Source organism: Budorcas taxicolor, chromosome 20 (genome assembly GCF_023091745.1).
Source record: "Budorcas taxicolor isolate Tak-1 chromosome 20, Takin1.1, whole genome shotgun sequence".
Classification (NCBI taxonomy): Eukaryota; Metazoa; Chordata; class Mammalia; order Artiodactyla; family Bovidae; genus Budorcas; species Budorcas taxicolor.
In genome coordinates, this window is record NC_068929.1 from 41,444,672 (window position 1) to 41,499,056 (window position 54,385).

The 54,385-nt window shown below is 41.5% G+C and overlaps 1 protein-coding gene across 1 annotated transcript; it reads right to left on the bottom strand.

The window, feature by feature from the left end:
* Positions 1-6,823: 6,823 nt before the first annotated feature.
* Positions 6,824-41,481, bottom strand: SKP2 (S-phase kinase associated protein 2). The gene is made up of 11 exons (XM_052659132.1): positions 41,438-41,481; positions 40,669-40,940; positions 28,345-28,456; positions 25,758-25,901; positions 23,452-23,586; positions 21,808-21,906; positions 20,468-20,598; positions 14,000-14,051; positions 13,719-13,826; positions 8,355-8,399; positions 6,824-7,037 (listed from the first exon to the last, which is right to left on the bottom strand). The coding sequence occupies exons 1-11, from the start codon at positions 41,479-41,481 to the stop codon at positions 6,824-6,826; spliced, it is 1,356 nt and encodes a 451-aa protein (XP_052515092.1).
* Positions 41,482-54,385: the final 12,904 nt, after the last annotated feature.

Sequence of the window (54,385 nt, forward strand, 5' to 3'; positions counted from 1 at the left end):
GATGATGAGAGGCAAAGGTTGTTAGAATAGCAAAAATGTTTTTATGAATGAGTTCCTTTTAATGGCAACTACATGTGAATAAAAGTAAACCATTATCTTTTCTTTTTTAGTTCATTTATTTCTTCAGCTCTTATGGGTCATTGTTTGAAAACCTGATTGCCCCAGAATATTATATTTCATGTCTTTTTTCTACACTATCTATTACTCTTTTCCCTGCTGACTTCATTCACTGCTAACACGTGACACAGTGCTTCCTGGTAAATGTAGATTCTTCAGATATTTTTGAGTTAATGTTTTTGATGTTCCATGTGTATTTATATTCATGGACCCAGTAAATCAAAATCATATTAGATGAACTGCTGAACTAGAAAGAATTATTTTAAATGAAGCTTATTCCTTAACATTAAAGAAACCATGAGGGATTAGGGTGTAAATCAATAAGAAGGCTTATATATAATTTTCTACATGAAGAAATGTATAAAAAATATTTTTTAAGTGTCACAGGCTTTATTTTATGATAGGTTTTTTAGAAAGTTACTGGCTAAATGAGCTAAAAGGAAAAAATGGAAAAGGATGTTTTAAGTGTTAATTTGAATATTTTATAGGCTAGCAAAGGCATGGATTATAACTAATTTTGTTCTCCCATTTTTAATAATCATCAGTGGTTAAAACAAATTCAAAACTTGGGATCCTGAAAAGACTTTGAAGAGCTCTATCTGAACAATACACACCTTTTTATACCAGAAGATTGTGAGTTCACTGGGAATAGGGATTATGTGTTCTGATTTGTACAATGAATACTTGAAAACTTGCATAGCTAGAGAAGAAATCCATTATAATAAATGATGGTTTTACATGCTGAAACACTGTTAGGGAGTCTGTGTATGTCGGGGGGTGATGTATTGACAGTTGCAGTAAGTAGGACAGTATTTGAAGAAATTTTTCTTTTTTAACCATTCTTTTAAAATGTTTTCCCCAACTGCAACTTTTATTTTTCTCCCTACACCTATTCTCTTTAAATGATTGAAGAGAGCTTGAATGATTTGTTACGTTGTCATCATACTAGACTAGTTCTTTGCTTTCACAAGTGGCTCCCTGGTGGCTCAGATGGTAAAGAATCCACCTGCAATGTGGGAGACCTGGGTTCAATCCCTGGGTTGGGAAGATCCCCTGGAGAAGGGAATGGCTACCCACTCCAATATTCTGGCCTGGAGAGTTCCATGGACTGTATAGTCCACAGGATCACAAGCAGTCAGATACGACTGAGTGACTTTCACAAGAAAATCTATTTAAAATACCTTTGGTAACTAAGCTTTGTTACATAGTTGTTTCCTCTTGCTTCAGAGCTTTCCTTCAAAGGATCATTTCATGATAAATGATTTTTCACAAAATCATTCTATTCATCTTTGAAGTATTTCCATTAGTCTTTAAAATGGGTTGTTGTGGATTATCCACTTACCATGCAGTTTTGGATTAAAATATCACCAAAGTCTTTTGGAAGGAATGATGCTAAAGCTGAAACTCCAGTACTTTGGCCACCTCATGCGACGAGTTGACTCACTGAAAAAGACTCTGATGCTGGGAGGGATTGGGGGCAGGAGGAGAAGGGGATGACAGAGGATGAGATGGCTGGATGGCTTCATCGACTCAATGGATGTGAGTCTGAGTGAACTTTGGGAGATGTTGGAACTTCTTGGTGATGGACCCGGAGGCTTGGAGTGCTACAATTCATGGGGTTGCAGAGAGTCAGACATGACTGAGCGACTGAACTGAAAGTCTTAACCCCTCTATTTTCTGGTTCTTGCTGCAGTACCACTGCAAGTTAGCTTACAGTTACTATCCTGAGTAGTAAATTAATAGTTTTGAGTAAAAAGACATTTTAAAAGCCAATGTAAATGACCAGGTTTTGTTTAAAACACAACATGAAATCATGGTAATGGTTGGGATATGATCAATTCCAGTGTGCCTGTTAATTTTAAAATGTGTCTATGGAAAAAAGTCTGCCTTCTAGTCTCATCAGTCACAGCCCCTGCCATCTGAAGACCTTAAATATAGTGATTTTACTGCTCAAATGTACAAGGTAGATACTTTGATATTTGGTTTAAGGAATACCAAAATATCAGTATCTTGATATTTAGATTCACTAAAAAGTGACTCAAACACTAGAGTAAAACAAATCCATAAAATGAGTTTAGGTTTTAGGGTTTCAACCTGTGTAAGGAGTTAGCGTCTTGGTGGAGAGAGCTTTTTGACTTTCTGGGACCTTTGGCCAGGTGGGGATGGGGAGAGGAGAGGTAACGAGAGAGGTTGCCTTCTGTTTGTTCCGAGGTTAGGTTATCCAGTGGAAAGGTGTTTCCAGTTTTCCTAGATCATTTAGTGCCTTTCCTCATGTTCTAGACCTTGCCCTGTCCTCTACATTGTAGATCATTAGTCAATGTTGGATTGTAGTTAAGTTCACCATGATAGAAGGGACACAGTCACTTTATCCAGAAATAAATATTTTGCATTTGGCTAGAGTTTCCTAATAATCTTGGGAACTTGCAGCTAGGGTACAGAAGAGGAATCAAGAGCCACACGCAGACTGTTAACGTTGTTGTTCAGTCTCTTAGGTCGTGTCTGACTCCTTGCGACCCCATGGACTGCAACACACCAGACTTCCCTGTCCTTCACTGTCTCCCGGAGTCTGCTCAAACTCATGTCCATTGAGTCAGTGATGCTATCTAGCCATCTCATCCTCTGCTTCCCTCTTCTTTTGCCTTCAGTCTTTCCCAGCATCAGGGTCTTTTACAATGAGTCAGCTCTTTGCATTAGATGGCCAAAGTATTGGAGCTTCAGCATCAGTCCGTCCAGTGAATATTCAGGGCTTATTTCCTTTAGGATTGACTGGTTTGATCTCCTTGCTGTCCAAAGGGACTCTCAAGTCTTCTCCAACACCACAGTTTGAAAGCATCAGTTCTTCAATGCTCAGCCTTCTTTATAGTCCAACTCTCAAGTCCATAATGACTACTGGAAAATCCATAGCTTTGACTATATAGACCTTCGTTAGCAAAGTGATGTCTTCTTTTGAATATGCTGTCTAGGTTTGTCATAGTTTTCCTTCCAAAGACGAAGCATCTTTTAATTTCATGGCTGCAGTCACCATCTGCAGTCATTCTGAAGCCCAAGAAAATAAAATCTGTCACTGCTTCTTTTTCCCCTTCTATTTGCCATGAAGTGATGGGAACAGATGCCATGATCTTAAGTTTGCTGAATGTTGAGTTTTAAGTCAGCCTTTTCACTCTCTTCTTTCATACTCAAGATGTTCTTTAGTTCTTCATTTTCTGCCATTAGTGATATTATCTGCGTAACTGAGGTTACAGATATTTCTTCTGGCAATCTTGATTCGTAAAAAGAATGAAAGGCATATGGTGTGTGCCTCTTGAAGGGAGAGAGTAATATCGCCTATCCTATCTCCTGGCTATGATGTTCAAAAAAACCTTGACAAACTAAGCCTATAGATGAGGGTCTCTCAACACTGGCACTGAGGTTTTGGATCAGATGATTCTTTATTGTGGGGAGCTGTCCTAGCTACTGTGGGATGGTTAGCGGCATCCTTGGAATGTCCCTGCTGGAGGCCAGTAGCTCCTCTCCACTTGTGACAACCAAAGCAGTTTTCGGATGTTACCAGTGTCTCTTGGGTGGCAAACTCACTCTTGGTTAGGAGCTTTTCACTGCTAGATCTAACTACCAGTTTATGGAAACAGGGGACACATAAACCTGTTAAACATTATTCCAGGGATGGATCACATCAGTAAAATCCAGAATGGGGAACACTGGACAAGCAACCTAGTTTCTTCTATACGTAAATTGTAAGGATAATAAAGAAGAGGAACACTAAGATTAAGAGACTAAAGAAAATGTCAATGTCAACCAAATGCAAAGTATAATCCGTGTTTGGAGCCTGAGCAAAACAAATCTATGTAGGAAAACAGTTTTTAGATAGCTAGGGAACTTTCAACATCATCTTGATATTTAATGTTTTAGAATTAAATCAGAAGGAGATCTTCCAGAGGTAGAGACTGAACTATTCATAAAGTCATGGGTCTCGGTTTTGCCTCAAAAATGATCTTGTGAGCATGTGATGTCCATGGGATGGGAGATAGGTGAAATGAGATTGGTCATGAGTTAATGACCTTTGAAAGCAGAAAATGAAATTCATCATCTTTACCTTTTGCATTTGACATTTTTGATAACAAAAATGGAAGCATGGTATTGATAGTAAAAAGGAAGCAAAAAACTGGGTAATATTCAGGAAGAATCACCATTCTACTATTTGAATGTGTTCAAAAGGAGTTAATTCCTAGATCTCTGGATATAGGGTAAACTATTCAAATAATCTGCTAATGAGAATAAAATGCACAATATAAGCTGATCAAGTCTGTATTTAAAAAGTGCTACGAGCTGATTTTTATTGATAGTACTCGATACTTTATTGATGGTACTTATCACTTAATCTCAAATGTCTTATAAAGTATGTTAATACTTTAAGAAGCACTTTAACCATACAAAGAATTATAAACATTTTAATTTGACAACACATGAAGTAGATGGGGCAAAAGGGACCATGTTACGGCTTGTTTTAAAGTGCCTTGTTAGAGGGTTGGGGCTTCCCTGGTGGCTCTGTGATAAAGAATCTGCCTGCAATACAGGAGATACAGGTTTGATCCCTGGGTCAGGAAGATGATCTGCAGAAGGAAATGGCAGCCCTCTCCAATATTTTTACCTGGGAAATCCCAAGGACAGAGGAACCTGGTGGGCTACAGTCCATGGGGTTGCAAGAGTAGGACATGACTTAGCACACACACATTCAGGGGGCTGAGAAAAATCTCACACCATACCTGATGCTTGTTTTAACCAGAGCGCTTAAGAAAAAGAGAAAGAAAAAAGGAACACAACTTAGCTGAAGTATTCATTTTTATAAAAATGTGTTTTATTTTAAAACAAATCTATAAAAGTAGAAATCACATACAAAAATACAGATTACTCTGACGTGTTAGCAAAATAGCTTATGGCTGGACTTGAGTTTGGAAGTACTGTGTGTGTGAGGGCATCCGGAAATCAGAGGCCAACCGGATCCTCCCTCCAGCCTGTGTCACTAATCTGTAAACAATAATTTCAAGTAGTATGTAGCACTTTTAAACTACTACAAAATTGAAACCTAATCATTTCCCGTGTAACACTACTTAATAAAAATGTTCTTCCTTAGGTTTGAGCAGATAAGGGCACTTCATACATTGTTTCTAACATTTCAGAGATCTGATTTTTAAAAAAAGCAATGTTAATAGAAATGATGAGTTTGGGTTTTTTGCTCCATTTTGAATATACGGGAAGGTCATCGATTTAAACAAGAAGTTAATGTTTTGTGTTTTTTTTAAAGTAGAATTTAGTCCTTTTGCTTCTATGTATCATTAAAAAAAAAAAACCACTATGCTATCAAAAGGTTCAGCACCCAAGTCTTAACTTTTATGCATGTGCCAGCTGTGCTTATTGCTCTGAAACTGCACAGAACATACACCTTCTTCTAGGGTATATTCCTAATTGAAAGGAACATGCAGTTCTTAGGGAACTCCAGGTCCAGAACTTTATAAAACAAGTTGCTAGAAACAATCATTGTGGGAGGCCATTAAAATAATAAAATAAAAAAAGACAATTTAAAATACTTGATTCCAGAGTAAAAGTAACTTTGAGAACCTTAGCGAAAAGGAAAATGCAGGCATCCGCGGTTCAGGATTCCATCCAACATTTCAGGAATCAAAGAATGACTGGTTCCTACCTCTCTAAAACAAAGTGAGTCATTTTAAAAGCTAAAGAACCCACGTCAACATAATTTGATCATAAAGTCAGAAGTCCACAATTCAATTTCCTCAGCTAATTCAGAACGCTGCAAACACAGTACATAAAGGAAATAAAATATTAGTCGCTCAGTCATGTCTGACTTTTTGCGACCCCATGGACTGTAGCCCGCCAGGCTCCTCTGTCCATGGGATTCTCTAGGCAAAAATACTGGAGTGGGTTGCCATTTCCTCCTCCAGGGGACCTTCCCAACTGTACATAAAAGAGACTTCATTAATGTGCATTAGAGGATACCCCAGGTTAACTGTCATAGAAAACTGTCTCTTGAGCCTTTAAATTCTATACTAGTTCTACACCTCTGGTTGGCAGACTGTTTCTTTACTTAGGTTTCAAGGTGAATGACCTGGGGCTATTTGTTTCCATCAACCTGATTGTGAGTCTAAAGGTGCAGTTGAAATGTCTAATTTTTCTTGCCATCCTCAGAAGATTGCTGCAGATCTACTCTATGATTCTCATTCTTTTCAGCTTACAATACAAATAGCTTATTATTTTTTGCAACCTATGTCTTATAATAAAGCAGTGCTGAAAAATTAAATAGAAGAATGTTCAGTTGCCATATAGGCTACGAAAATGATTTGCTGGTGGTGATTTTTAAGCTTGATTCTAAATAGATTTATGAAGAATGGCACTTGGAAGACGTGGTTCAAATTTTGCTATTTAAGGTATCTTGAAATTATAGGCTCACTCTCCCTAAAATTTCAAAAAGCGTAGAGCTGAGGCTCTTAAAGGTATAGCAGTGATAAAAGCTTTCATAGTCATTTCTGAAAAGCAACACTTCGTAGTTTTCTGTCTTCAATGGTTCTCGAATATACTTGTAGAAGGAAGGCAACAGAAAACCAAGAATAAAAATAGCTGGGCTCTCCACAACTGGGCTTCCTGCTTACTTTCCCTGTTCAAAGAAAAGAGGAGACACCACCTTGCAATAGAGGCTTCATAGACAACTGGGCTTCTCCAGTGACAGCCGGCATTTGATGCCCCATATCTCTTGGTTCTTCTTGTTGCCAATGGTCGGCCTGGCGATGGTGGTGAAATGGGAGCAATTAATCTGCAGATGAGGGAGGGCTTCCTTTAACAGTTGGAGGGTACCGTCTGGTACGATTCCAAAGACCTGTAGTGTTTTCAATGTGGGAATTTCTCCAAGTTCACTGGAAAGGAAGAGAGAGACTTTCAGAGTAGCAGTATCTATGGTAACTGTGCCACTAGAGTTACATGATCCAATTTTTACACACTGTATTTTATACAATACAAACTGAAGATATAATTTGCAATCAATGATTTGAGGGAATAGCAAAGGTGAATCGAACCACAAAGCACAGGCCACAGCTTGGGCAATATGGCCTTAGGAAACACACAAGTGCATTTCATTGAATTTCTAATAACCAAAAAACTCCTAGGTTTATTTAAAATCCAAACATATCTTCTTTCTTTCTCTATTCCTGGTTTATATTCCACCCCCCTCCCCACCAACTCTTGGTTTATACTGAAAAAATGTCACTGTGTTGGGAGTGGAAGCCAGCAAGCTAGTGATGGGAAAAGTAAATGTTTTACTGTGGCATAAGCTGGAGTCACGAAAGGTTACCTGCAACTTAAGGATATGACTTGATCTTTATTTGAACGAGGCTTGCCCTCTTGAAAGGAGATGTGAGCAGAGCCAGTAACTTCCAAGTAATGGTTAATAGTCAACAAGTCCATTACATATGATGAAGCCTAATGGTGACTTCACGATACTATTTTAAGGTCGTGTGTCAGGTGCAGATAGACACAATAAACATTTTACTTCTCCACATATTACCTTTTTTTCTTTCTGTCACATGGAAGCCAGTCATTTTCCTAGGTATTTCACATTAAGTGAAACCTAACTATGTCAACAGTGAAATTCTGGTCCACAAAAAAGCCTGTTTTCCCAAAGCAAATATGCTTTGGTAATGATTCTTTTTTCTTAACCTAGGTCTACAGGGTTAGAAATTCATCTCTCTGATCTATATTTACTCCAGGTTGGGACATACAGTCCAAAGTCTCAGGAAAGGGAATGTTTATTTTGGAGTTTCAACAAAATCCCATGGCAGATCAATGAGAAAATCAATTCCCTAGAATAAGAAGCATCCTTTATATTTTCATACTGCCAATAATTACTTAAACCTTCCTTATAGTAATTGTCAGCTTGCCTCTAATCTTTCCTCCTTTCAGCTTAGTGTATATACCAATGACCAAGGACATCCTCATAAAGCCTAGCTCAGATTAAGTCCTTCCCCCGTTTGAAATCGTTGATGCCTCCCTCATGTTTACAGAACTCAAACCATCTTTTGGCCTTAAGACTTTCCATGCTAATCCTGCTCCCACTTTTCCCACTCACCATCAAAGTGTATTTATTTTACATTTAGGAGAGTTTTAAACACCACAGATATTAACATATACTGGTTGAATACAAGAGGAAGGGTAATTTAGATAATGAAAGTACTAACCAAATGAAATAAACATGCTTGGTGTTCCTAAGGGGGCAGTCAGATCTGGATGTAAAAGAAAATCAGCAAGAACAAATTGCTATTGTTCATAAAGTAAGCTAATCTCTGAAATGGAAACAAGAGTATAAGGAGAAGTCAGCATACACAGATGTTTATACTTACCATCACTGAAGATGATAGCAATCTGGCCCAATCTTAAATTTCTCTTATATAAAATCTGAGCAATGGCACCCCACTCCAGTACTCTTGCCTGGAAAATCCCATGGATGGAGGAGCCTGGTAGGCTGCAGTCCATGGGGTCGCTACTAGTTGGACACGACTGAGTGACTTCACTTTCACTTTTCACTTTCATGCATTGGAGAAGGCAATGGCAACCCATTCCAGTGTTCTTGCCTGGAGAATCCCAGGCACGGGGGGGAGCCTGGTGGGCTGCCGTCTATGGGGTCGCACAGAGTCGGACACGACTGAAGCGACTTAGCAGCAATTAGCAGCAGCAGCATATGAGAACTTGGTAATATCCATGAGAATCCAGATTCTGGGATCTCTAGAGTAGCCTAGTTGTAAGACATTCCGCAGTGGAGAGTATTTAAAAGAAACTAGAGGGGGGAGTGCGGAGAAGGCAATGGCACCCCACTCCAGTACTCTTGCCTGGAAAATCCCATGGATGGAGGAGCCTGGTAGGCTGCAGTCCATGGGGTCGCGAAGAGTCAGACACGACTGAGCGACCTCACTTTCGTTTCTCACTTTCATGCATTGGAGAAGGAAATGGCAACCCACTCCAGTGTTCTTGCCTGGAGAATCCCAGGGTTGGGGGAGCCTGGTGGGCTGCCGTCTATGGGGTCGCACAGTCGGACACGACTGAAGCGACTTAGCAGCAGCAGAGGTGGGAGTGGAGAGGGATGGCAGACAACAGAAGAGGAAATGTTCTTGCAACAGCACTTTGTAAGAGCCTTGGTGAGGAAGGAAATTATACTAGAGACGTGGAAGACACTCAGGGGTTACACGTGAGAAAGGAGTGAGTGGAGTAGGATGAGATGGTGGATGAATGATCATTCCCAAGCCAATAAAACCAGGAAGTCTTTAAGATTTTAAAGAGACCCCCCACACCCCCCAAAACAAGCCTCTTGTATGTGTATCACCTACAACACAGCAGAGATCGTCCCCAAGTATCTCTTTGAAAACTTCAATGGAGGAGACTGAAAAGCAAACGAAAGGAGAGTAAATAGAAATGAATAGTCTGAGAGCTATTACCTCTAACTTCAGTATAAAATGACTCTGATGTCTTGAGTGTCTCTATTTAGCTTTAGTAAACAAAAGGTATCTATAAATTGTGTCACCAGGTTCACTCCTTTGTTGTCCACTGTTCAGTCGCTAAGCCATGTTCCACTCTTTGAGACCCCATGAGCCTGGAAGCATGCCAGGCTTCCCTTCCTTCACCGTCTCCCAGAGTCTGCTCAAACTCATGTCCACTGAGTCAGGTGATACCATCCAACCATCTCGTTCTCTGTCACCCCTTTCTCCTCCTCCCCCAATCCTTCCCAGCATCAGAGTCTTTTCCAGTGAGTTGACCCTTCGCACCAGGTGACCAAAGTACTGGAGTTTCAGCTTCGGCATAAGTCCTTCCAATATTCAGGGTCGATTTCCTTTAGGATGGACTGGTTTGATCTCCTTGCTGTCCAAAGGACTCTTCAAGAGTCTTCTTCAGCACCACAGTTCAAAAGCATCAATACTTTAGCACTCAGCTTTCTTTATGGTCCAACTCTCATATTCATACATGACTACTGGAAAAACCATAGCTTTGACTAGACGGACCTTTGTTGGACAAGTGATGTCTCTGCTTTTTAATACTCTGTCTAGGTTTGTCATAGCTTTTCTTCTAAGGAGCAAGCGTCTTTTACTTTCACGGCTGCAGTCACCATCTGCAGTGATTTTGGGGCCCAAGAAAATAAAATCTGTCACTGTTTTCATCGTTTCCCCGTCTATTTGCCATGAAGTGATGGGACTGGATGCCGTGATCTTTTGAATGTTGTTGAGTTTTAAGCCACTCTCCTCTTTTACACTCTCCTCTTCCACCCTCATTGGAGTCTCTTCTGTTCTTCTTCACTTTCTGCCATTACGGAGGTATCATCTGCTTATCTATTGTTGATATTTCTCCCAGCAATCTTATTCTCCTTATAAAACCTTAAATTCCTCAACTTAAAATTCTCTTGCAAGTATTATTATTTCTTTAGTTTCTCTTAATCTCAGATTACTATCTCCAGCTTCAGTTTTTTCCATTAGTGAGAAATACAAGAGAAATGAGACCAATTAATAAGGAAGGGAATAAATACAAGGAGGGTGTGTCCTGAGGATAAAATATCTAGTTTCCCAAGTATTTCAAAGCATTATCAGTACAAAAGAAAGACACTCAAATTTTATGTTCCCACTTCTGAGATAAGAAATGAAAATTTTTTAGCATAAACAGCTTTCTGGAAACTATCGTTGAAGATCCCAGAATTCTTACTATGCATTTCATATACATTTTACCTGGAGAAATGTTTAAGGATAGGGTACCACCAACTCATCTTAATGAATTCACAAGGTAAACCAGTGTATCATTCACTTTATGTCTTAAGAAACATACGCTTTTACCTTAAGGTTCAAGGATAGCATCTTTCTTCTGTCTGTTCTCACTTATTCTGATGGTCTGACTTGTTATTAAACTGATACCTCTGCTTCCCTTATTTCAAGATAATATTTAGACAAATTGGTTACAGTGCAGTCAGAGTTCGCACCTAGGTCTGTGACTTTAGACCCATGCTCTGACCCATCAAGTCACACTGCCTGCAGATGACTGCAAGGATTATCATCCCACTGGATATAAATATAAAAATATGAAGGCTCACAGCCTCCCCTTAGCCTCTGCTCAAGTGAATAGGTATTTCCTGCTTAACTTCTTACTCTTTGGAGAGAAAGAAAAGTAAGACACATAAATAGATTCTCTTGAGAAAAACAAGCAGAGAAGAAAGATCAGTGTACTCCCAAGGGAGCTGCACAGACAGTGCAGCTAAAGCTCAAATGGCAAGGGTGGGGAACAACTGTTAACACAGAAACCTTTTTGGGTTAGACACTCTAGGCTCCTAGGAGTTCTGCATGCTAGAAAATTCAAGTGGCAGGAGATTTTAATAAGAGTTGCATGTATATGAATTTAGGCCCCAGCATCTGAGAGCCCTGCAACTAAATACTGGCATCCCTTCTAGGCAGTGCTTTTCCAAATGAGACACCAGCTGAGACCCTGAGCCCTAAGGATTAACTACAGTGCTTTATTAAAGATGTTCATTACTGGATTCCCTAATTCTACAAGTTAACTCTATATAGCTGAAGTGTCTGATCTATTCATTCTTTTTAATTCTTTTTCTTTAAATTGCAACATAGTTGATTTTTAATGTTGTGTTAGTTTTTGGTATACAGCAAACTAATTCAGCTATATATACATGTATATGTACATATATATATATATATACACACACACACACATACATATTTCATTCAGATTCTTTTCCATTACAGGTTATTATAAGAAACTGAATACAGTTCCCCATGCTATAGTTAAGTCCTTGTTGTTGATCTATTTTATATATGTAGTGTATATCTGTCAATCTCAAACTCCTGATTTATCCCTCTCCCTCCACCCTTTCCCCTTTGATGGCCATAAGCTTGTTTTCAATGTCGGTGAGTCTGTTCCTATTCTGTAGATAAGTTGAGTTGTATTACTTTTTTAGATTCTACATACATGTGATATGATATTTGTCTTTCTCTGTCTGATTTACTTAGTATGATAATCTCTATGTCCATCCATGTTGTTGCAAATGGCACTATTTCAAATTCTTTTTTATGGCTGGGTAATATCCCATTGTATATATGTATCACATCTTTATCCATTCATCTGCTGATGGACATTTAAGTCACTTCCATGTCCTGGCTGCTGCTATATTCATTAATTCTTTTTTGTTCCAAACTTTAAACTTTTTATTTTGTATTGAGGTATAGCTGATTAACAATATTGTGGTATAAGTTTCAGGTGAACAGCAAAGGGACTTAGCCACACATATACATGTAGCCATTCTCCCCCAAACACTCCTGCCATCCAGCCTGGCACATAACACTGAGCAGAGATCCCTGTGCTATACAAAAGGTCTTTGTTGGTTATCCATTTTAAATATAGTAGTGTGCACATGACCTTCCCAAAGTCCCTAACTATCCCTTACCCCTGGCACCCATAAGTTTGTTTTCTGTATTCATTAATACTTGAAACTAACTTATAAGACCCAAACTAATTTGAGGACTAATAATTTGAGGACTACATAAATTCTGTGCTCAAATTCACCACCTTTCTTTGGTAGGAATCAGCTTGATTACCTTCATGTGGATAGTGAGCTTTAACAAGGTCAGCAGCCTCATTTAGGGGATGAGGAAGGACACCAGGCCAAATCCAAGATACTAACTTCTTGTGGTTTTTAATAAAATTGCTATACACTTATATTTGACATGAGGAAGAACTCTGCAGCCCTTTGAAATATAGAAGAACTTCTTAAAGCTAAAGAGATGATATTCCCAGGATGACTTGGGTATGGTACTTCTTAAAAGCAAGATGGATCCAATTCCTCTTTTGTTAGCATTTGATTTTGTGGAAGCTGCTGAACAGTACAAAATCAATCCCTAAAAGAGCTACCAGATTAGATATAGACTATTCTGCCCGTGTCCAGGAGACCTGGGATGTACAGCCAGTTCAGTCAGTAACTCACTATTCAGCTTTGGGTAAGTTACTTCACTCTTCAGGATCTTAATCTCCTTCCTTCTCAAAGAGAACATCACTCTTACAATATTTACCACTTAAATATTTTTATTTTTCCCCATTCCTTGGCCATCTGGGACAGACACCACTAGGAGACTACAGAACTTTCCCTCTAAGCTCAGATGAAGGTTTTTGGACTTCACTAGTTGATCTGAAAAATTTCAGAAACACATATACACACGGTCTGCCTCCTCCCCTTATACTCTGAGCTTCCTGGAACTAAAGGCTGTCTTCTCCTGCTTTTGTAAGTTCTCTGCAAGTACTAGAACAGTATTCTAATATTTAGACCGGTTCACAGCCAAATTAATGTTTAGTAAACTACCTCAATCAACTCAACTTTATCAGACGTTTTAAGCAAAACACTTTGCCTTAGTCTTTCTATTTTGTTAGTCCTTCCTAACTAGTTTGTGATACATTAATTTGATGTTTAAGCTTTAAACATCTGCTGTTAATAATAACGGATTTTAACACCAAGTGACATCTCTTTTGGCCCCTGCTCTCTGCTCATTTTAAGAAACAAGAGTACTCACAGTAAAGTTTCAGGTATTATGTCATAGCACCGACTGAGTGATAGGTGTTGGAGGTAGTTGAGTTGGTAAAATTCTGGAAAGCAGTCATTTTTCAGCATGACACTATCGCTATAACAGAACAGAAGAAAAAATAAAAAATCTATCCATCAATCCCAGATGAAGATAGGAACAGCTTATCATTCAGTTCCTTCAATTCAACATATTAAGATTCTTTCCTCATTCAATAGAAGTCATGACTTTTCATTAAAATTTATTTTGTTTTAAAATAAATAAAAACATACCTTAAGTCTAGGTGGACAAGATTGGGACATCTTCCAACTAAGGTAGAGACATCTAGCGAAAAAAAAAAAAAGAAGATGGTCACTATCAAATGAGGAATCACACAAGGATACTTGCTGTCCATATATATCACAATGTGCTGGATATTCAGAGTAGTGCAATTAGAGTCATTCACTATTAGAAAAAAAAATTATCATCTTGCCATGTAAGACTTTCTACCCAGGAAACACAAGAAATCATCTGAAAAACTACTAGAAATAGTAAGAGAACTACTTGTGTAAAATGACTGGATAAGAAACTCCATAGCTTATCTATGTGCCAGCAATAGCTGGATGGAAATAGGGGGGGAAGTCCTGTTCACAATAGCAAAAAGCAAAATCAAATAGCACATTATATAAACAAATATCAAAAAGTAGCACTCCAAACCAGTGGAGGACCATCATAGATTATTAAATAATAATATGGCTACTACAACTAGAGAAAATTTACTTCAACTTAAATAAAATGTCCAAATTAATTCCACGTTATTAAAAACTTCCAAATGCAAAAATGAATAATTATTCATTGGATCTTGGGATCAGTAAGGAGTTTCTAAGGATTAAAAAAAAAACAATAAGGAGACAGTGATAATTTACTACATTATTAAATCTTTAAAAACTCTACCATGTTAAAACAAAACAATACAAGCAGAAATAAAGTGGTAGCAGAAAACTGGGAATAAATGTTTCCTATAGAGTTAATGCTCTTATTATATTAACAGTATAAAAAATAGTATACTAAGAGTATAAAAAAATAGAACATGGGTAAAAAAATATAAAGATACTGCATAAAATATAGACGTAATAAAAATGGAGCAACAAATGCAGAATAAAATATACGTTTAGTGCTTTCACATGAAAAAAAATCCTATTAGAATACCCAGAATTGATGAAATATCATAAAGCAGGTGCCCCTATGCTAAAAGTGCATATTTAATTTTATGCAGCCTTTCAGAAGACCTCACTTTTTGAGAGTGAACTGATCTTCCTTTTAAAAACAAGTTTTCAGGGCACAACACACTTTGCTCTTTGGCTTAGTAATTCCACTTTAGAAAAGTAATCAGAGATCCCAGGTGGTATAGTGGTAAAGAACCTGCCTACGAAGGCAGGAGGCAAGACACACAAGTACATCCCTGGGTTGGAAGATCCCCTGGAGGAGGGCAAAGCAACCCACCCCAGTATTCTTGCCTGGAGAATCCCAAGGACCCTACAGTCCATAGGGTGGCAAAGAGTCAGACATGAATGAAGCAACTCCGCATGCATGCATACATGCACTAAGATGAGCCCTCTTCCCTCATTAGTTTAATAGGTCAACCTTCATCCATTCTATGGAACACAATGCTAATAACAGCCATTAAAAACCTATTTAATAACATTTTACGAAATGAAACAATAACTCAGGATACACTATATACTGAAAACAAAATATATATAATGCATGATAATCTCAATTTAAACACACAAACATATATATTTACACACAGATTTACACATAGAAAGGAAGGGGGTTAGGGGTTGGAAGGCTGGAAGAAAATACATCCAAATGTTAAGTGCAGTTACCAAGGGTGGTGGGATCACAAATACCATTTCAGAATTTGGAAGAAAGTTCCATGTGATACTTTGCAATCAGAAAACGCATCAGTGAGTGTTATTTACTTTAAAAAAATAGGCAAATTTTATTTATGTTTGAGGGTTCTTCTTTTCCTTCTCACAGCTACATCTCCAGCTGCATTCCCTCGTTTGAATCCTAGACTTGCATTTTCAACTGCCTCCTCAACACACTCACTGGGCTATGTGATAAGCATCTCACATTTATGCCTAAAACCAAATGCTTGATTTCTCCCCTCAATCTGCGCCTTCCCCAAAGTCTTCCCCGTCTTAGTAAGTGCGAACTTCATCGACTGCTGGGGCCCAAACCCTGGGAGTCCTACTCAAACTGTTTCCTCACATCCCACACCCCATCTGTTACCCAGTCCTGTTGGGTTAGCTTTCAAAATGCGTCAGAAATCAATCACTTCTTACTTCCTCAAATGTGACCACCAAGTCTCCAGCGGCCTTTCCCCGGCACAGCTCCGCAAGGGGACTTTTCAAAGGTGAGTCAGATCATTTCATTCCTGTTCAAAATACTTCAGTGGCTTCCCGTCTTACCCAGGAAAACAAGGGAAACAGAGCTTCTGCCTTGGCCGAGAAAGCCCCCGGCTATCTCATCTCCTAACACTGGGCTCCTCGCTCCCTCTCCCACACTGGCCTCCATACTGAGAAGAAAAACAAAATCTCAAACATTAATAAAGTTTGTCTTTTTTAAAAAATAAATAACATTTATTGATTCATTTTCTGATTATAAAGTAGCATACGTGGCTTTCCTCCAAAGGCACTTGCTGGTCCTTGGTTCTAGAATGTTCTTTCCTTACATATCTACATATCACTCCTTCAGGTCTGTGCTTAAATCTCACTCCCTCAGGGAGCTCTTCTCTTTGGCCATTCCATCTGAAAACCGCCCCCTTCCTGCTACACTCTACCCAAGCACCCTGCTTTAAACTTTTCCTCCTTGTGTTCCCACCTCCTTTCATATTTAGTTCCTTGTTGATTGTCTGGATTCCCCACCAGAATGGAAGCTTCACAAGAATGACTTTCTCTGTTTTGTTCAAGGCTACACGTCCCAAGTTTAGAACTGGGTTTTGGGCATTATAGGGGCTCAACAGACATTTGTCTCCTAAGTCACTAAAAAAGGAAGAACTGCACAACGTAATTCTGAGTGACCCATCATCTCACTAGCCAATCACAAAATCCACAATCAGATACAGTCTGCCTTTGCCACCACCTGGGAAAGAATTAAACCTTGGGGGATGAAACTGGTTAGTCTGTCTCCAGCCCTTGTTTAAGTCCCGTCTTTCTTTGGTGGGTAAAGTTAGGAACCACTAGTGACTGCCAAGATTCCTCTTCACCGTCTCCTTCATTTCACTTGAGTTAGAAAGGATCTTAGAAACTATCTAACTTGTCATTTTAGAAGAGAGACCTTTTTTGCTAGAGAAGTCCAAGTAAATCTAAGACCCAAAGCTAGGTCCTCCAAACCTCATTCCATGCGCATCCACTGTTCTACAAAGAGGTACTGATGGGTGAGGAATACAAACACCAGGAGCCAACAATTACTGAGCTCTCACTATGTGCCGAGAATGATTAAATGCCTTGTACACGTATTACATCATTTATTGCTTACTCTAGTGCTAAGAGGTAAGGTACTACTATTATCTCCATTTTATTGAGAAATGGAGGAAGAGCACGGTTAAGCAAATTGCTCAAAGCTACCCAGTGAGTGACAAGAGTGGGTACTTGAATCCAGATGGTCTGCCACTGGTTTTGGAGGTAAAACACAAAATCTGTATTGTCTTCTACACAGCGAAATAGCGTGTACTGTTGTTAAAGATATCCATTTAAAAATTCTTGAATTCCCATTGTATACTTAAGGAAACTAACACTTCAACTCCTACTCTGCGTCCTATCCTCGCCCTGAATGTGTCCGGCAAGTGGGATTTTACCACCTATCATTCCTGCCAAAACTTAGTAGAAAGGTGATTTGTTCTTTTTCAGAGGAACACAGAAAAGAGTTTTAAGCCAAACGTGGAAACAATTTACAGTAGTTTGCCTACAGCTGAGTTTCTCGACCTTATACCCAGAACCTTGGTTCATTACAGAAAAACTCTGAATAAAGAAGTGGGAAGTTCAGGTATGGGCAGAAATGTACACAAGGCCCTGTCTTCCCTTGGGGATGAAGAGGGAAGAACCACGGGTGGGATTCAATGCAAAGAGGATGCTCCCTGGTGGGAATTTAAAGTCCTTAGAAGGCGGCTTGGCAAGAACTATCCAAAGCTTGATAATGAAGCCTAATCCTTGGCTTGGCAACTCCACGTAGAAATGCACTCAACAGTTTGCTTCTGTCCATAAGACAGTTGCTTATAAAGGGAGAAACTGTAAAGACTCTAAACATTTGTTAGAAGGAGATCAACTGAGTAAGTTATGAATGAATCAATAAATTATTCCAAATATATCTGATGGAGTATCACATAGCCACTGAAAATGCTGTGTGCTGTAGCTACTGAAATGGGGTTACTTGAAATAAAACCATAGTATAAAGTACTCCATACACTACGTCCCATTTTTTTTAAAAAAGCCACTTTTTAATAGGAAAAAAGACTAGCAAAATGTTAGTAGGATTATTGATTTTTGTGTTTTTACATGTTTTAGGCACATTTGAGAATGACTGTAATACTATAACTAGATGTTTTTGAATTTTTATTTTTAATTGGAGGATAACTAATTTACAGTATTGTATTGATTTCTGCCCTACATCAACATGAATCAGCCATAGGCATACACATGTCCCCTTCCTCTTGAACCTCCCTCCCAAACAGCTTTAAAATTGTGTTTAAAGGGGAAAAAATGCAGACTAGAAATACTGTGTGTGGAGGGGAGTGGTTAGGAAAAACACTATGATGCTTTCGCAGATCTCTAAAGAAAGCCTTCACTTTTGTTATCTGGGTTCAAGCAACTGCAGAGGATTCCAACCCCTGAGCACTTAGGAGAATCTGCTCCTATCTTCTACAGCCTCGGATATGTGACTCACAGAGGACAGGTCATGTCCTGAAGGAGTCATTTTCAAATACTGCTTAGATTTTAAGAAGATACATTCTGCAAATATTTGGCTCAAATCTTTTAGAGTATGTTAAAAATGGTAAGAAAAACACTTATACTCAGAGGGGCTCATACCACCATCTAGACATGAGGTTAGGGCTGAGGTGTGCACTGGCTTGAGGAGGCTTTGTGTAGGCCGCCTGAGATCATGAGGGCAAGCTGTTAAAATGCTAAGTGAAATAAGTCAGGGGACTTCCCTGGTGGTCCACTGTCTATGACTCCATGCTCCCAATGCAGGTGGCCTGGGTTTGATCCCTGGTTAGGGAACTAGACCCCACATGCCACAAGGTAAGAGTTGGCACACTGCAACTAAAGATCTTGCATGCTTGCCAACTAAGACCTGGCACAGCCAAATAAGTAAATAAAAATAAATATTTAAAAAAAAGACAAAAACAACGACTATATGATATCGCTTATACAGGGACTCTAAAAACTACAACACACTAATGCATGGTGTTGGTTTAGTTGCTAAGTCGTGTCCGACTCTTGCGACCCCATGGGCTGTAGCCTTCCAGGCTCCTCTGTTCATGGGATTCTCCAGGCAAGAATACTGGAGTGGGGCGCCATTCCCTTCTCTAGGGGATCTTCCCGACCCAGGAATCCTGCATTGCAGGCAAACTAATGGATATAACAATAAGGAAGCAGATTCACAGATACAGAGGACAAACAAGTGGGTACCAGTGGGGAGAAGGAACAGGAGAGGGATTAAGGCAATAAAGGGGAAGGTGATTAAGAGATACAAACTATTAAGCATAAAATAAGCTACAAGGATTGTACAACACGAGGAATACAGCCAATATTTTATAACAACTCTAAGTGGCATATAACCTTTAAAAATTGTAAATCACTCTTCTACACCTGTAACTTATATATTACTGTACAACAACTATACTTCAATAATAAAGAAAACCTTTGCCGTTGGTACTTACCTTTGCAAATCAAGATTCTGTCAATATTAGACAAATAAAACAAAGCACACATAACTGAAAGTTCAGGCTTTTAAAGACTTTAACTGTCACACATCACCCTTGATTTTAAATGCCTGTATTCATCTGAAAAACCCCACTGTCCTCTTAGACTGAACTGAAAAAAGTTATAAATATGAACTCAGAGAGTTTCTTACAGGGTTTTTCAACCTTGGCAGTATTGACATTTAGGACCAGATTCTTTTTTATGTGTTATTCTGCCGTCCTGTGAGTTGTTCACCAGCATTCCTGGCTTCTACCCACTAGAGGCCAGTGTGTAGATGGCATCTAGTGGGCAGATGCTTCTACCCACTAGATGCCAGTAACCCCACAGCTGTGACAATCAAAAATGTTTCCAGACCTTGCCAAATGTCCTCTTGCAGGCAAAACTGTCCCCAGTTGAGAACCACTGCTTAATACTAATCAAACACGGCATCCCTCAATTTTTATGTTTGGGTTTTAACCTAAATAATTTAGTTAAATAAAAGAAGCTCTTCTGCTTAAACATAAATTGTTTTAAAGTATAAAGGGTTTCACTCATGCATTCTGGATCCAAATCTTGCCACTAACCCACTAGCTGTCTGCATTTACCTCACTGACCCTTCTGATCAGCTAGCTGTTAGCTCATCTGAAAAACAGGAATAGGAACACACACACACACTGGATTAAATGAGACTGTTTATGGAGGATCACGCCTAGGAGATGCTCGAGAAATCAAACCTGCTGTTATTGTTGGGACTGCCTGTTGTTAAGGGCCCAACAGCCCAGAGGGTCTTACCTGATCTCTGCAGATTCTTTCGGTACCCACTGAGATTCAGCTGGGTGATAGTCTCTGACACATGTGCAACAGCCACCTGTACATGCTTTTCAGTGAAATCATAGCACCAAGAGAGGTTCAGTTCATCCAATCTGCACATAAGAGGGATGACAAGGAAAGCATGAAACCATTACCCACAATGAATTTTCTATGAAACCCTGCCTAAAGCTGCAAATCAAGAAAATACAGGGCCACTGATTCCTTACCATTTTCTGCATAGAACCTCAGCTTCTCTAAGCAGCTACATTTGCTCACCTGAAACTGCTTTCTCCATCTTGGTCCAGTTTGTTCCAGAAAGTTGCCAGGGGATATGAGCCAAGGGCTTAGTGAATGCTGCCCTCTTCTGGAAGACAAGGGAAGTGCTCTCCTCTCCTGCTCATACCTCATTCCAGGACTAGGAGAAATTCTAGCTTCTATGCTTTCTTTCTCAACCACTTGGGTTGTAGGAAAACAACTAACAGTATGAGCTTGAGATGTTTTAAAAAACTGATACGTTGTACCAGGAATTCCCAGTAAAGAGATGCCGACATCACAAAAATTCACTTTATCTTACTAGGCCTCTGCTAACTAAGTAAATGAGGGCTTCAAAGGAAAAGTCCAACCACTACATTATACATCCCATTCCTGGCATTGCTGAGAAAATGTAGGGCTACCATTTTATCTCATTGGTAACATTCTTACACAAAAACAATCTTTTCTATAAGATCATTAAGGAGAAATAAGTACAAAGCTATTAGCACAGAGACCAAGGGATATTAAAAAAGACACACACAATACTGGGTATTCTGTGAATCATGTCCCCACTCATTATTCATTTCTGTAACTCTGTGACCTTTATATTCTGACATTAGACATTAATTACTACCTAGTATAAAAGATGTTTTAAATGGAATCACCCAGATTCATGGTGTATTTTGCAATAACAAACTTTTGATAAATAAATAGTCAAAACTGTTAAGTTAGGTCTACAGACATTACAGGGAAAAAAGCCTGACAGTATAGTCAGGTATAAATAGATACTCTTTGTACATACTGTTGATAAACACATTACCACATTTTCCTTATTTTAATAAGCCAAAGGAAAAAAAAAAGGATCACAACACAAGCAATCTTTGCAAACTTCATTGATTTGGCTCCTGAGTTTGGACAGAAAGTTTGGATGATAAAGGGTACTGAGTTCTCCAAATCAAGAGCTCAAAGAGTTAGGAAAGCTTAAAAATGTTACCTGACTCTATCTTGATGTGAAAGATACTGTATATTTGAAATCACAGTTCTAAAATCAAATCTCTAATCTCTCCTACCTGGAACAGCTGCTCAGCAAAGTCTTCAGGGCAGATTCAGAGAATCCAGAACACCCAGAAAGGTTTAGTCGCAGTAAATTTGTGTTCTGAGCAAGATTACTGGAAAAAGAGAACAAAGTTGTAACAGTACTAACCAGATCCTCTTAGTTAATAAATAAGAATGAAGCTAAGGGAGGCAGTTACAAGCACACAGGCCTTTGAGTCAGAAGTGAGTTTAAATCCACATCTTACCATCTAGATGACACCAAGTAGGATGCTTTGCCTTAGTTTACTCATCTGTGAAATGGCAAGTATCAGTATCTTCTTGGTAGTGTTGTTAAAATTAAATGATATAATGTAATAAAGGCCTCAGCACAGTGTCCAGCACAGAGAGTAACTACACAAAACACTTACCAATGTACTTTTAAAAACTGAAAAACAAACCCACCAATGACCTAAACATATTTCTATTTCACCCACAATTGTAATTAGTTTGTAAGTAAATGTCTACTTATAAAGCCACCAGGTTCTTTCAATTAAATGTCTCTCAAATTGCCCTCTCCTCTCCATTCCCAAATGCCTCATGTTAGCCAAACAGTGATTTAAGAGTGAGAGTTCTGGAATCACACTTATATGGCCAGGTTCAAATCTTGGTTTTGCTATCTAGCTACTGTGTGACCTTGGACAAGTTATTCAGCCTCTCTGTTCCTTAGTTTTCACATCTGTTAAAAGGGGAATAATGAGAACGTATTTCACGGGGTTGCTATGAGGATTTACTCAGAATATCTTTAAAGAACCTAGTATCTGGCATATGGTATGTGCTCAACAAATATTAAGCAGATATTATCATTATTCTTTCCTCTTCCCCATCAAGTTTCATCACTTCTTACCTGAATGTATACAACAGTATCTTAACTACTCTACTGAATAGTTTCTTTAATGTGTAATTGATTTTCTGAGATGCCCAGCGGGTTAATTTTCTAAACATGTTTGTTCCATTCTCAGAACCATGCTCCTCTCTTTACCACGCTTCCCTCTTTACAGCCCACAACAAAGTCCAGAGTTCTTCCAGCACGGCAGGCACCCACGAGACGTGGTCCCTGCGGACCCTCACCTGTCATCTCCCTCACACACTCCATCACTTCCTGACCACTTCAGAATCCACAGTCACAAAGGCGGCTTCACCCGGACTGCTTCCTTCGCCATATCACCTGGAGAACTCCTACCCACATACTTTCAATACTCAGCTTCAGAGTCACTTCCTCTTGAGAAGAGATGGCTGCCTTCCGAAATGTAATTAGGTCTCTGTGTATTGCCACAGATTCACCAACGCATCTAGCAAACACACTGCACTGTAATTATCTGTCTCTCCCTTGAATGAGGCAGCAACCATGCCTCAATTCTTCCTTGCGTGTCTAGAACCTAGCATGAGACCCAGCAACATATCGAGAGTTAGTACACAAACTTTGGTTGTCTAGGTGAGCAACCAAACCTCCTGGAAGGAGGAACCAAACCTCCTGGAGGGTTCTGCAGAGGCTGGAACACCATATCGGGTATTTCCTGAGTCCACCTGCATGTGGACAGGACACCCCACATCTACTCGAGAAACAAAAGTAACAAACACAAAATGAGTGCCCTTGAAACACGCTCCTAGGTGTCACTCACTCAACAACGGGATCTGAAAGTCGGAGGCCTTCGAGGCTGAGATTCTGCAACTTGGAGCAGTGAGACAGAAGGCCTTGCAGGGTAGACACATCGATCACAGAGTTCGACAGGTCCAGGTGCTGTAGACGAAAAGGGCTGAACACAGAGGGAATAAAAACAGGCTCCACAAGATGGCTCACACCAGTATGTCCAGATTAGATCTGACCCCTTCTCCTCCCCCCGTGGGCAGTCCATCACAAACAAGACCCTAAACACACATTTCAAGTATTAGCTATAGCTGTAGTCATAAAATAAGCTGCTACTGGCCACCTTCGTTTGTTTTAAAATTCAAAAGCTTTTTTTTTTTTTGGCCAAGTCCAGACGGTGTGTCAGCACAGTCCAACTTAGAAAATGAATTAGTGAGCATCAGAGGAATGAGTTGGATGTGGGTGACAAGGAGGTCACACCTACAATGACTCCTGGCAAGGGTGAGTGGGTGGATGACCAAACCAGGGAAGACTGTGGAAAGGCAAGTTGTAAAGGGAGGTTAATACCAAGGTTCTTGGGCTGGACGTGCTAATACTAAAGTACTTGTACTGTGGTAGTTTTTAGGTAATCAGAAATAAGAGTTTGTTTGAAAGAGAGGGCTGGGCTAGAGATGAGGACGGGAAAGTCTTGGCATAGATGTGGGTGTACCAGACATAGCTTGTCTGAAGACAGAGTGTGGGTCGGGAGAGAAGGCAGCCAGGGACAGACCCTCGAGCAACTGAGCAAAGCGTGCACTCGAAGGAGACTGAGAAGGAAGAGCCGCCGGAGAAACACAAAACACCCAGGGGAGAGGAGTGTTGTCATATGACCACGGTGGGAAGGTGAAGAGGCCTCGAGTCGGGACGCGTGTTGTATCCCAGCTCTGCTGTCTTTAGCTTATTTTTCTGCTCAGCATCTATTCACTGCACTCTAGCATGAGAGGACACTAAACCACACTGCAAAACTCTCAGTAGGAAATACATTTTCAGCAAGCCTAAAAAACACCCAAACAGAACATCTTTTTCAGGATGTAAATGTCTGTGATAGATCAGAAACCCAGGGCGACAAAATCTGCAAAGACCCCTCACGTTTTTTTCCTTATCAGAAATAGGCAGTGGGGGTAGAGACATGTCAATCAAAACTACAATGAGGTATCATCTCACACCGTTCAGAATGGTCATCATCAAAAAAATCTACAAACAATAAATGCTGGAGAGGATGTGGAAAAAAGGGAATCCTCTCTTGCACTGTTGGTGGGAATGTTAAGTTGATAAAGCCACTGTGGAGAATGGTTAAGGAGATTCCTTAAGAACCAGGAATAAAACTACCATAAAGCCCAGCAATCCCATTGCTGAGAAAACCATAATTCAAAAAGAAACATGTATCCCCATGTTCACTGCAGCACTATTTACAATAGCCTGAACGTGGAAACAGTCTAGATGTCCATCAGCAGATGAATGGATAAAGAAGTTGTGGTGTGTAAATATACACACACAGTGGTCCTAAAAAGGAACAAATCAGTTCTAGTGAGGTGGATAAACCTACAGCCTGTCATACAGAGTGAAGTAAGTCAGAAAGAGCAAACAAACATCATATATTAACACATATGTGCGGAATCTAGAAAAATGGCACTGCTGAATCTATTTGCAGGGCAGGAACACCGATGCAGACACAGAGAACAGATTTGTGGATATGGTGGAGGACAGAGAGTGTGGGACGAGTTGAGACAGTAGTGTTGAAACATATATATATTACCATATGTAAAACAGATAGCCAGTGAGAAGTTGCTGTATAATACAGGGAGCTCAACCCAGTGCCCTGTGACAACCTAGAGGGGTGGGATGGAAGGGAGAGTATGGGAGGCTCAAGAGGGAGGGGACATATGTATACTTATTACTGATTCATGTTCTTATTTGGCAAAAACCATCAAAATATTGTAAAGCAATTATCCTCCAAATAAAAATACATAAAAAATAAATAAATAAAAAGAAACGGGCATTGGGGGAATAGCTTGGCTGCATGGCATCTGCGAGCGAGGGCTCTGCTTGGCTCCTGCCTCACAGGATACTCAGGACACCCTTAGACTCTGGGAAGAGCCCAAGTGCAGGCCTAGGCTAAAACGGGAATGATGTCACTGAAACCTGTGCCGTGTTTCAACACAAAGGCCACATGGCAACAATCACAACTAACGTCCCATGCTGCACAGATGACCTGTCCTAGGGCATATAGCTGGAGAGAGACAAAAAGACATTTCGATCTGTTTTCTTCCCCAGGGTTTTCCAGGGACTTTTCTTTCTTACCTGAAATGTTCAACTAACGGTTGGTCCATAAATGATCGTGGACAGCGGAAGGCAACCACCCCTCGGGACAAAAGCCGACCAACCACATCTGGGTAGAGATTTCTGCCTGCGAGGTCTACAGTCTGCCAGAGAGACTCGTCAAACCTGGAAAAGAGGTGCTCTGTTTGGTGAGTCAGGGCACCAGGTTCTGGAGGCCCTCGACGCTGCTACCAACAACAGGGCACGGCCACTCAATTGCCCTGAAGCAAATTCTAAAGGCATGTTTGTTTCTGACTATACAATTACCTATATTTTTAAGGGACTACTGAATATTTCTTGGTCCCATTATGGATAAGCTTTCATCTTCCTCTTTACATCGATTTCATAGCTAGCTCAATGCTACCATGAGCCCTGCAATGATCTGGAACAGGAGAATAAAATTTCAGCATTCAATTCAATTCAATAACTTAAGACTGCTCAAATCACTCAACTGATTACTGAACAAGTAAGTAGGTTCACAATGACCTCACTTGCCATTTTTGTGAAGCACGGGCACGCTACCACAATTACCCTAAAAAACATGTCCCTAAAAGAAGGAAAGTTTGTATGACTTTATTATGAGATACGGTTAGCAAATATCTATTAGGAAAAGTCATAGTTCAGCTCCACTTTACAAAAGCTTAAAATAAATGCACAGAAATACAGGAATACCTATGAACTAATGTGAAGAAAAGAGGTAAAAACGTTTAGACTTGTGTTTTGAAAGCAAAAAAGCAGTAACAAATATAGTAAACAACATAACGAAGTTTGAATACCCATAGATTAATCCAATTTAACACAAAAGAAAACATAAGATCAAGCCCGTGAGGGAACATTTTAAATGTTAACAAGAATTTTACTTTTTAATCCTACTTGAGATAAGCAGACCACTGGCTGGAGCTTTGAAATAATCCTGCATAAACAAATTGTCAACCTCTATTCTTAAGAAGACAGGACCTGCCGTGCCTGGCATATAACAAGTGCTTAATGAATGTCAGTTATAACTTTTATGACAGTTGAGATGAAGATGAACAGAACTGCATAGAGAGCACAGCTGGTGGAAAAAGAAAATCAAAATGGGGTTTCTTGAGCAGGGATAAGTGAGTCAACCACCATGTACCTGCTCTGGCATTCCAGGTATGCCGAGCTCTCTGTGGCTCTTCTAAGCAAATATAGTCAGCCCTCCCTATGCACAAGGCTTCCCAGGTGGCACAGATGATAAGGAATCCGTCTGCCAATGTAGAAGACGCGGGTTCGATCCCTGGGTGGGGAAGATCCCTTGGAGGAAGAAATGGCAACCCACTCCAGTATTCTTGCCTGGAGAATCCCATCGACAGAGGAGCCTGGTGGGCTACAGTCCATGCGGTTGCCAAGAGTTAGACAAGACTGAGCAAGCACTCCCTATCCACGGGTTCCACATCCACAGATCTGCAGATCCTGAGCCAGACTGTCCTACCCCATTTTATACAAGGGACTCGAGAATCCGCGGATTTTGGTATCCACAGGGGGTCCCGGAACCAATACCCAGTGGGTACCAAGGGATGACTGTAGTGCAGTCTTGTAAATACCTGGAGTGTCTTATTCCCAGCACACCTGTGAATGGAAGGGCAGGGGCTCCTGCGTTCTCACAGTGAGAGTCCTAGACGCGTGGAGGGAGAACAGAGATAGATGGCCTTAAGCACAGACAAAGGCTGGCCAGAGGCTGATGAGCAGGAGAAAAGGTGAAGATGGAAAAGCCCGTTACTGCCTTCCCAGCTCACCAAGATGTCCCACGTGCAGCTCACTGTTCGCACCTCAGAAGTGTGGCCCCAAACCCAACAAAACCTGAACAATTAGCTGGGCACCACTTGAGAAATCTTTGTAGTTCATGCTCACAACGGCCGTCATGTGACCCACTGGAAGTGACTTACCCCATTTGGAAAACTTCTTTTCCCTGTATTCAGCAGAGCTCATGTTTATTGGATGCTGGGCCAGGCAGTGTACCAGGACTGACAGGGATACATAAAGGCACAGCTGGTTCTCATACACTCAGTGGGCTGGGTATGAGTGGTGGGAAGAGATCTCGGGGCTCTGTGTGGGACCCAAGTGGGAAACCAGCCTCTCCTACTTAGGCTTTATGGGACCTGAGTGAGGTTCTGAGTCCCAGTTCCCTCATATATAAAACAGGATGATGGTGTCTTCCCAGGTGGTGCTAATGGTAAAGAATCCGCCTGCCAATGCAGGAGATGCACATTCGATCCCTGGGCTGGGAAGACCCTCTGGAGGAGGAAATAGCAACCTACTCCTTTATTCCTGCCTGGAAAATTCCATGGACAGAGGAGCCTGGTGGGCTACAGTCCATGAGGTCGCAAAGAGTCAGACACAACTGGGCACACACACACACCTCCAGTAGATTCCTCCCTTATCTGTGAAATAAGACGCTAATTATTATAATGAATAAGAAAATACCTAGTGTGCTTTGTGCTGCTATAGTCTTCTTGGTTTTCAGTGTCAGCAGACCCAAACGAATAAAAACCCTTCTTTTTTCCTCCCTCCTCCACATACACTAAATGGGGTGAAAAATACTTACGCTAGATGATACCATCTCTTACAAACACTGGAGACTTTCAAGAGTTCGGGGAGGCACAGACAGGAAAAGATTCCTAAGAGCAGCTCGTCTGGAAGGGAGTCCCAAGAAACACCTTGGAGGGGGAAAAAAAAAAAAAAGAATTGTTTTCCTTTTACCATTCTTTCCCCCTATCAAGTGTACTGAGCTTTTTCCTGCACTTAAAGATATACAACATGTAACTTGAAAAGGGGAATTTAATGCTAAATGAATTCCTCATCATCATAATTCTTTTTCTGTTCATCCATGGTCTATGTTTCCTAAAGTGGATACTATATACTTTCTCAGCAAAGGAGAAAAGAGAGTATCAAGAATACTTTTCATGATATTCTTCTCTTTAGTACCCACCAGCCAGTCTCAGGCTCAGAACCATACTGATCGGGGTTCAAAGCCAGTCCCAGGCCTCTCACATCTTAGATGACAATGTCTAAGATACACGATGCTTCTGGGTTGCTAAGGAACACCTCACTCCTCTCTGAAGTGGATTCAGTGGTGGATTTCTCAAGTAGTGACCTTATTTAAAAGGCAAACCAATCTTTCTCCTTCTTCCAAGCTTACAGAGGGTGGACTCAGAAGTCCATTTACCTAAAAGTGCAATATCAAAAGGCTCTTCTCATCTCTTAATTCAACACACATGTCCTGAGTGCTTAGTTTGATGCCAGGGATGGGTTAAGGTGTTGGGAGGAAGCAGGTAACACATGAGACAAAACACTTTTTCCTGGAGCTTATGTTATTGGGGGAGCAATCACATGATATGAGAAGACATGTTAAAAATTGTTCAATATTAAAAAAAAATTAAGTGATATGTTAAAATTGCTTTTAATTTGATGTATTAAAAATGAAGAAAATGAAGAAGGTGTTAGAAAGTTTAAACACACAGCATACATACACACACACACACACACACACACACACACACACCCCCCCCCCCCCCGCCTCAACCATCAATAGCAACTAACCTCTTTGTTCTGTTTTTCATATGTTTGGGGTTAATAATAAATTATGATAAGGGTTGTATTCAGCTCTTTGATTAAAACTACTATTTTCATTCTATTTTGACTCAACTCTATTTGTTAGCCTACTAAAACTTATCATTCATAGTTAAGGAGACTGTCTGTATTAGTAAAGATTTGGTCAAAATATCTCCTTCCACATTTTAAAATAAATGCCTAATACAAAATTCTGTAATAGTGAGTAATTGTGACATGAATGTCACCACAATAGTGGTTCCTCTAATAACTGTCAAGTTTTATAGCTGGAGTTCCCCCCCAAACTTTTTAATACATTTGCTGTGTTTTCTTATATTAAAAAAAGTACTGTATTCGTATTGAAAAAAATTCTTGAAGAAAAGTTGAGTTACTTCAAAGTATAAAACAGTTCCATTTTTCAGAGATATTTTTAAGTTATCTGGTGTACTTACATCCATTTCGTAAACATACTGTTTCCCAAACTGGTATTTAAAGAACATTCTTCTGGGAGATGTTAATATCTGGTCCACGACAAACAGTGTTTTGTGGTGTAAAATGGTTTAAAACAATGGGGAAGGCCTTACTGAGCTGGTGATCATGGAGCAAAGGCTGAACACAGAGAAGGGGGCGGCCCTGAGTCCCTGGGGTGTGTTCCACGTGCGGGAGCAGCAGGCCTGTTTTGAGGAACAGCAAGGAGGCCAGCACAGAATACAGTGAGCAAGTTTCGGGCAGTGGGGAAGAGGTCAGAGGGGTAGGAGGGGGCCGGGCCATCCCACTCTGACTCTGAAGGTGATGAGGGGCCGCCGAGAGTTCTGAGCACAGGAATGACAGTATCTCACGTAGGTTTTAAAAGGATCACTCTGACTGGGTGTTCAGAATAAACCGGAGGGAGAAAAAGGTGGATGCAGGAAAACCAGTTTTCTTAGTTTTTAGAAAAGCAAACTCTAATTGCTATTCAACAAGTATTAAACGCTTACATATGAATAGAATAACCCACACGATCAGGATAATATGACCACAGCCTAGAAGGAAACAAGCACACACCAAAGAAACAGTGAGTGTTTTAGATTAGAATTCAGAGTGGTTAGCTGAGTTCAATAACTTGCCTTCTTGGTCTCTAACACCAACCCACCTGCTACACCAGTGCTACCGCTATCCTCTCTTCCCCGTGACGGCTAATTTTAGTGTCATCTTGACTGGGCTGTCCCCAGTGTGTGCCTGCCTCATCCAATCCAAAGTTGGGTTGGAATAAAAGGCGGATGAAGGGAGACCTGGCTGTTTCTCCCACCTTTGAGCTGGAACCTGGGTGTCCTCCTGCCTTCAGGCCTGGACTGAAACTAACATGATCTACTCTCTGGAATCTCGGGTCTTTGGGACCAAAGATGATGGGACTCTTCAGCTTCCAGGACTGCGTAAGCCAATGTCTTATTAATAAGCCTCCCTGTATCTCTTATTTGTTTAGTGGCTCTGACAGTATTCTTGGGCTTCCCTTGTGGCTCAGCTGGTAAAGAATCCACCAGCAATGCGGAAGACCTGGGCTCGATCCCTGGGTTGGGAAGATCCCCTAGAGGAGGGCATGGCAATGCACTCCAGTATTCTTGGCTGGAGAATCTCCACGAACAGAAGAACCTGGTGGGCTACAATCCATGGGGTCGCAAAGAGTCAGACACGACTGAGCAACTAAACACAGAACACATACCCCATTTAAAAGGTGTCAGTATTTACTGAACGCGGACATTGCAACAGGCTCAGGCAGAGGATGATGGGGAGCTGGAGACAGCATGGAGGTGAGTGATAAACGTAACAGTCTGGGACCCTGTGGACTCTTCCCCGCTACTCCTGGGCAATCTTTTGAAAACACCCCTCAATCAGATCCCTTCAATGGTGTCCCTTGAATATTCAGTCTAAAGTCTATACTACTGAGCAATGACATTCAAAGCTTTCTTATCAGGGCCCCACTTGGTTTTCTAGATTCATTACCTAGAAATATGTTCCAGCCATTTGGAGCTACTTGGAATTTTCAGAATGAGTCATTCTGTGTCATATCTCAATGCCTCCGTACATGCTGTGCCCGCCCCTGACGGCTATTAATTTAACATCAAGTGGCCATTAACACCCCAACTCCTATGGATGGCCTCCCAGAACATCACCAAAAACAGGCTGTTTTTTTTAACCACAATTTTGCTATTTCCTTACTCGCCTGTGTAGGCCCCCACAAGGCCATGAGATCTTGAGGAGGAGAACCTGATTCTTCTTTTAACAATCTTTATATTCTAAGGAACTAGCACACTGTCCGATACATGCAACCATTCATATGTTTACCTAACATGTGCTATATGCTGAGGACTGTTCTACAGACAGAGATGAACAAGGTATGGCCTGCTCAGAGTTGGAGACACAGACAAACAGGAAATTTCAATTCAGGGTCACGAAGGGCTCAGGATGCTGTGCTACACCAGGGACTGAACTGGCACAGTGCTTAGGGAAGGAGGCTCCCTGGGGAAAAAAGGACATGTAGTTGCTCCATGAACACCTGCCCCCCCCCCCCCCCCCCCCCTAGAGAATCACATAAAGGACTGAGGCTCTGAAGCGTAGGGGTAGAGGGATGAAGGCAGACCATCCACAGGGACCCTAGACATGTTCCGGGCAGCAGCTCCTCAGTGTGGCAACTCCATCACACCACAAAGCTCCTGGGCCAAGGTCAGTGGGGGCAGAGGGTCTCCAGCTCCACAAATTGGAACAAGGTTTTCCTTCCACTAATTCTTAACTCCCTGACCTCTGCTGTCTCTTGCGTATACAGATCAGATGCTAGCATTTCATTCGGCAAAAAGAAAAAAAAAAAAAAATTACACTTAGCCACTTTCAATCTAGTCTGTTGAGATTTTTACTATGATCTGCAATGACTACCCTGACACCAGGTGCCTGCCCTCCATCCCTGCCAAGTGTGAGAACCACTGGATCGAGGAAGGAGTGCAGCTCTCACTGGAATTTGACTGCATTGTCTCCATGTCAGCAAACCTTAAGCAAGCTACTTAATTCTTTGGGGGCTCAGTTGCATCTGCAGGAAAGGGAATAAAAAGGTTTATCCTGCAAAGTTATTCACTATGAAGATTAAATAGCTCATGTCAAAAGGTTACAAAGCAGAGAGTTAAACTGCTTTTTTTTTGCTTCTATTCCTCTCCTTTCTCCAAAAACTCTATATGTTTTACTTTCATGACCTTTTCCTTACAGTGCTGCTTAGAACCTTCACCTATGTGAAAACATCCGTCTCTGAGTAGGGGTTGGACAAGGGCTGCCTGGTATCATTTACTGAGACCTCCAAACCGCCTTCTATCTAGGTTTAATTAAAGAATTAAATTAAAAGGTGCTTGCTCCTTAGAAGAGCAATGACAAACCTAGACAGCACATTAAAAAGCACAAAGGTCTGTATAGTCAAAGCTATGGTTTTTTCAGGAGTCATGTATGGATGTGAGAGTTGGACCAAAAAGACGGCTGAGTGCCAAAGAATTGATGCTTTCGAACTGTGGTACTGGAGCAGACTCTTGAGAGTCCCCTGGACAGCAAGGAGATCAAACCAGTCAATCCTAAAGGAAATATATCCTGAATATTCATTGGAAGGACTCACGCTGAAGCTCTAATACTTTGGTCACCTGATATGAAGAGCTGACTCACTGGAAAAGACCCTGACGCTGGGAAAGATTGAGGGCAGGAGAAGAGGGCAACAGAGGATGAGATGGTTAGATGGCACCATCGACTCAATGGACATGAGCTTGAACAAACTCCAGGAGATAGTGAAAGACAAGGAAGCCTACCGGAGTGCTGCAGCCCATGGGATCACAAAGAGTTGGGACATGACTCAGCGACTGATCAACTTATCAACAACAATCTAGGTCTGGGATCCTGGAAATACTGGAAAGAATAGAGAGACATACAAGGGCAGGAGGCCAACATGGGCATGTGAGTAAGCAGATTATCACTATGGGCTTGGGGCATTTAATCCATCATCTGCTGTCAGTCATTGGTTGGGAGCTTCTGAGACAGGGTAGGAATGCTGACTCCCCAGCATGCCTGCCCAGGGAAAGCCCTCAAACACAGTGTCATCGATGTGGAGGAGAAAGCCCTTGGCATAAAAGGGAATGGTGACCTTCAAGGAGCTATGGATGGGGTACCCAAGTGTCAGGTAAAATAGTGGGGAAAGGAGATAGGGAGGCTTGTTGCAAAGTAAAGGGCAGGAGAAATCAATAAACTAATGAATGTGGTGCTTCCCATTTTAATGGGAAGACATAAGAAATCAGCAACCTAGACTAAGAGATCAGTAATTCAAATACTTCCCAGGTGGCACACTAGTGTTAACCCGCCTGCCAATGCAGGAGACGTAAGAGACAGGAGTCTGTCCCATTGGTTGAGAAGATATCCTGGCGGAGGACAGTGCAACCCACTCCAGTATTCTTGCCTGGAGAATCCCATGGACAGAGGAGCCTGTCCATAGGGTCACAAAGAGTCGGACATGACTGAAGTCACTCAGCACACAATTCAAATGCTAGAAGGAAAATCTGGCACTGTGATGAATGTAGGTGTTTGTTGAGGACAGCAAAGCCAGGCACTGAAGCCACACAAGGAAGCTAAGTGAGTCTAGAACTAGGAAGGCTTTGCATTGCAACGTCCATCTTCACCTGCACAACTCCTACTCATCCCTCAGACCTCAGCTGAACTGTCTCTCCCTCGGAGGAGCATTCCCAGGTGACCAGCACAGCCCCCACATCTAGACAGGCACATGGAGACCCAGCACGATGCCTGGCACACTACAGACCTTCTCAAAATCATTGCTCAATGCAGTATACCTTTTACTGCCCCTTCACGCAAACCGTGTATCCAATTGACTGATTAACCTTCCTTAACCGATTAACCGCCATGCCTGGTGCCTAAGACAAACTTGGCGACAAACACTGGAAAGTGTTCAATATTTCACAAAGGAATGACTGACACCTAAGAGAAGAATGCTGGCTCTATTTCACAGACAGGTAAGAGTGTGGGCCTCTCAGGACCAGTTTCCTCATTTATCAAATGACAAGGCTGGCCTAGGGCTCCACTTCAACAAACATTCCTGGCTGTCTGACTAATGCCAGAGAGCGTAAGCACAGTCCCTGTCTGTTGGCCTCACTGGGAGGCAAACTAATAAACAGAAACACAACCCCACATTTACAACTGCCATTTACTGGAAGCCCTAAAGAGTCTCATACATTTATTAATGCATGCGATTCTAATGCTTGCCTTGTGTCCTAGGATGTAGTGTCCCATTTCACAGATGAGGACACTTGTCTTAGTAGGTTTATTTATTAACCTCACTGAGGTGCTAGTAACTATCAGGTGGCAGAGCCACGAAGTTAACGTGGGACTCTTCTGTCCATTTCCAAACTCCACAACCTGAGGTGAAGGCACGGAGCCACAGAGGAGAGTGTCTGAAGGCTGGCCAGGTGGCTCAGGGCCTGCCAAGGAATGGCATGGCCCTGGAGGTGTTCAGGGGCATGAGGCTGAAGACTGAAACCCAGAAACAAAAGCAGTGTCCTCTGTAAGTCAGGGGAGGGGCTTCAAGAGATGATGTAACTCTGACGAAAGGGATAAAGTCACACAACTAGCAAACGGCCCAGTGGGAATTCAAGCACAGATCCGACTCCAAATCCTGTCCTATGTCTACCCTAGGATTCTCTCCCCTGTTCTGACTTAATTTTCTAAAATGAAGAAAAATTTAAAAAAAAATCACTCTTTTTAAAAAGGTGAGAATTAAACCTGACTTGCTCTGGGAAAAGGAATCCTTCAGGGCTTGGGAGGGAGGGCAGAGGGGAGAGGGAGTGAAACAGACGCTGAGAGTTCTCAATGGGTCAGTGAGCATAAGGATGGGGCAATGGCTGGGAAAAACACACAGCCTCTCTGAGCAGCCAAGTACCCGCGTCTTCACGGAGCTGATCACAGGACAACAATGATTCTAGGGCCCTGGTGGGAGTGAAGGTGGGGGAGGGGTGTCATAGCCTGAAACTGGATGCTGTTTCAACAGATGAGACAGAAGTCTGTCTTCATACAGCTGCCCCAGTGGCTAGTATCCAGGCTTGGGATATGCTCAATCTAATTTTACTTGCCATAGTTAATTCTCAAAACATCGACCATCTGTTTCCTGGATTCCTGACTGCATTGCTGCCTGGTCTGTCTGCTCAGAAAGGATGACAAAGTCCAGAGCAAGTCTTTCCTCTACTCACCTCTTCTAAAACCCCCAAGGCTGCACACCAGACCTGCACAGTAAGCAAAATAATTAAGCCCATGGACTCTAATCTTCAACAACATGAAAGCAATTAAACACACTTTGGAGCCATGAAAGGTGAAAACTGGCCAGATTCACAAACTTGCTAGTCACCAGCCATAGTCACCAGCATTTCCATTCATTCCTCTGGTGCAAAGTCAGCTGTCCACTTCTGTAACCTCATCACCTCCCATGCCTCTTAAAGTCCTTCGGAAATAATAATGCTTGCTTAAGAGTTTTTGACACATGAGGTCTTTACAGTATAGGTAACGTCGTCTTACTTGACATGTTTATTTCTTGAAACATCACCTATACTCAGATTCAAACTCCAGAGTACTCAATCTTTGACTCTTAAAATTGCCCTTTTCTTTAAGCACAGATAATTGTATCTGAAGGATAAGCAGGCACTGTTGTTCAAATCTACTCCTTTTTTAAGAGTGGAGGTTCACCTCCTGTTTGCTTCTGCTTGCTTGTTTTAAGTGTTACCGACCCATGCTTCCTTTCTGGGAGACTACAGATTCTGCCATCTGGGATGAGGTTTCCTTCCTCTTCTATAAATCATTAAGAGACCAACACTAGACCATGCTAGCTGTTGGTATTTTGGCTTTTTTATTTTTTGCCTGGTTGGACAAAACTGAAAAAAGCAAAACAGGAAAAAGCTAAAATAGAGGTCCTCAATGACCCCTTCAACCCCACACTTCAATGAGAGACTTGCTCAACTCTGGGATGTGAGAAGACTAAGAAACCATGGAAATTGGGATTCAGGGAATTAGGTACAGGATACAAGGTCAAGAAAAGCAGGATCTTTGGTTTGCTGTGTTCACTGCTGGATCCCCCATCTCTAGAATGATGCTCCATCAACACTGCTGAACCAATGAAAGCAAGCTACAGGGTATACACAGGTGACTGGGAAGGGCCTGTAAAGGCTCTTACAGAGCTGAGTTTTGGAGCTGCAGGATAAGATTCAGTGGTGAGTCATGAAATCAATTTAGTCTGATTAGCATTGTTTTGAAAGAATGGAAGAGAATAGGAAATACCTTGGTAAGGAAAAAACTAATTTTGTGCAATTTCAGTTTAAGATACACACCCAAGATTGCAATGGAAAATATATTTGTTATTGGTTATTTAAAAAAAAAAAAGAGGAAAAGCATTTGCCTAGAGACACTGAAAAAGCAGATTCCCAGGCTCCAGGCAGCACTTCTGGGATGAGAATCTCTGGAATTTTGCACTTTGAACATGTTCCCTTGGGGATATCAGCAGACTCTTAACTTTAGAGTCTCTAGTCTGAAAACCACTGTGGGGCCTGGAATTTCAAGCAGTTTAACAGCCACAGGAAAACTGATCAACAAATTAGTTTGACAGGATTTCCACAGCTATCTTCTGTTTGGGAGGTCGGAGTGGGGGTGTGGGTGGGTAGGAGAAGACAGGGGACCAGGGCAGGCATTTAACAACCATGAATAAAACACAGTTGTTCTCTTCCTGTTCATTACTGACCTCATCACCAGGCCATTTCCTCCCAACTCCTTCCACACACTCACCCCAAGGGCCACTCAGACCTGTCCTGGTACCGGCTGGCCACAAAGTTTCCATCTTCGAAACTCAACAGATGAAGAGGATTTAGTCACCAGACGTGAGCCTGGCTTGGGGCCGGCAGAAAAGAGACTGTTGAGTGAGGAACCAAGAAAAACTCACACAGCCCAGGGCCACTGTCATCAGATCGCTATGGAAAGCAGGTGTGGTCCGTTCCAGCCTAATCCTGCAGAGCTCTCAGCCACCTGTCCTGACAACTGCAGACAAACTCACTACAATGATGATCCAGCGCCGCCAGAGGCCCAGGCTCCTGATGGCCCACTGGGAACGCTCTACACCAGCTGTTCCTCACCCTGCAACCCCCCTGCCCCATACCAATTTACCAATCACTATGGTGCGTAATTCCACGCACCCGCACAGCATACCCGTGGTTTCCCTCCCTGCGTCTCTCTGAGGTCACAACAAACAGAAAAGTCGTGATTTTTTTTTTTCTCTCACTTCCCATAAATAGTCATTTTTAACAATCTTGATGCAGTGACTGAATCCTTTCCAGGTCCTTCCCTCGCTTTCAGAGCCTCTGCTTTGCTGAAGGGCAGGAGGAAGCGTGCCCACGTGCAGTGAGGATCACCATGAGAAGCTTTGGTATAAGGGGCTCCTTCCCTCTGGCCTCCTACAGCACTTGAGCCACTACAGCCTCAGCCACTCAGCAGCTGCTAGAGTATGAGCTGCCATCTTTTGCCGTGAGCTTCTCTTACCGTCTATCCTCTTCTCTCAACTTGAACTGCAGTTTCCTAGAGACAGCAGCCATGCCTGAATCTTCCATCTTGTTTCCTTAGTGCCTTGCTTTAAAGACGTCATTTGTATTTCTGTCTGTGTGTGTGAATGTGGAAGGACATGTAGGACATACAGCAATCACACTCCACGTCAGATGCTATCAGCACTGGACAAAGTTGTCAAAAGCCACTCATTTGAGCAGGAAACGTCTTTCACCACATTTGGTTGGTCAAGCACCAAATTGCTCCTGCTGCATTCCTGACACTAAAAATAGCAGGGACATTCAATTTTGAAGAAAAAAGATCTACACGAACAGGGCCAGACTAACAGGATTAAGGACAAAAGATAAAGTGAAGTAGCCTCTCAGCTAGGTATCTTTTGTCCACCAAATTAACTGGGTTTACTTACTGTTCTACACAGGGAGCATGCTGGCAGCTTTACGCGTACTCTTTCATGTAATCTTACAGTATCCCATGACGCCAGCATTACTATCCCATTGCACAAAGAAACTAAGGAACAGAGGGCTCAAATAGCTTCCCGAGGTCGGTAAACAGCAGGGTTTGGATTCAAAGCCATTTCTGTCTGACTTTACCACAATCCTTACTGCCTTTCTGATAAATCCAATACCTAACATAGATCCTCAGACCATAATTTAGAAGTTCTCTTTTCTAAAGAAAGGGTCAAAAGCCAAAAAATCTGTTTTTTCTTTTTTTTTTTAAATTTTGTTCAAGCAAGCAAGCGATCAACCAAGCTTTCTCTAAGAAAGCCAGATGGGGGAATTCAGGAATATACTTAATTTACCCTGGCTCTGCAAGACTTCATCTTTATTTCTCGACTGTCTCTTCTCCATCATGTCCCACGCAATTTCAATTTAGAGTATGATCACTTCTACAATTTCAAAACCTTTCTCTGTCCACTCTAATATCAAAATCTATCCAGAAGCTGCTTAGCACCACTCTCACACCTCTCAACAAGTCTCTAAGCTTTTATCCTCAAGCCCTCAAAGTTTAGTCTCAAGACACCAGTGTATCCTTTTCAAAGGTTACACAGCAACTCTGCTCAACTGTACCTCTAGCCCAGTTCTCACTATTCTCCCCTGTTCTTCTACTCTTGGAATATGGCTTCCTTGCTGTTCCTTGAACAAACACAACATTCTCCTGCTCCAGGGCCTTTGCACTACCTGCTCCTTCTGCTTGGGGCTCTTTTCTCCAAGATATTTGCATGGCACATTCCTTCATCTCCTTTATGCCTTTGCTTACAGCTCACTGTCCAAGTGAGGCTTCCTCAATATCCTGCAAACCAGCTTCCCATCCCAGGACCTCTTGTCCCTCTAGGCTTGTTCTATGTTTGTTTTTAGCCATAGCACTTATTCTAACATACTACACACCAGATTTGTGCATACTGCATCCTCTTTCTAGAAGAGAAGCTCCATGAGGGTAGAAATGCTTTTATTGTGCTCACTGCTGTATCCCCAGTACTTAGAACAATGCCTAGGAGACACAATGTGCTCAGCAAATATTTGCTGAATTAATGTTTTACATGGCTTGCCAGTAAGAAAAACTGATAACCCCGGGTCAACGCACTATGTTTACCCTATGGTTCTGAGTATTCCTGGAGCTCTGATCCACGGTGGGAGGCAGTTATAAACCAGCTTGAGAAGCCTGGAAACAGAGAGCTATTTAGAGGGGAATGACGTAGTGGAGTTCCACATTTCAATCAGTCCACTCTAGCTCTGGGGGATGGATCTGGGGAGGATAAGGCTCTGAATTATGAGTCCCTTCCTAAATATGAGAAATATTTAGGAGACAAGAGGGAAAGATTCAATGATTGGTTGGATTTTGGGGGGATGGTGGGAATCTGACTGACCTTTAGGTTATGGGGTTGGGGAAACTGAACAGATAACACAGTGAGTGATGGAGACAGCATAAAGAAGAATTCCTCTTGGGAATGAATCTGTAAGGATGAGTCTCTTCCCCTTAGCTCAACATTCACTTCAGCAGTCCTTTGATAAATAACTAAAGTGATTATGGTAAAAGGCTCAACCGCGGCTACAGAGCAGCCAAATATAAACAAAAAGAATTCTATGGATTATTGCTTTGTTTCTATTTGTCAGAGGTATTGAGCTGGCCCTTAACCAGGCAGAGTCCCTCCTAAAGAAAAAGGAAGGAATGTCTTTTCACGGGTTACAAGTCAGTTCTGTCTCTGAAGACACACACATACCACCATTTCTGTAAGCACAACCAGTGGTCTGGTTTCTTTGGAAAATAACTTAGGAATTGGGCAATTTAAAAGGACCCTATCTGGCCTTCCCTGGTGGCTCGGAGGTAAAGAATATGCCTGCCAATGCAGCAGTCACCGGTTCGATCCCTGATCTGGGAAGAGATCCCGCACGCAGCAGAGCAACTGAGCCCCCAGCGCCACAGTAATTGAGGCTGTGTTCTAGAGCCTGGAACCCGCAACTGCTGATTCCACGTGCTCCAACTACCGAGGCCCCTGCGTCCTAGAGCCCATGCTCCCCCAAAGAGAAGTCTCTGCAACTGGAGAAAAGCCGGGGCAACAAGGAAGACCCAGCACGGACAAAAATAAATAAATAAATTTAAATAACAATTTCTTTAGAAGGGCCCCACCCCATGCTAAATACCCCTAAACAAAGGTCTACCGACAAAATAACCGGTCAATTTAATCCACCATTAACTGGGCTTGTATTTTACCCTCAAACCTTACCTGGAAAGTTCTCTCGGTTTAGTTTAGGTCTGCGGACAATCACAAAGTCCTTGTCATTTCCTTTGCTTTTCAGCCGTTTTCGTGGGGGACTCTGTGGGTGGCCCAGGTTTGAAAGCAGTTCCTGGGGGATGTTCTCACTGTCCACCTCCTCCTTCTCCAGGGCGGAGACCCCCATGCCTGAAAGCAGTTCAGAAGTCTTGCTAGAATCCCATCCCCACGTGAAACTGGTGGTAACGTTGCTACTCTGGTCGGGTATCTCCTGGAGGTGTTTCCTGCAGAAACGCACAATAGCCCCACGTTCCTTTCAAAAACACGCCCGTAAATAATTCCCAGACAGGCCTAAAGGAAGCTGCAAGCTATGCACCGCAGAAAGCTTTCACAGCAGTTAACTGAATTGCATTTTTACGTGCCAGCGGCGAGTCCCCAAGAATAAAAGAGAAAATAACCGAACACATCGAAAAGGCTTTTCGATTTCCGATCATGCAGAAGGCCTCAAGAATTTCTTAAAAGTGGAGGGAACATACAAGGAAAGAGGCAGGGCAATCACACACTGATTGAAAACAGCAGCAGGAAAGCCCAATAAGGGAAGACAAATAACATCCACGCTGACCACCGCACTAAAGCATCCACCCATCCACGTTTTCCCAAAGAGGCTAAGCAGCCATTCACATTACAGCATTACTAACAATATTAGCAAGTAGCAAAACACGCGGCCTAAAAGAATTAAGACGGTCCATTCATGTTCTGTCTCCTTCTGCAATCGGTTTACCTGTGCATGGCGTCCGCAGGTTCGGGAGTTTTAAATGCGTGCATTAATTGCAGAGGTGCCCGCCCCCCGGATTCCCGCTTTGGCGCGCGGCGGCGCACTGCGTGCGGCCCCGGCTTGCTGCAGCGAAACCCGCGAACTCTATCAACGTTCCATCCCAGCAGCGCGCGCAGAATTCTCCAGCCAGCCGGCTCTCCTCCGCAGCCGTCGTCTGCGGCCCCGCTGCCTGCTGGGAATTGTAGTTTCTGCCCAGCCTGGTAGTCCGGCTGCTTCGCCACTACTTCCTTTCCTTGCAGCTTTGCCGCCTTCGAGATACCCACAACCCCGCGCGGCTGAGGGACCGGACGACCCACAGGGTAGGCGGGGAAGCGGAAGTGGGCGGTGCTCCGGCTGACTGGGGGAAATGTCAGCTGTTTGACTGGGGTCCGGGTTTCCTTTCTCGGGACCCCCCGACCTTTTGGTGACTGCCACCGCTGTCGCCAAGGAGTGTGGGTCCCAAACCCTGTACGGCTGTGGCGGCCGCGGGGTTTCCAGGCCCTTCTGGACGCTGTCCGGGGAGATCGGACGGTGAGCCCGAGGAGGAGAGCGTGAGGCACTTTGAGGTGCGGGGCCGAGCGCGGACTGAGAGAGGGGGGCCCCGGAGACCCCGAGAGGCCGCCGTCGCGGGGCCTACGTCCCAGGTAGCTGAGTGGAGGCCGTGGCACGCCCTGCCGGCCAGGTGAGAGGCTGCGGCCGTGGGCGTCACACCTGCTCCCCTCTCTGCCTGGAGCTGCGTACTCCACCCGGGTGAGGGCGGCCCTAAGGACTAGGTCTGTGGACAGGATCCTTTCCTTACGTGTAAAATAGGCACCACGGCAAGAACGCTCGTTTCACAGTCGCCGTCAAATCAGAGGAGGCTCGTGAGAGCGTTTTGTAAACGAAAGCGCGGTTCAAACGTCAGGCGGAGGTTTAATTTTAGGGGAGCAGGAGATTGCGGTGAGTGCCAGGGGAAAGCTCAGCATCCCCGGCAGCCTTGAGAAGTCTCATAAATGATAGCATGAGAACAAATAAGGTGACTGTTGTTTGCAAAAGGCTTTCCGTGCCACGCTAGCGGCCACCAGCAAAACCATTCGATTACTGTCTCAAAAAAAAAAAAAGTTCTGTTTGCCTCACGTCCTAAAAGCCAGCTGCTTGCTTTTAGACTATATCCACGGAGAAAAGTTTGGAGATGGTTAGAGAGTGCCATTTTCTGGGTAGGATGACCGTGCGAAATCCATTGTGCAAATGTTCTATAACTGCGAGCCTGGGAAAACAGTGGAAGAGAGAAGGGGAATAACTTCCAACCCTAATAAAAATGGAGAGGATTTATAAAGTTCAGAAATAAGCAGCGTCATCACAAAAATACTAGAATATCACTTAAGCATGCTGTGTGGCATACCTTCTTATTTCTTAAAAAAAATTCAATTTACACTGGAGTTAAACCTCCCCAGCTTGTATATCAGCTTGTTTCAGGCTTGGTGCATAACTTGAAATGGAACCACCTCTTGACAGAGGAGGGCGTTCGTTATCCTTTAGTAGTTGATTCTTGAAACTAGGTAAAACGCGGGTAAAGAATGGATCTGTTCACTGATTGGTTCTAGTTGAAACTAGATGAAGAATACTAAGCTGAATGTTCACAATTCATTAAGCTAATGTTACATGGAAAATATTTTTAAATTCAGTGTTCAATTTTTTACATAAAGTTATCTTCATGATATTGTGGCTAAGGAGAAAGCTGTAGCCTGCTTGAAGTCTACATCCTTTCTCTTAAAATTGCCAGTCTAGGTTCGATGCAGGATACAGGATGCGTGGGGCTGGTGCACTGGGATGACCCAGAGAGATGGTATGGGGAGGGAGGTGGGAGGAGGGGTTCAGGACTGGGAACTCATGTGCACCCGTGGCGGATTCATGTTGATGTATGGCAAAACCAATACAGTATTGTAAAGTAAAATAAAACAAAATGTCAAACAAAAAAAATGCAATTCAGAGGAAATATTTAGTCTTCTTCAGGAAAGTGAACAAGACAGAGGGAGCTTATAAACTAATGGAGGAGAAGAAATAAACAAATTTTAATGCCATGATGAGAGTAAAGTTTTGAAATATAATTGGAAGAAGGCACTTCAGATAGAGGTCTTATAAAGTGTTAGTCGCTCAGTCCTGTCTGACTCTGCGACCCCATGAACGGTAGCCCTCCAGACTCCTCTGTCCATGGGGATTCTCCAGGCAAAAATACTGGAATGGGTAGCCATTTTCTTCTCCAGGGGATCATCCCGATCCAGGGATCGAACCCGGTAATGGGTAGCCATTTTCTTCTCCAGGGGATCATCCCGATCCAGGGATCGAACCCGGGTCTCCTGCACTGCAGGCGGATTCTTACTGTCTGAGCCATCAGGGAAGCCCAATAATTGGAAGAGGGCACATAGAGCTCTTATAAGGAAGGTTTAATAGGATGATTCTAAATTTAAAAATGAGAAATATCCTTGTGCTAGGATTTAGCCTGAGAGCTAGGAAACATTTCTAGTTTTCAGAATATTTGAAATATCTGAATTAGTGGAAACAAGGTCCTTTATAGGGCTTCAGAGAGAGCCTGTCAACTAGGAAAATCAAAGTGTTCAAATTCTAGAATAGATATGGCTCTAATAGTTTGCCCTGGCTGCAGAAATATTTTAGCTTATGAAAATGGAATCATTTCTGCATTCCTTCTAATCTTGGCTTTTCTTTTAATATATTAAGTAAAAGTTTAACTTGGTAAATTGGTTCTTTAATATAAGGAATTGTGTCCATTGAAGGTTTGAGATTATTAGCTACATAGAGTTTCCTGTCTGGTCTTTCCAAGAACTGCATTGTGATTGCTACTGATGTGGATTATTTTGTTTTCCTGATTAAGCTTTTTATTTCATACACTCAGTACACCCCAAGTCCCATTTTAGTGAGAGAAGTATACCATATTTCTAGAATTACTAGATCAGTATCTAGGACAAATCAATTACATTTTAAATATATCTGCAAATGTCATTAGAGTGAGTAATTTCTAATACTCTTCGAAAGTTTCAGGTAGAGTACAAAGTGACTTTGTAAATTGGAAAGGTGTTTCTCATACCTGGGACAAGAGCATAGCTACAAGATGGTCAATATTAGGGCATAGAACTAGCTTATGTGTACATATTTATACATACATATATATTCAGTATTCAGTAGTATATTATATGGGGTTCCCTGGTGGCTCAGATGGTAAAGAATCTGCCTGCAATGTGGGAGACCTGGGTTTGGTTCTTGGGTAGGGAAGATCCCCTGGAGGAGGGCATGGCAACCCACTCCAGTATTCTTGCCTGGAGAATCCCTATGGACAGAGGAGCCTGGTGGGCTACAGTCCATTGGGTGGCAAAGAGTTGGACATGACTGAGGGACTAAGCACAGCAGAGCACAGTATGTTATTGTTTTTGAAAATCAAATGTGACAAGGAGATTCTATTAAATAGAAATGTGATGTGCTTTTTCCTTAGTTCTATAATGGCATGAAGTAAATCTTAAGATTCCTTTACTTTTTTTATGTTATTTAGCTTAGGTGAACAAAAGACTAACAACAGTTACATAGCAAGAAGTTTCTATCTGCTCATCAAAATTCAAAAGATTCTTTTTCCTTTGCTTAATTTTAAAGTAGATCTTTTAGTTCTTTGCAATTTAATGTTCTCTACAATGGGCAAGTTGGGGCAAGAACAGAAGGGTTCTTTCCCAGTTCTGTTTTGCTCTGTGCTTTCTTTTTTACTTTCATCTCGTAGATTACAGTCATGTTTTTATCCTTAGATTATGGCAGACTTACCTGCAAAGTTACACAGTTAGTTAGATTCTGTATTAAACATGACTTTATTAGCACTCTATCTTGATATATCTAAAAGAATAACAGGAGAATGTGTCTACTTTGTTCACGGAAATGAAATTAACAAATGAAAGCTGAGCAAAAGGAATGACTTAAACAGTCTAACTTGCATTAAAAAAAAGTATGTCTGGAATGGATTAAAGACTCCAGTATCCAGTATCCTAATTGTGAGCCTGGCTCTGTAGTCAGGATGCCTCTGTTTGAATCCCACTTCTTACACTCTCTTGTACCATTTTCTCTGTTAAATGGGGATGCTAATAATCCTTTCTTACTGGGTTGTGAAGTCTAATTCGATAAACCATGTTAAATGGTAGCAAAGTGCTTGGAATCTATTTAATATTAATCTCAATATTAGCTGCTGCTGCTGCTGCTAAGTCACTTCAGTCATGTCCGACTCTATGCGACCCCATAGATGGCAGCGCACCAGGCTTGCCTGTCCCTGGGATTCTCCAGGCAAGAACACTGGAGTGGGTCAATATTAACTACTCCTTTAAAAAAAAATTATTTTGCTGCTAGGAAATAGTCTATGGGTTGTTTTCTAATTACTGAAGTGAATCTTATAATCTCTTTACTGAAAATCTTTAAGAATTCATTACAATGGATCCAGTTGTTTTCTTCTTACCTGCTTAATGATTGCTGCCTCTCATGCCTTGCCAAAGGTGAAACAGTTTGAATATGTCCATTTTTCTTCAAAAGGGCTTGTTACACTTTGGAATTCAGTTCACCTGGTTGGTTTGCCAACTCGGCTCATTTATTAAAGATGGCTTCAAAAGATGTTATGCCTTTTTTGCATTATTAGAGTGGGAGTTAACGTTCTCTTGTGGTATTCTATCTATATCCTAAGCTGAATTGTCCTTATACCTGAAATCGTTTAATGTGGAATTAATGATTATCTTTTGAAGATTTAAAGTTTGACTGGTGGTACTGTTGACTTTCATTACTCCCATCTGGTTCTGTTCTAATTCTTTTGATTTTTCATTGTTTGGATCTCGAGTTGTCTCCTAGTTCTTATGCACATATCTGAGTAAAGATACATATTTAAGTTAACACAGCCTGTGTGATGAATCATTAGGTCTCGTTGAAAATTTTTTATTCAATTTCAGAGTCAGGTTTTGATAAAATGTTTGTCTGTGTTCTCTTGTTCAGTTGATACCAATCTTTCCTTCCTATCTCCCCCACCTCCCTTTTGGAAAATATTTGGGATGGGATGTTTCAGATTCCAAAATGATCTTAACCTCTAAATTTTCTACTTAAAGTATGTTTAGTCTGAAAAATTATTATCAGCCATAAAGTACTCAGGAAATAGTACCCAGAGGGATTGGGGGCAGGAGGAGAAGGGGACGACAGAGGATGAGGTAGCTGGATGGCATCACTGACTCAATGAACATGAATCTAAGTGAACTCAGGGAGTTGGTGATGGACAGGGAGGCCTGGCGTGCTGTGATTCATGGGATCGCAAAGAATCGGACACGACTAAGCGACTGAACTGAACTGAACATAAATAGTACTTAGTCCTGACCAACTCTTTGCCACCCATGGACTGCAGCCTACCAGGCTTCCCTGTCCTTAACCATCTTTTGGAGCTTGCTCAAACTCATGTCCTTTGAGTCAGTGATGCCATCCAGCCATCTCATCCTCTGTTGTCCCCTTCTCCTCTTGCCTTCAATCTTTCCCAGCATCAGGGTCTTTTCCAGTGAGTTGGCTCTTTGCAACAGGTGGCCAAAGTAGTGGAGCTTCAGCATGAATCCTTCCAATGAATATTCAGGGTTGATTTCCTTTAGGATTGGCTGGTTGGATCTTCTTGCAGTCCAAGGGACTCTCAGGAGTCTTCTCCAACCCCATCAGAAACATCAGTTCTTCGGCACTCAGCTTTCTTTATGGTCCAACTCTCACATAGTGTCTTGATGACTGGTAAAAGACTGAGTTGAGACTTTATGAGCTGGTCTTTTCAAAGGCAGACTGTGCCTGCTCATCAGGTACTAAAATTTGAGTGAATGGATTGGCATTTTGATTTTTGAGTAAAACCTACTTTTGCTACTGTGGTATTAATGTCTATTTATGATATTAATAGCTTTATGTCTCCTTTTCCTTTCTGATCATGTGAAACTAAATTTTGATTTGCCTCTAAATTTTAGTGTTTTTTTTTTTTACCTGTTAGTCTAAACAGTTTAAATAAACAGTAGTATTTCAGAAGGACCATTGTTGTTGTCAAAGACATATTTGCCCTTTTGTCCCTAATTGTGTTTTTGCATAGCTACACCTCATTGCAGTTCAGCAAGTGATTCATTTTGATTCGCCTCCATTTTGATACTTTGCCTAGAAAAATGGATGACATTGGTGTGTCAAGTGCTCCTCTTGACGTGGCTTTGAGGTGTCTTCTGTCTCTTCACAAGGGATAGAACACGATAGATAGATGAAAGGGTGTTTGGCCAACTTGTAGACCTAGAGAGGTAACCTTACTTTGTCATGCGAGGCAAGGAGAGCAATTTCTGTGAGCATGAAGCTTGTGTTTTGTTTTATAGGAACAAATGTGACACAAACTGTCGTAACCACAGAGAATGAGAAGCAAAAGGTCTTTGGTATCCACTCATTGTTTTTTGGGGGGGCCAGGGGGGCTGAGGTTGGGGAGACCATTTAGGGTAAAGCTATGCTTTGAGACCATTGAGGCAACTAGTTATCTTCTAGAAGCACAAGGTATGAAGGAGGTGGAGATTAACAACTGGCATTTGTTGAAGACCTACTATGGAACTCTTATTTGGTGTTTTATAATTCATTTGACCATCATAGCAATGTGTGTGAGGTGATCATATATTCTCATTTAACAGCAAAAATGCCTAAAATCACACAATTATTAGAGTTGGGATTTGGAATCCAGGTTTCCCATGATATATAATAAAACATTTGTGTTTAAAAATAGTTCTAATTCTAGGCACTTAATAACACCACAGCAAAAATTTTCATTGTCTTGTTGCTATGTGTTTTGCTTTTGTATTACTACACATTTTTAATTGTATTAAAATTACAAAAATGCATGTTTATTAGTTTAAATGAAAAGCTCACACATACAAAAAAAAGCACAAGGAAAATAGAAGTAGAAGTCATCTCTTTACCACTTTGTGACAACTGCTGTTAGTATTTTGATGTATATTTGTCCATGCATATATGTGTGTTTCTTTTGTATACTCCCTGAGATCCCACTTAACATCTCTAAATCCCTCTGGATCTCATCTTTATTCTAGACTGAAGGAATCTGGTGGGCTCCTTTCATCATTATCTTTCTGTTAGGTGGTCCTTGACTCTGTCACAGATTCCTGCTCCCATAGGTCATGGCTAGGTTAGCAAGATTAGTGATTTATGAAACCCTCTGTCAAAAAAGATAATGGACAACAATGAGACTGGTGGATATTCTTAAGACTTCCTGAATTATTTAGTACAAATATTTAAGTTGTTTCTATGTTTCTAATGTTTAAATAATATTGCTATGAAAAATAATATTGTAGATAAATTTTTACCTCATTTTGTTTTTTTCTCTAAGTTATTTGAAGAGGAGTTGCTAGGACAAAGGCTATGTACCTTTTTTAAGATTTTTGATACTGCCAAATTTCTGTCCTTGGCAATGAGTTTTGAAATATGCCAGACTTGAATTGTTCAATCTTTATTTTTATTAGATTTTAATTGACAATTATTTTATGAATTTAATATACAGGTAACTAAATAAGATGGAGATAAAGTGCCTCCAGCTTTGAATAGAAAATTATTCATTTAAAACAACCAAAGCAGGCTATAGGAATTCATAAGGAACCTTGGAAAGTACTATCATTCTGCACTGTAAAAAATAAAACAGTTCCTCACTTGAAGTTAGTTACAAGGTTAAACGTATGTACTTTTAAACTGTTATTTTTTCATCTCATGTTAGGGTAACCCACAAGTTTCATTTCTAGTTTCATGGGACACCCCCCTAGGCATAACATTGTGTCAAAACAAGACAATAAGTATTCAGTTTGAAGAGAAATAGATGGTGTGGTAAGCAGAATAATAGAGCCACCAAGGGTATCTATGCCTTAACTTCTGGAACCAGTAAATATGACTATTAATAGATTATTCATGTGGGCCCAGTGAGGTCAGGTGAACCCTTCAATGCAAACCTTTCTCCCAGCTAAGGGCAGAAGAGAAAGTCAGTGATTTCAAGCCTGAGAAGGATTTGACAAGCCATTACTGGCTCTGAGGTATATACGACCACATGCAAAGACTGGGAAAAAGTCTCTAGAATTAAGGATAAATGCTAGCAAGGAAATCAGGATCTCAGTCCCATAGCCATAAAAACTGAATTTTCAGTTCGGTTCAGTTGCTCAATCGTGTCTGACTCTTTGCGACCCCATGGACTATAGCACACCAGGCCTCCCTGTCTATCACCAACTCCTGGAGTTTACTCAGACTCATATCCATTGAGTTGGTGATGCCATCCAACCGTCTTTAGCAACAGCCTAAGTGATCTTAGTGCTGGGGTCCAGCCCCGGTGGATCCAGGGTGATTCGAAGGTGGGGACGGCGTTGGCATCCTTGGAAAAATACATATTTAATTACAGATATATAGAGAGATTAGAAATGGATAGTGTAGTAGGAAGATTAGTGGAGAAAAAGAGGCTGAATAACTTGGATTATGTGGAATAGCATCCATGCTCCAGAAGGGAATTCAGCCAGAAAAACAGGGAGCAAGAAAGAAACGACATGGGGGAATCAGTCTTTCCAGAAACTGATCCGATTTCTTTATTTTTGGGTTTGCTTATATACCTTTTGTTACACATAGGGATGAATACAGAGTCACGTGGGGGTCAGCAGTCCTGACCTTTATCAAAATCAGGTGCTTCACATAAATGTATAAAAAAAAGGTCTTAGGGATATTACATCATCTTCTGGCCATGACTGAGACCTGCTGACATTTTATGATCCTTTCTTTCTGATAACCAAAAAACTTATTTTTTCCAAAGGTGTTTTTTCTTAAACCAGGCACCACCCTCCAAAGAAAGTTACATTCCTATAGGGTGAGGGTGTAGTGAGTTACAATCAAGAAAGGAATTTATTTAACCCAAGGTTAACCTGATTAATCTTAAAGGTTAATACTTATTTCTCCTATATGCTTAAAGGTTAATGCTTATTTCTCCTATATGCTAGTTATATTCATTATAAGGGCAGGGAATATGGAGATTTAGCAGCAAACATCAGCCCAACAAATAAAAATCCTTTCACCAATGTTCCCCTTAAGATCTATTTAGTCTTAAGATAGTGATAAAGTTACCTTTTCACATAGCAAGGACACAGTGATTTATAACAAAGTACAGTGATCTATTACAAAAGAGAAAATTCATTAACTCAAAAAGTCTAGTATTGCTAACATCAAAAACTACTTTATTTCCTTTTCTATATTCCAAATACATTGATTAATATATTCCCAGGTGCCTAAGGATATGGAGGCCTGGCGGCAATCATTGACTCAACAGGAAGAAAAAGCCCTATGCTAATTAAGACTCTCAAAATACTCCAAAACTCTCTGTGCTGTTTATGGTTGAGAGGTAGTAAACAATCATTGCTGTAGTGGCAGGAGTATGGATAATCCTGTCACACAAGCTAGTCTGTCAGCAGAGAGGTTTGACCTGAGACATCCTTGTCCCACCCAGGGCAGGGAATTAGCAGCAATTATTGACACAACAAATGAAAAACCCTTCACCAATATAATTCCTAACCAACCCACTATACTAATAATTTCCAACTCCCCCAAAGAATTTGCCTTTCGTAAGTCTAAAACATCTTGTGCCTCTCAGGTTGGGAGGCTGTAAACAATCACATGTGGCCAGACGAACCTATACAGGCGGGCTACATAACCTTCAGAGGAGTCTGTAAGCTGAAACACTCTTGTCATGCCCAGGAATTTTTATTGCCTTGGAGCTGCACGTTTACTCCTCCGAGAGAAACGGTTATGGGGGAGAGCCCCCCGTAAAGTCAGAGGTGTAGGTGAGAGCATAAAACAGACTCTGGTTTTGGGGTAGATGCTTGGGAACAGGGGGTTTCCTGAGGCTTGATCACACCTTTGTGTATGCCAAGCCTCCTTCCTCATGACCTTTGCCATGGGCGGAGTTCCTCAGTCTCCAGAAAGGAACACCTGCTGACACTTTAATTTCAGTCTTGAGAATTCAGTTTAACCACACTCTGCTTAGATAGCTGACCCACTGAAACTGATGTGCGGGTGTTGTTTTAAGCCACTGAGTTTCTAATTCTTTACAACAGCAATCAGTTCAGTTCAGTCACTCAGCTGTGTTCAACTCTTTGCGACCCCATGGACTGCACCAGGCTTCCCTGTCCATCACCAGCTCCCAAAGCTTGCTCAAAGTCATATCCATTGAGTTGGTGATGCCATCCAACCATCTCATCCTCTGTTGACCCCTTCTCCTCTGCCTTCAGTCTTTCCCAGCATCAGGGTCTTTTCAAATGAGTTGGTTTTTCGCATCAGGTGGCCAAAGTGTTGGAGTTTCAGCTTCATCATCAGTCCTTCCAATGAACACTCAGGACTAATCTCCTTTAGAATGGACTGGTTGGATCTCCTTGCACTCCAGTACCACAGATCAAAAGAATCAATTCTTTGGCACTCTGCATTCTTTATAGTCCAGCTCTCACATCCATACATGACTACTGGAAAAACCATAGACTTGACTAGACAGACCTTTGTTGACAAAGTAATGTCTCTGCTTTTTAATATGCTGTCTAGGTTGGTCATAACTTTTCTTCCAAGGAGCAAGCGTCTTTATAATTTCATGGCTGTAGTCACCATCTGCAGTGATTTTGGAGCCCTCCCCCACAAAATAAAGTCAGCCACTGTTTCCACTGTTTCCCCATCTATTTGCCATGAAGTGATGGAACTGAATTGCATGATGTTAGTTTTTTGAATGTTAAGCTTTAAGCCAACTTTTTCACTCTTCTCTTTCACTTTCATCAAGAGGCTCTTTAATTCTTTGCTTTCTGCCATAAGGGTGGTGTCATCTGCATATCTGAGGTTATTGATATTTCTCCCGGCAATCTTGATTCCAGCTTGGGCTTCATCCAGCCCAGGATTTCTCATGATATACTATGCATAGAAGTTAAATAAGCAGGGTGACAATATACCGCCTTGGCGTACTCCTTTTCCTATTTGGAACCAGTCTGTTGTTCCATGTCCAGTTGTAACTGTTGCTTCCTGACCTGCATACAGATTTCTCAAGAGGCAGGTTAGGTGGTCTGGTATTCCTACCTCTTTCAGAATTTTCCACAGTTTGTTGTGATCCACACTGTCAAAGGCTTTGGCATAGTCAATAAAGCAGAAGTAGATGTTTTTCTGAAACCCTTTTGCTTTTTCGATGATCCAGTGGATGTTGGTAATTTGATCTCTCATTCCTCTGCCTTTTCTAAAACCAGCTTGAACATCTGGAAGTTCACGGTTCGTATTGCTGAAGCCTGGCTTGGAGAATTTTGAGCATAACTTTACTAGTGTGTGAGATGAGTACAATTGTGCAGTAGTTTGAGCAGTCTTTGGCATTGGATTTCATAGGGATTGGGATGAAAACTGACCTTTTCCAGTCCTGTGGCCACTGCTGAGTTTTCCAAATTTGCTGGCATATTGAGTGCAGCACTTTCACAGCATCATTTTTAGGATTTGAAATAGCTTAACTGCTGTTCCATCACTTCCACTAGCTTTGTTCGTAGTGATGCTTTCTAAGGCCCACTTGTCTTCACATTCCAGGATGTCTGGCTCTAGGTGAGTGATCACACCATCATGGTCATCTGAGTCGTGAAGATCTGTTTTATACAGTTCTGTGTATTCTTGCCACCTCTTCTTAATATCTTCTGCTTCTGTTAGGTCCATACCATTTCTGTCCTTTATTGAGTCCATCTTTGCATGAAATGTTCCCTTGGTATCTCTGATTTTCTTGAAGAGATCTCTAGTCTTTCCCATTCTATTGTTTTCATCTGTTTCTTTGCACTGATCACTGAGAAAGGCTTTCTTATCTCTCGTTGCTATTCTTTGGAACTCTGCATTCAAATGGGCAACAGCAATAGGAGACACATACACTGAGTATGGGAAGAAATGTAACCAAATCATTTCTTTATTACTAGAATAAAGGATCCATAATTCTGCTTATTCATCTATAACATTAAAAGTAGTATGAATCAAGCTGAAAAATTGACAGCCATTATAAAAGAATAATTAGTAACTACCAGGAAGTTTGTAACTGATTGTGTTGTTTGCTTAAACTGTTATCTTACTACCTAATGATTATTAAGGTCTCCATGTATTTTATTGTTGTTCATTCATTCTTATTTTTTTTGCATATTATGTAAAAATACATGAATCTAGTTTTTCTGTTAATGTTATGGTAATTTTCTAATGTTATTACATAATCTTAGCAAGTATCATTTCTTATACTTTAGTAACATTCTATCATTTCAGTCGGCCATGCCTTAGCATCTCCTTGCTTATCTCTGATATTCATTCTTAAGATGGTAATGGTTTCATCAGCATATTCTACATCTGGCTGTCACTTAACCTATTCTTGGCTTAAAAATAAGATTTGGCATACCGTAATGATATAAGATTTTCCTTTGATATTGAAATTTGAAATTTTGAGTAGTAGTTAGTAATGAGCAGAATTTTAAGCCTTTTGAGTTGTAATATTGTTGTATAGTTGCTAAGTCATGTTTGAGTCTTTTGTGACCCTCGTGGACTGTAGCTTACCAGTCTCCTCTGTCCTTGGGAATTCACAGGCAAGAAGACTAGAGCAGGTTGCCATTTCCTTCTCCAGGGGATCTTCCCCATCTAGGGGTTGAACCCACGTGGAAGATCCCCTGGAGAAGGGAAAGGCTACCCACTCCAGTATTCTGTCCTGGAGTATTCCGTAGACTGATAGTCCATGGGGTCTCAAAGAGTCAGACAGGACTGAGTGACTTTCACTTTACTCTTTACTCCTGCATTGGCAGGAAGATTCTTTACCACTGAGCCCTTGAGGGAAGCCCTCCGGGAAGCCCTTGAGTT

Excerpts from the sequence above, each read along its gene's own strand:
- SKP2 (XM_052659132.1), bottom strand. The coding sequence starts at position 41,481 with ATGCACGCATTTAAAACTCCCGAACCTGCGGACGCCATGCACAG. Across the intron at positions 25,902-28,344 it reads AAGAGATGGTATCATCTAGC|GTTTGACGAGTCTCTCTGGC; the intron begins GTAAGTATTTTT and ends CCTCTTTTCCAG. Across the intron at positions 23,587-25,757 it reads CCGTTAGTTGAACATTTCAG|CCCTTTTCGTCTACAGCACC; the intron begins GTAAGAAAGAAA and ends CTCTGTGTTCAG.